Here is a 51,354-nt window from a genome sequence, read left to right as displayed (position 1 = left end):
ATTATATTTCACTTTAAGTATATTTTAAAAGTTTTAAAATATAAGCCCCTTATGGTTAGAACGGGCTGCAATTGTATACGCTATGAGAGTAGAATGAGTGACAATGAAATGCACAGATCATAAAACACCAGAGCTTTACATCTGTTCACCAGTTATATTATACTCGTATAATAAGTATGAATATATTCCAAATCAGATATTATTTAATATATCATACTCATCTGATAATTCTCCACAAATAATTTTTTTTTTGTACGTGTGTTAATTAATCTGTGCGGAATAAAGTAAGAGTCATTGTGTAAAGGTAGAAAGTTGGGCCGCAAATGGCTATTGTTTAGCGCGATGCTTCCGTCGCTTTGCTAATAACTGTGTTGTGATTATTTTGAAGCATGTTCTAGCAAGGGCTGTTTATATTTTAAATCGGATAGTTAGAGGTAATTACATTATATATTTTTCCTATTTTATTAACTAAGTATAACTATATAAAAGAAATATGTTAAAAGAATGAAGGCTGTTAGTTACTTTCCGATAATCTTACTCATAAAAGGACAAATATTTTTTTATGTGAAATTTATTCATGGGTAAAAAAAATAGCACAACCTTATAAAAATTTTCTATGCTAAAATTTATATATATTTCATAAAATATTAAGAAAATAGTTTTTTCTATTACTCCATAAATTATACATTAAAGGTACACATTTCATTACGATCACTTATAAAATCGTTCTTCGGGAATTTACAATGCTATGAACAGCAGTAAAATATAACGAATCATAATTGTGGATCTAAGCACAGACAGCTTGTACTTATTCATTATATTTCCTCCCTCATTATAGTGTCTACGCAGATATGAATGAATATATGGGAAACGTCTGCTTAGTGTGACGATGGAAACTTGTAGTTAGAGAGAACGCTATCCCAATATCCAACAGTCATGATTTCAGCTTCACACTACAATTCAGAAGTTTTGCTATATAGAATATATATTATATTCCTGTCCAGTATTTATATAACTTTCGTGATAGTTAATTCTATAGTATAGTAATTAATAAAGTTATTTTTAAAGGTGGAATAATTTATAATTTCAGTCTTCATACGCATTAAACCTTCGTGTTATGTATCGATAATTTATAGTAAATTTAATTTATCGATAACTGAAATGTATATAATATTAAACTGTTCATACACAAAATAACAGATGGCATAATTGGGGGATATTGTCAGTAGTTGAAGTATTCTTGAAGACTAGCGTTGATTGAATTGCTAAACAAACTGAAAGGACACTTGTCCATCTGTTGTTATGATATTTGATATGTTGTTAGGTATTATTATAAGGAAACTAATTTTCGATCACAATTAAGACTGAATATTTAAAGAGAGTCCAAGATAAAAAAGTTGTTTAATTTAAAAAAATATATTATTAGTTAACAGCGCCATCTATCGTCTGTTACATGATTGCACACACAATACTTGATCGTGATGACTTATTTATTTGTTGGTTAAATATAACATAAAGAAATCATATATGATTCTAAATATTATTCTGTTGCATACATTTTTTCCTTCATTAGTCTAAGCGTGACAGACCAACAAAATCTCATACAAATATACTACCCTATATTATTGCCGTATTGCGTTTATACTATTTATAGATACGGATAGCTTGACATAGCGGTTCAAACCGCATAATCAACCGTTCATAATTTTATTATTTATTAATTTAAATTATTATGTTGAATTATAAATGTGGCTTTAATAATGTTAGCCTTTCATATAATTAACTATTAATTCGTTTTCAGTCCACAATCTATCAGTAAATATCAAAAGTAAAAAGAAAATTTTAATTATCATCGCATCGACATTTCGTTTATACTAAATAAAAGCCAAAAGACATAGTTCTATAAAAAAAATATAAAGATGGAAACTAACAAAAATTTGGACTTAAGTCACAAAAGCAAAAAAGTTCAAGATAATAAAAAAAATATATATAACAGATTGTGAAGCAAATCGAATAGTAAAATTGTTAAGTATCTCCATTGGAAAGGATTCCAGATTTAAAAGCACTTTTAGTTTCGAATTTCCTAAGGTATTGAACTGTTCACAATGCATTCACACTGATAGATACAATTTGTGAGTGTTTCGCATGTGTCTAGTAGAATAATTCTTATCTACCATATTCTACACGAGGTACATTATGGGACATCCTTATTTAGTACGAGTTGTTTTTCCTCTACTTAATCATAAAATTACGAAACTGAATTCACGAAATTCTGGATTATGTTAGCTAATGATATTTAATGACAGGCTAGGCTTTACAAGTCTAAAATAAAAAATAAAATCTATTTGCTCTATATTTTTTTTATACTTTTTTTTTATATAAATATAAAATGAGTTACGAAATTAAACGAAAAACACTTTAATACATTGGAAGTGTATTTGAGGCGAGACTATAGTTTAAGTAAAAGACAGTGAAGGCTTTAAGGCTTCCTATCTGTTTAAATTGAATCTGCTATTTGGAGCTTCTTCTCGACATCTTAGACAATCTTCGGAGATAAACATAAACTTATATACATACAGTTTCCTTCATTCTTAGTGTTGGTTTTCATATTCCTATAAAATGTTTCATTTAATTTTAAGTTTTCTTAAACTTTTGCATTAAAATGAATTGTATTAAATTATCATGTAGTAAAGATTTTATATACGAGTGCGGAATATCTAAAAACAAAGATTTAAGAAACAAATCCTTCATACCAAAAATTGGTTGAAATACGCAGTGTAAAAATAATTATTATATATTTATTTTAATAGAACTTGCCTTAATCAATGTTATTTTACAACATTTTATTAAATTTTTATAAAATATTTTTTATTAATAAATACATACTTATTACTCTCCAATAGTTATTTATAGAATCGAAAAAAATGAGTATGCTGCAGTTAAAAAATTTAAAGTAAGAGTAAATTTTTATTTTGTTATTTATTTCTGTAAATGAAATCAAAATATATTTTTGTTGTATATAAATACGAAAAACTAAAAGATATCATTACGAAAAGCAAAGAGTTACAGCGAGACATGGTCTCTCATTTACAAACACGATGATATTTTTTATATAAAAAATAATAAATGCATTCAAATTTTCCCACATTATGTACACAAAGGTACTGATGATAAACTGTGAAGTGACATGTTAATCAGTCCATAATGTTCTAACAATTTGAAACGTAATTTGACCAAGTTTTATTGTTACCATTTCATCTATAAATCTAACAATTATACCAAAAATATAGCGAAACGAATTAAAGCTATTTCCCTCTCTCTCACTTCTCATTCAAATATCAGCTGGTTTGAGTGAGATAGGTAGATTTTAATTTGACTGTAAGTACACTTTAGAATCAGAGGCGACGACCCGCGTCAATGCACCTCGTTAATTAGTCGGTTTGTTGAGAAGTCAAGAGGCTTTTCGTTGTAGAGCTACAATTCATTATATGCTAAACTCGAAATACGGTTCCAACTGAAAAAAACATCATTTCAAACATAAATGATAAAAATCATAAAAATGTTTCAAAAATCGATGAATGCTTGAAGACAAAGTTTAATATTATCTAGTTACATTGTTAATGAATTCTAAGACTTTCGCGAGTATTCAGTTGAATAAAACCAATATTTTTAGTATTATAATACGCGTATTTTATTATTTCAAAAAACTACATGCTCCCCACGTTTCGGTTACTTTGCAGCCTTTTTAGTTACTTTAATAGTAAATGATAAACCATTAAAAATTATATTTTAAATATCACGGAAGACTTTATTAACTATTCCACCATTTAAGGCGTCCGCCATTTTGGTTTCAGTGACAATGACATCTAAACGTGCAATAAGTACGCATGTAAAATATTTTTTTTGCAATTTTCAGTATTATAATCATCGAAATTAAATAGGAACATTCTACTTCTATAGAAAAATTCTGAAGTATGCAATTTTCTCAATATATCAATAACATTTCTTAAATAATATATTTTTTTAATTTCACTTTATTTCCTATTACTTTTCAATGTCAGTCTAAACATCGTCAATATTTTAGTTTTTTATTATTAAAAACGTTAGCCACTTAATAAAATGATACTTCTAAAATGTTAACTGAAATTAATAGCTAGACTTTATTTCATTAAAAAAGGCTAATTAAGGATTTGCATTGAAATGGCCTCAATATAGAGTCCAGCTAGTAACTGTCTAGGAAGATTGCGTTATAACGGTCCAGTGTGCAGTAATTATCTCAAATTACCTCACTCTTTACTAAAAATATTCCGCTCTGAAACATAGTAATTTATTAATACCAAAACTATTACTTATTTGTCATATTATTGCTAGTTTTCACGCATATTATACAATACCTAACGTCACGTACAATTGAATTAAATGCCTTGCTATTTAAGTTACTACTTTTTCGCCTAAACTTTAAGCTTATATTTTCTATAATGACAAAGCCAAAATTATGATGCGAAGATAAAAAATAAATAAAAAAATATATATAAACTAAAAATATGTTTGTATATATTATAATAACATATCAGTATTATAGCCTCTATAAATAGGAAGCTTTTATTGAAGATCTACTGTCTTCAATGACACTCAAGTCGCTGTTTGACTTAGCCGTGAAAAATTTTACACAAAATATGCATTTGTTTTATTATAGGTACATGAATATGGATCGTCTTAACTTGTTCTTTTAGAAAGGAAGTGTTCGTGTAATGTTAAATAATAACCTGAATGAATTTATAAGTAAATAAATTGCTTTTAATATTTATCGATGTATATCATCTCAATTATCAAAATAGATTAATTATAACTTGTTATAATAAAAGTTGAAAATCCCTCAGATATTTGGAAACATTATATCCAGTAGAACTTATTATTTCTTAATGGGACGCTCTTTCAACAATTCGTCGGTGGAATTTTACAGTGTATTGTATAAATAATTTAATTATATATATATATACAAGTATAAGTATTTAAACGCGAGATTATCATAAATAAATTGTAGTTGGGAAATTGATCGCATTAATAATTATATTGTTACGTATTTTCTAAAAGAAACAAATATTTTTTATCGAAGAATATACTTTATACCGCATTAACTTATTTTCATAAAAAATATTTCAATATAATTAGTTAAATAAAACAGCAACTACTAACAAATATCAGATTATGTCATTTGATGGTAATGAACTGGAATATAAAGAAATAAGACTGAACAATTTTATTTGTATGACAATTTAAAATACTATAAACGTCAAATTACACGAATACTATTAAGAGCAAATGTTTTGAATGTACGTTGTCTAGTGTAGCAGTAAAGTTGACAACTTGGTCATAAACTGATATGACTAGAAACTGAGATGAAATCTCCACAGGTGCAAGTGGAGTTTGTTGGACAAGAATATGTCACTGCAATATCCTTTATTGCACATCTGGGAGTACTTAAGGACTTGTACTATTTGCGGATATACACGAGGCATATTTGACATCCAACTTCCAATGTGAATACCCTCTTATAGAGAATCTGTAAGTAAAGACTTAGCGTTTATGAACCAAAGTGCGATTATCATATTTAATTAGCTTACGTTGGTTGTAAAAGAAAATGAACTCGTAATATGTGAAAAAAATATTATAGTTGATTTTGTTATAATTATCATAAAAACTATTTTCTATTATATTAAGGTTGATATGTTTAAAACTTTTTATCTGAGTAAATTTTTTATAACAAAAAAATATGTATATTTTGATTTGATTAAAACCAACATTATTCGGATACACAATGCGTTTTTTATAATTTTAAAATACTCGCGATCTTTCAGTTACTTTGCAGCAACCGTGATCACTGGCATAGGAGATGAAAATTAAATTAGTTTTTAAAATAATAAAAAGTAGTACGTAGGTAGTACGTTCGAAAATACTAGTTTTATTAAATGTATACTCTCAAAAATCTCAGATGTCATACATTTTGAAATGTAACATAAACTGTTTAGTAACTAGTTGTTTAGTTCAACGCTAGCCTAGCCTGTAAGCGCCGGTCATCAAGTAACTTCTGACAGAATCGACAAGCTCGGTTTAAGTGACAACCAAACACAGAACGTGTAGCCAACAACCAAGTACTTTATATTAACTGATAAATCCGTATACCTTCGTACTAACACAAAATAATCTTATCACTTTGAAATAGACATAAACTTACTATCTACACTAAATTACTCACTTAATTACACAAACGTACATACATTTCTTATAGCAACTATAATCTTCAAAATCAAATTTTAAAGATTTTTATATAAAAAAAATAATGAATCGTTTGTGATTAATACCAAATGTCGTTTACCCTAAGACAATCTTTCTTTATATAAAAATGGTGTTTAAACAATTTTCCTAATGTCGATTTTAACTATTACTTCAAATAAAAAACATTAGTTTTCAATATATTTATGTATAAAATATTCCGTAATATTATAGTTACTGAGTTAAAACTGTGATTTAGTATGAATATGTCGCATGATATTTGTTCGTATGCAAATATTTAACAGTTATGAGGTTTCATTTAATATGTATGATCGAATGTTATTTAGTATGTGTGCATTCCAGACGAATTATAATGAAAAAACTGTGAAACTATCAGTATGGTGCAAGCTTGTACTAAGGGCTTGCAAAAAATGTTTACCATAAATCAAATTTATGACGCCATTAAGAATATCATAACACAAACGAAGGAAATTGCTGAAACTCTAAACGCGAACACAAACATTACGAAATGAATTATCAACCCTCTTTAATAATCTGAGTATTTGAACCGATTATATATATCTTTATCCACTTACATCACTAATTATAAATCAGTTATTACCAAATTCGTATTGTTAGATTCGTGAATTAGGAAGGACAGTTAATGGTATCAGATAGAAATGAAAAATTAGTCACGGAATTAGTGTCCATGGAATGGTCCAGAATGAAAAAAAGGATGGAATTTAGCTTCGCATAACTATAGTTATAATAAAATTCGTAAATGCTTTACGTGAAAGTTGCGAGACAACGTAAATCATGTTTACACGTGGACTTATGACAACACGCTGTATAGGAAAGCTCCTCATTTACTCTTAAGCTGCGCCCATCGATCCGAAGTTGTTTGAAGCCTTAGCGCTTGATCAGTAAAGATACGACTAAACTGTCAGGAACAATTAAGTTGAATAAAAATACGGAAGTTTTATTTGTGTGTATTAACTATTCTATAACGCTACTGTGATATAATTCTAAATTATAAACGTGTCATCCTTAAACAAAAAAAAAAATCGTATTCGTAATTTAAATTTAATACTCGAATAGAAGTCATAGATATTAAAGAATTACTATTAATTAATTAGTTCGCAATTATATTTTGTTATAAATGAAGAAGGACACGTGCCAGTAAATATAAATTTAATGTACTATAAAATATGTTTATACATATAGGCTTTATTTCATGAATAAATAAGGAAAAAAGCAATTAAGTCCAGCACTACTGAGCAGTATTGTCTCTATGAACGATTCCCGATAAACTCACCATAAAGCATAATAGTTATAACAGAAAACTAATCACTTTTTGACAACTCAGAACACCAAGATACATTTTACTTTATACAGCCTTACAAACCTGTCTTAAACTTGTAACTTAATTATTCTCAGTAGTATTATGAATGAGTCGCTCCAAATGTTTAGATCCTCTGAAATGTAATAAACTTTATACAACTTTATACGTTCTCAGTGGATGTTTCATCTAAGTTTACCGTAATAGAAGTTTACTGTCTAGATTGCTCTTACACAGGAGATATATGAAACTTGCTTGTAATCTTAATATGTTGGAATAAAACTTGGCATGTCTGGAATGCGGCAGACTGTTTACAAATACTATATAATCATGGTTGAATTCTGAATTTTGTATTAATTTTAATGATTCTCATATATGTATACAAAACATTTTACTGGAAGACGTTTTCTAATACTTCAAATCTATATACATTCTATAAAATATTTTATCAATAGGGTCAAGAATTTTAAAGCGTTTAAGAACAAAAAAATAACTAAGATTATTTCAGTATCATGAGGACATCATCTTGACATATACACTTTTATAAAACGATTCCCCTTTTCTATAACAATGGATTTTTGATTTCGATTCATTCGAATGATATTTTTCACACAAAACATTTCCTAATATATAAACGAAAAGAAAATTTTAAATTCTTACACCGTCGAGGTCGCACGTGGTCTTTAATAGAAATGAGTTTGTAAAATTTCATTTCGGGACAAAAATCTGTATGAAAATGAAAAACGCGACAAGGAAATTTGCTTTGATTTATTTTATTACGAATGAACAATGCATTTCAAAAGAAAGTTAATTTAAATTCGTTGCTCATTTTTGTATTCAAATATTTATTTTGTTTTAGTCGATTAGTTATATTATAATAAATTAAATTACAAGTCCAATGAACTTACATTAAAAATAATATTATTCACGACAGTGTAAGCATTAAAAAAAATAATTAAAAAACCGATAATCTAAGCAATATTTTATATTCAACTGTAATAGAAAATTCATCTAAGACATTAATTAATATGTGAAAGTTTCAACAAAGTTAAGCTAAAAATTTTTAATTAGTCTGAAAAATTACAGCAAAAATTGTCTAGTCAACCCATGATAGCCTTATTAGGAAAGCGACTGAAGTGATTTCCACGTAAATGAAAACCAACAAACATTTCTAGCTTTCATTTAAGGTACTATAATATATGGGAAATGAAATTCCGAATTCTATCACGTAAGTCCTTAAAATTCTTATTATTTTATGTTCTGTAATAAAATTCACATTGGATCTGAAGAGGGATTACGTATATTTTATTTACTATTGTTAGGAGTTTTGCTTTATATCAAATAGATCAGTCTTAACTCATGTTTTTCTTATTTTTTATATGTAATACTACTTATTTAGTTACTTACAAACTATAGGTATATAACATAATACATGTAAGACATCCTTTTAAAAAAACTACTACTAAAATTAATTATATTTACTGTCTCTATTATTATTACTTTTCTGTTTTTTTTTTAAATATATTCAATGAACGTTTCCCCGATCGTTTATGTCTGTATTACACAACGAACATAAACGCTAGTCTATTTGCTAATAACCCAACAAAAACGCAAAACGTTGAAGTGCATTTAAAAATTAAACAAGATACTTCAACGGTAATGCCGACCTCATGGCACTTTGATTGATGTGATTTTAATTGAGACCGTAATTTAAAAGCAATTAGGTCTATTTTTTGTGCTAACTTTCTATTGGTATTTTTTAATTTGCGAAACACAACCCTATATACTTTTTTTTTCAGTCACTATCAAGTTTATTGAAAAATGCATTTCTTGTGAATATTTACTTTTTAATTAAAATATGTTAAAGCTAAAAGGAAATATATCATAATACCAATGTTAAAATACTTTCTAAAATAATCTTAATATAATTCCTTCAACATTTTATACCCAGAGTTTCGAAAATTATAAATACTTACATGAATACTTATAAACACCTTCAATGTACGTGATTTTTTTAATTTAACCTTAAGAGAAAACAAAATCTAAACGTCCAGTACAAAACATTATCAAGGTTTTAGTTAAACTTTTACAGCAAATATTATTTATCAATTAAAATAACGTAAACACGGTTAAATAGCTGTTTTGATGAATATAAAACAGATCTATTTGCTATCACAACATTCAAAGTTTCATTTACCTAATAAAGTAAATGAAATAGCGAACTTTTTCGAATGTAAATAAAAATCGAGCGATAAATCCTTAAATATGAAGGGTAAGTGTATTGCGATATTGGAATCATTTTTGGCAACATGTCGAACACTGATACAACATTAGGTATTGTTACCAAATAAGTTTTTAAAGTTTTAAATATTCAAAGTAAATACTATTGTAAATCTTATGATAAACATATTTATATGTAGGTAATTAATGAATTACATATTAATTATTATTTCAAGTTGTATTTACGAATTTCGTTTCAAGTTTTTGCCGAGGTTAGTCTTGTGGCACTAATATCGAATTGAAAAAAAAGCTATGGCAGAATTTGTCCACTTTTAGATTTTCATACAAAATAATTGTTATACACTATTTTCTAGGTAGCCCTGTTGTCAGTATCAAAGTAAGAGATACATCGATATTGCTGACATTTTTTGCGATCTTTTTGGCCCTCTTCTAAGAAAACACTCTTATACTAATATACCAGTCTCGATAGATTTCACGTATCACATTCCTTGACAATAGTTTAGTACTGTCGACAGAAAACGTGGAATTCAAAACAAACGATCTGATAAATATTTCATATTATATTTTTCTTTTTATTCTGCTGACTACACTTATTGGAAGTTTACTAGAACAATTTCTTTATCTCGCTCATTTATATCTCATATATATGATTTAAGAATGGATTAATATTAAACTAAAATTACTCGCTAATTCTTTTAAAATTTCTTACATTTTTCCAAATTCAAATAAATCTGAATAATAACTATTTTATATATATTAATAAATATCTAAAGGTACTTTTATAAAATACTTTCTAAACAATAAATAATTTATATCGGGACCTATCAGGCTTCGGAATGAGGAGGTCACAGCACCAGTCAAAACCAACGCCGCAGAGCCACCAGCAATAGTTAGTACAATAAAATTTTCAACATAGATTAATTTTGATTGACACAATTAACATATAATATACTTTTAATTTGCAACATTATTTCTGAATGTTACCCGTAACTTTTAAATCACTTTCTTTTTACACAAACACAAAAAACTGCTTCAGGTGATATTTATTTATTCTTTAGCAATAAATGTGAGTAATAACTTGTTTAAATAAGACCTTGACATAAAGGTTTTTAAGAAATAATATCTTCATTATATATATATAATTTATTTTATTATATTACCTAATATATGAATCAGTGTAATTTAATTTTATGCACTACATAAGTACTATATTAAAGAGTATGTTTTCATTTCGTGGAAAGTGTGTGTAATTTCATTTTGTAGATAAAACTCGGAGCAGAAACATGATTATAATTTACGTATCAATCATTATATCGAATAATAGATGAGAAGTCTTGAAGTCGTTACTATCTTTTACAACATTGACATATTAACAATTAGGTTCCAGCCCTGGCTTCGCACGGTCTCTTTACAAAATTAGAAAATAGCCTATTTAATTTTGAGAATTATTATTTAACTTGTATTATGATAAAGTTCAAATGGTACGGCAGATTTAAATGATTTAAAAACTAATTTACAGATTTGTAATTTACAGAATTACTAATTTACAGAATGTAGGCTTGAAAACGAAGTAATTTATTTTGATAAGACTTAATACCGTATTAATATAAATAGCTTTCCAATAAATGCTTTAGGAATGAAAAAATTTAAAGTTGTTTAATGGATATAGTATGTTAACTTTAAGGTATAGACATATGTCACTTCGGACTTTTCTGTAGATTTATATTATATACACAATTCCACCATATATTATTTTGTTATACCTCAAAGACTTAATGCAGCGTTTTTCGTTAAAAGCTCTCAGACGGCTCATGTTTTCCCGACATCCTTAACAAATATCGTTAATGTACACACATTTAAATACAAAAACTTAACTAATTATATACTAAAACCTTCCTCGAGAATCACGCTATCGAATGGTGATAACTGTTTGATAATTGGTGCAGCAGTTTTTCCGTTTATCGCGAACAGACAGACAGACAGACGCCGCGAGGGACTTTGTTTTATAATATGTATTTATATTATTCGATTAACTTCAATAATTATTATTGATGGATTCAAAATAAAATTCAAATTAATTCAGAAAGCCTTCTGTAAAATAAAGCCATACCATATCAAAAATGTTTTGAAAACAGAACATTTTAAAGTCATACCTATTTCATTCAAATATATGATAAGCAATTTCACTCAAAGTGTACGGGGTCATCTAGTTATGGAAATTCAATTGCAAAATTCGAATACAACAGTGAGGTGAACCAAGAAATTCTTGACACCTCAAGAAAACATTTTAACGAGTCGCTTTTAAACAGGCTGTTGACTGTTTAAATTAAAACGCACTCTGTCAACAAAAACACAACCCTCTCATTCGAACTAGTAGTAAACGAAACGAAAATACCTTTATCGTTAATTAACTTCGTCAAATAAGTTAAGGCTGAAAACGAAATTTGTGTTATAACTATACGTACATGTAAAGAAATTAAAAGTTCAAAATAAATTATATATACAAGGATACAAAAAAGTATATATATATATATATATATATATATATATTCTTTTACAGTGTAAACCTTTTCATGTTATTGTTTAATTTCAGTATACATTATTTACGTTAAACCATCCCTTCGGGGATCCCAAACCCGATAACGTGTTCGCCGGGGGAATTTTAATTTACCAGATTAATTCCTTGTTACCCCAAAGCTGTTTAAGGCTGCCTGAAAACGATAATCGAGTATCAATATATTATAGTATTTTCAAACATCTTAGTCTTATAAATATAAATAAAATTTATACCGACTTTAATGAAAGAAGGTTCGAAAAAGGTGCAAAGAATAATGATGTATTTGCATTCGACAGATTTTGTTTAAATTGATAGCGGAGATATTGTAAAGATAAAATATATCTGTGAGAGCGCGGGGATCCTCGTGGAACCTTGGCCAAGACCCCTGTGAGAGCGCGGGGATCCTCGTGGAACCTTGGCCAAGACCCTAGTCCTTTAAAAGGCTTTCGAGTCTGGGCGTTAAGTACCGATGACGATGGACAGACTTCCATTTTGAAGCAAAGATAGTCTTTACTCAAAATGATACTTGTTTATTGCTAACAAATTCTTACAATGAATGTCAAGAATTGTATAGCGGAGATTCTACCACTGTGGCTCCTAAGAGCGACCAATGTAGAATGAATTCAGTACGATTATGCTTTGACTTTTATATGGTAAATTCTATATTACAATTGTGGGTACTTGGAAAAAACTAATCACCTGATGTATTAATAAAGTTATTAACATCGGTGAAGTGGGTAATTTGAAAACAATTATAATGAACGAATACACGAAAAGGAATATTTTCGATACGAGAAGGCTGTCGGCGCGACACGGCCATACTGACGGTTGGTGCGTGCTCAGCGCCAACGTCTAGTTCTCATAATATATTGTGACTTCGAAATCAAATCGAAATTCTAAAGTAATTTCTAGAAATATTCAGATGTAAGGATGCGACTAGAATTTTGGAGACGTCTATATGTGCATACACTCCACGTATCTTACCATCGGTTTGTAGAATTTTGTAGATGTGATGTGCATACACTACACGTGTCATGACATCGGTTTGTAGAATTTTGTAGATGTGATGCGCATACACTACACGAGTCATGCCATCGGTTTGTAGAAGTTTGTAGATGTTGTGATGTGCATACACTACACGTGTCATGCCATCGGTTTGTAGAATTTTGTAGATGTGATGTGCATGCACTACGTGTCATGACATCGTTTTGTAGAATCTTGTAGGTGTGATGTGCATACACTACACGTGTCATGCCATCGGTTTGTAGAATTTTGTAGATGTGATGTGCATGCACTACGTGTCATGACATCGTTTTGTAGAATCTTGTAGGTGTGATGTGCATACACTACACGTGTCATGCCATCGGTTTGTAGAATTTTGTAGATGTGATGTGCATGCACTACGTGTCATGACATCGTTTTGTAGAATCTTGTAGGTGTGATGTGCATACACTACAAGTGTCATGCCATCGGTTTGTAGAATTTTGTAGATGTTATGTGCATACACTACACGTGTCATGCCATCGGTTTGTAGAATTTTGTAGATGTGATGTGCATACACTACACGTGTCATGCCATCGTTTTGTAGAAGTTTGTAGATTCAGATGCGCATATCCTGTACGTGTCAGAGAACCTGTAAAGTTTTGGAGAATTTGGTAGATGTTGTTTCAGTTGGTATTCGTAAGCTTGTTGTCATCAAACTCATCAATCTGCGACACTGCCATCCGTTCGTGTGGGTTAGTTGCTTTTAGCAATTTTTCGTGGTTTTCCTCTTCCTGTAACATGCTTAGAAAAATAACGGTTATTATTAAATCTCTTAGGGTTCGCCAAGACCTAGGTCTAATGTTATATTCCCATCTATGTTTATAAAATTTAGATATTCTAATGGAGCAGTGATGATAATGGAGCAATGATGAGGTCGTGTCAGTAAAGTTAATGGAGAAATGCTAATGTTTTATGACTTGTAAAATTTTAACGTTAGCTAAAGTCCAATGCAATATGCCATTCAGAAGTTACCAATTTCTTGATCAACACGAAACAATTTTTCAAGATGGATTGAAGCACTTTACTGATCCATTTGCTCGGCTAATACCTGGCTATACGGAGTAAATACTAATTCCAAAACGATCACAGAAAGTTTTAACCTCTCCTAACAACTTACTACCCCTGTCAACGATTATATTTCTTTTGGTATACCAAGTTTACTAGCAACGTACACGCGGATGACTTCAAATGCCGAAGAGTGATTTGGTATGGACAGCAATCCGAGTTGTCTTGATACTGACAAACTTAAACATTTTCATCCATATTATGACCCGAGGGTAATAATATTCACCAGTGATTCTTTAAAATGGACAAGATTCGGACTGAACTCAGTCATTCTGTAGTCTATCACATTTCTTATATTCAACACCAAAATCAAAATTATGAAGGAAATCTCACCAACGGTGAATACGTGAAAGAAGAGCATCAGTAGTTCGTATTCTCCTATAACCGACAGCGTGCTGTCTTTTGTTTTAGGACTTGAATGAGTACTGCCCTATAACCAAGAGAGCTTGCCACGACATATGTTTCTATAGAAGGGTTTTCTTAAAATATAGAGACAACAGGCTCAGCCGTTAGGAATTATATTATCATATTACGAGTCATCTCTTGTTCGTGAATCGAATTCCAATTATACTTTTCTTGGTTAAGGCGTTATGATGTATACAGAAATTGGGAATAGACTTTCTAAAACTCCTTGCAAGACCGTTGAATTGTATTTCTTGGTTAATGGTTCTGGAAATAGGGAGATTTTATAGAATTTTTTAGTTTTTGTCGGCTGGGACGCACTTTTCCTTTTGAAATTACGTTACAGAGTTATTCAACACACTTTTTAGAAGAAAGAGCACTCCATATTAATCGAAAAACTACCGAAGCCATCGGCGAACATATGTCCAAAAAGAGCAAGCAGATGATTTATTTTCGTCTAAGGTATTAACTATTCAGTATTATTTATTACGTTTATAAGTCTGAATCAATATCAACATTTATGAATGACTACGTTGAAGTTTTTAAATGGATCATTTTTAAGAACGAAACAAATACCAACCCCATATGTAACAATAATTGTGAGGCCGGTTTTTTTTTTTCTAAAAATTTGTTCCCAAGAACATCTCAACAGAAAGGTCATGAGCTGACAAAACATAAATAAACCGATTATAGTATTATCCGAAAGGAATATGACCAGAACCGAACCGACTCCATCTAGTTCGTTAGTAAATGACGACCAAGGATTTTTTTTTAAAGATGCTCTAATAACGGCACAACCAGTACCACTATCAAAAAGGGCAATAAGAGATAAATTTTGAACTTATTTTACCATAGTGGTGAATGTAGGACTGCTATGTTCACTTATTGCTAGAAAATATCTTTAGTGATTGACATTACTGTTGCAGTAGCATCCTAAGGGTGACGTTGTTTGCATCTATAGCAAAATAAGCCCGATCCAATGATAAAATGATAAGATTTAATAATAGTTTGAAGTGAAATGGGAGGATTCCTTGCGATAACCATAGTTAACTCGACTTTTTAATCTTGCAGTGGCAGCTAGAAAAATCAGTTTAGGTAAGGAATGAGTACTTACGTTCATAATTCTATGCTTAATTTTTGTCACCTGTATTTTCAATAGCAGCTTCCAAAAACGGCATTTTTTTTTTGACTTAATTTGTCGTTGGTAACTCTTCGCCATATGTTTTCGAACTTCTTGAAGAAAGGAAGTTACTTTCATTCGAACTTGCTACTCGTTCAAAGATTCTGGTTCCTCAATAGGAAACAAGATGCCCCATGTCTTGTCTTCATCTCAAAAATTGTGGTGCAACGGTTCTTGAGTCTTCAAAAACGTGCAGAGTTGTATGTTGAACCAGGCGATTTCATGTAGACGATCCGGCGGTTAAAAGTGTGGCGTAAGACATCCCACTTCTGATGTGAGAGCGCGGGGATCCTCGTGGAACCTTGGCCAAGACCCTAGTCCTTTAAAAGGCTTTCGAGTCTGGGCGTTAAGTACCGATGACGATGGACAGACTTCCATTTTGAAGCAAAGATAGTCTTTACTCAAAATGATACTTGTTTATTGCTAACAAATTCTTACAATGAATGTCAAGAATTGTATAGCGGAGATTCTACCACTGTGGCTCCTAAGAGCGACCAATGTAGAATGAATTCAGTACGATTATGCTTTGACTTTTATATGGTAAATTCTATATTACAATTGTGGGTACTTGGAAAAAACTAATCACCTGATGTATTAATAAAGTTATTAACATCGGTGAAGTGGGTAAGTTGAAAACAATTATAATGAACGAATACACGAAAAGGAATATTTTCGATACGAGAAGGCTGTCGGCGCGACATATCATAAAAAACTATTTTTCCTATTTTCATTCATTGTAAAATTGTCAACTTGCACCTCAATACTCATGTTTACATTTATTTATTTATTTCTATTGCATATATCGGTTTTCATTAATTAAGCGACAAGTCTTTTTCAATTTAGACAGTTTATTTGTCGGGAGGTATTAAATGATTAGGTTAGTTCTGGTTCTATAAAGTGTATGATTTCGATACATATATTAATTCTGTTAATCGACAATTTCGTTTCTTCATCTGGATTTCAAATTCAATTTACACAGTAAATTCCAATTGATTTTCAACGGAGAAGTATTTGATGACTTTCATGAGAGTATTTTTATAACTAATCCGATTCTACGTATCTTCTTACAAGGTATTATAACCAAATACGCAACAGCGTGTTTCTTTCATGCTTTTAATAGCACAAAATAAAAATTAAATGAGTAAAAACAATTTATTTTTCAAGCAAATAAAATATATTTACGAACTTTAATAATAATTATATAAAAGTACATATTGTTTTATAGACTATCGTAGATCGTAGTTAATAGTCTGATCCTTGACCTCTTAACTGTCTATCAACAAGATGCATTCAGATCTTTGCCTCTGAAATGAAACTGAAACTGAAACTTGCAAATTTATAATACTATGTCATTTCTTCAATGATAATTATTTATTACTATATAAAACTTAGTTTTTGCAAATGAAGTTGCATTACATCGTTTAATTCAAAAGAATTATTAATTATTCGTGGTTCATAATTTGTATATAAGTATGCTATAATTATATATCCTAATATAACCATGTTGTCGATATCTTATAGAGTAACGGTTATCAGCTAGTGTACTAACAACTTTAAACGAGCGGTAGTAAGTAGATGTCCGATAAAAAAATACATTTACTCTCAGCAAGCGGAACAGTTTTACATTTCTCGGTAAGTTTCTTAAGTTTAATTCACTTCTTTAATGCCATTTGTTAACTTTAAATCGAATTCAAAACGAATTCAAGTTATAAAGGAGTTCGAGGAACTTTCAAATTATACTCAAACTTGACTTGTTTCCAAAGAAAAGTTTTTGTGTTTTCTTTGTTCCATGCATACCTAATATTGTTTGCGTCCTCTGAAACTCGATATGTTTCAGAATATGCGACACTCGGTCTGTTACTATATAATGTCACGATTACACGTTTTCACACATAAGCGTCGGAAGAAAGTCAATAATGTTTTGATAGTATGATATGGATCTAAAATGTATATTTAGCAATACACTTTCTTTTTAAAATTAAAAAAGAAATACAATCTTGATCAGAGTATACATTTCAATTGCAATTTCATTTACACATCGAGCCTCCTTACCTCTCTCTCTCTATATATTTATATATATGTATGTAGAGAGAGAGAGAGAGAGAGAGGAACTCGTTGTTTATTAATTTTTTCCTACAAAATAAATCACAGTACCATAATTAATAGAACTTAAATTCCATATCTGGTTTAATGCTGATAAATGATTTTGAAAATCGAATTCTTTTTTATCTCATAATGTTTGAATTTCAAATTTAATTGTTATTTCAAAATTAGGCTTTCGTTTACCCTTGAATTTTACCGACCGTAAATTCCCGTCGGTTCATATATGATTTTGGAGTGTTCTCTCATTTTTAATTCAGATATATAAAATAATAACATTTCTGGAAATTATACATTTTTATTTTCTATCACAGTCGGCATATTTTCAATGTCTCACCGCTGATTCTAAACTTTTATAAAACATCGTCATAAAGAAATGAGTTTTAGTTACGAGACGTTTTCCAATAATTTACACCAATTCATATCTCGATAGGGGAAAGGAAATTTGACAATTACATGAAGCTGAATTTACTGGACTTGACTTTAATAAACTTTTATTAGGTACGCTTTATCACAGATTAAAAGCTGTAAATACAAAAAGTCTAGCTAAAGTTTATTACTTAACAGACTGCGTATCTAAATAACAGTATCGAAACCAAACACCAAGCTGTTATTATTCAATATTTAGCTGAGCATATTATATGTAAATGTTGGAATAGCCAAATAAAACCAATTTTAGTTCAACATTTCATTTTATTATTTTTGATACTATTTGGCTATATATTAACTTATACACAGATCGATGAAGTACATTATATAATTCTAATCTAGACTGTCATTATGAATTTTTTTCGTCAGAGCCTCCGTGATAATAATAAGTTGTAATATGAAAATTACTGCCTTTTCATACAAGGTCCTAATGATATTAATTGCATTAAAAGCATTAATTATTAATCGATTAATTGGTACTCCATGATGACATATTTCTGACATAATTAGGTTATTTTTTTAATTATATGTATGAGTTATAAATATATGTGTAAACTGGTTAAATGTCCGTTTGTAACTTTTACCAGTTTACATTATTAAAAAAACTTAATAAAGCTGACTCTACACAGTGTTACTGTAATAAATTTAATACGTATTGTTGCCAAATAACTAAATAGCACATATGTGATAATGTACATATGTATATACAACTCAATCTTCAAACCAGGAAGTCAGCATAAACTGATTTGGGAACCAAATGAGTTGCCAACTGTGAGCTGAAGCGTAAATTGGAATCTAGCTCTTATCTCGTTGAAAACAAGATCTATTCTGTAATTTAAATAATACGGTTCAGGTTTTGAATTGCATATGAACAAGACGTAACAATCATCTTGACAATACCGTTATAAAGTGGGGAAGAAAATTATATATGTGACTTATTAGTATGTGTGTGTGTGCGTGTGGATAGTATGATGGTGCGTGCGTGCGTGTGTATCTATCTGAGTGCATGCGTGCGTGCCTGAAAGAGAAACCAATTTCAAACAAATATTTAATAATTTGATAATAATATCTGAGTAACTTGTATTAAGAATTACTTTGTATAGTAAATTTTCGTACAACTTAATACATCCTTCATATATAACTTCATTAATTTATTTACTGGTTACTTATACAATGAAGACGAAACTGATTAATGTTGCCAAGGAGGAAATTGGAATGAAAATTGGATTCATGCAATTATACATCATTGTGACTATAAATCCGTAATGATGAAGACAGTTCTATACTCTAAACATATCATATGTACTTTCTAAGAGTATTTAGACTCAACTGACGGACGGCGAAGGAAATGAAATGAAAAATAGAGTTCATTACGGACCAAAGTTAAATTAATTGTCCAAACAATTACAATTCTTTAAAATACAACTCACTAAAGGATAAAATGAGATTTTCCGACTAAAATCAATCAATCAGTTTACTGATCAGAATTAAAAATAAATTCTAACTATTTCAATACAAAACCGTAGTCTATTCCAAATCACAGCTTCATTTCCGTTCAGTTAAGCTAATTTTCAATTGTTTTCCAACAAAGAGCTATTTGTGTATTATAATTTATATACTGATATTAATTATTTACTAATAACTTACAATGAACAAAAATTTGTATGATGTTTAACAAGTATACTAGTGGATAGTTTTGTTCTGTTAAATAAATTACTAATATAGAGGCAACTGTACTATTTATTTGAAATAGACAATCAAAATTTAATTAATATACACAAAATGATTAAACATAACACGACATTGTTATGACAAATAAAAATATATGTAGAGTAACAAACGATTGATTTGATCAAACATGCAACGAGCGTAAAATATACGAACAATGAATTAAAAGGATATTATTACAATTATTATATTTTTGGATACTTAAAAAAAAAGTATCGGAAAAAACATTTCGTTAAAATGAAATAGATATAATATTTTTCCCAGCCTATTTTATTTTCCCGTAGAACGAGGAAGGGCGGATTAGTAGGGCGCAATAAATCTGCTATCAGCTGACGGATGCGTATAAATTTATTAATTTAAATCTTTATCCCGGAATCATTTAAAAAATTATTATTCAGGATAAATTCCATCGAACCGCCGGCTAATGGCATTGCTGAGGAAATTTTAATTTAGCAGATTAATCTTCTACCGTCTTATAAACATATGAAGGTGCTTGAAAACCAATGCCGTGTAGTAGTGCACGTTATATGATAATGTTAAGTGTTTTATGTGTGATAAAAGATTGGATAAAGAAATTATAATTATGTATTTTCGTATAAAATAATCACACTCTAGGTTTTATATAGAACAGGACTAACCCATTTATCTAAAATATATATATATATATATTACTGAAATATCTTATAACACAGATGCTGCCTAGTAATCCAGTTAATGAGATCTAAAACTTTCGCGAATTTTATTCATTTAAATGTAACTAATATATTTTCGGATTTACTACGCGGATTTTATTATTTTAAAACTACATAATCCCGACGTTTCGGTTACTTTTCAGCAACCTTGATCACGGGCAGACGAGATGTGAATGTCTGTCAGTTGGTCCTGTTATTCATCATCTACCGCCAACGATTTCTTAATTTACTGGCGTACCGCTCTGGATGCCGGGAGAATTTGGTTTCCAACAAATCCGAGCTTCATGACCAAAACACTAATTCCACGGTTAATGGAACACTTCTCTGTAATTATTTCGTGTTCACGAATACCTATTAATCGTATACGTAATACTGAAATTTCTGTACAAAATTTAATATATATATATATATATATATTGTTTTTCTTTATATATTATTGTAAGCCCCTCTAAATACTATGTTCTGCTTGAGCTTTACAATAAGTCAAATTTTAGTCAAGCAATATTGTTGTTTAGGTTTCTTATTTGTTAATATGGCACAGCCATTGTTATTTAAGGCGTAAGGTGTTTTCAATATATATAACAAAGAATATTTCCGAGAAGTAACATTCCAGGCACAAGAAGGCTTTTGGTTTGGAAAAAACCATAATACAGGCTGTTTATGTTGAATTTTTTTATAACAAAACTTTAAGCACGATACTTTTCTTCCTACATATTTATAGAAAGCTTATTTATTTTAAACGTATATATGATTTTTTATTAAAAACATATGTGATTTCTAAACTAAATCATAGATTTAAAAAAATGTTGATTTGAAATTCTCGCAACGTTTCACTTCGAGCGTGTTTTTCAACAAATTATATTAACATTTTATTTTTGTCGGAACGTTTTACCGTTCTCTAATATTTATTATAATTTGCAGATTTAACAGAAATTAAACAAGTTTGATAATAAAAAAAATCTAATTTTTTTTTTTTTTTAAATACTGGAAAGATACATTATAATGCCTAAAGATGCTCAACGGTATGGACTGATATAAATTCGAAAAATAATTTATTACTTAAATATATTTTTTTTTTATTAATATTTTTTTAAATATCTTTTCATTATAATTATTTTTTAATTCAAGCAAAAAGATATAGATAAAAAAAAATTAAACAGTGATACATTGATATTCTTACGACTGAAAACGAATGGAGAACTAGACATGGTCTGTTTTTATGTCACGCAAATTCGTGATACGAATTATAAATTTTATAACTTTTTCACTTTTTTGTTATTCTTTAATCGACTTTGTCTACTCGACAAATCGACAAGAATATCGAATATCTATAAACAATAAAAATATTTGCTTACTTATATATACCACAAAAAATATTCAACCAATAGTCATAGTATAGGAAAATTCCAAGCTATAATATTGAAACTCAATATAAGCGTAGAATATACTTAACTAGTATTTTATTATTTTATGTCACAATCACTTCCATTCTTTGATAGCAACGCTTACTAAAAGTACGTCTACTAAAATATTTTTAAACGAGCTCTTAACATTGATTCTGATTTTTTACTTTGATATATTTTATTTATTATAATTGAATCTACAAGCGGAAGTCCATATACGTTCAAGATCCAAAAGTTCTGACTGAAGTGAAATTTTAAACAACTAATTTAAGTAAAACCTCACGCGCGATGCTGAACGTGATGTGAGAATTTGAAATAGTTTTATTTCTATTGGGAATAAGGAACTTTTAAAATCTCTATAACCTTGCATTTATATTGATTTGATGTTAAACAGAAAGCCACGTTCATGTATCAGCTTTTTTATTTTGTATAGAAGTTTATTTCAAGAAATAGGTACCTCCCGAATATTATGTTGCAGTGGCTTTACGTTAATTTGAATATGAATTAATATTTAATTTATTTATTTCTTTATTTACACGGTAATATTTTCTATCGAAGTGTAAAAACAGCTGTATAAAACCAGTACAAAAAATAATAGTTTTATCCTAAATAGACTTTTTACAAAAACTTTATTGGATAATATAATAAATATTTTTCTAGATAAAAAAATATCCAATAAAATACTGCCATTTTCCAATACATTTTTAATATACTAATCTATAAGGTTGTATTCTTTATATGTTAGATCAAAATTTAAATAAAATTAAAATGTTCTGATATATAAATCTTTTTTTTATTATTTTACAACTAACTACTCCCGTTTTTTCTGTAACCAGTGCGATACTTTTGAAAATTAGGAAATCTTTGGCGGTAGATGACAAATAACAAGAAGACCAACTGACAGACACTTCATCTCGTGAACCCGTGATCACAGTTACTGCAAAGAAACCAACCGAAACGTCGGAACATAACGTAACATAGTTTTATTTTAATGAATTCTTTCGAAAATCTTTGATAACATCAGCTGAAAATTGCTTTTATGTTAAAAACAATTGCATTAACGAAATACAACATCTAACTTATGCAGGATTGTTTATTTATGTACTTATTAACGACGAAAAGACTGGTCTGCTAATGATGTTATCATAATCATGTTAAGTGATGGCTGAAGATGAATTTTCTTCATAAAAAGAAACTTACCCGTTTTCATGTAATGATTACAGCATTTATCATTTTGATTTTTTATCAAACACGCTGAAACCAAATAGTGCCCATGATTTATTATTAAAAAAAGTATAAAAAATTAATTATAATTAGGTAATACAAATAAGCTGCACATAAATATTCATTAGATTTACGGACGAAATAAAAAAAAAGTTTTAGTATCAAAAATAGTTCTAATTCATTTTTTATTTATACTCTCTTGTACATAGATTTAAGTAGAATGAATCGGAGTCCACAAATTGAATTGTCCGACGGCTAGCTGGCTTGACTGTCGCTGTTTACTGGTTTTATTTAACGGGAAATCTTTCAACGTTTCGTTATTTAATATAGTTGTTAGAATAAAATTTCATAAAATTTAAAAACCCATCAGTGGTTAGGAAGCAGTAAGTAAAGTGACTTGCATATTCAATCACTGTTTTATGTTAATATAATAAACGTAAACGGAACTATTTTGTATATTTATATGTAAAAGAATTATAATTGTATGTATTAGATTCCCCTCACACATTATATTACTCCCTATTATTTTAATTTCCTACCTAAACATGACATCATCTGAAATTAATATACTTAAATTATCAAACGTTTAAACTGAAATTTAAAATATAATATAATTGATTTATTAAAGTATTAATACAAATACACCCACGTGTATATACATATATATATATATATATATAGGGTGTCCCAAAATTAACGCAATTTTGATTAAAGATAATCTTGCGTTAATTTTGGGACACCCTATATATGTCTTAAAATGTTTCCTACAAACGCTGACGCGCCAAGAATTTGAATTTATAAAATGAATTCCTCCTTCGTATTTTACAAACTGAAGTCGAACTGATTTTTTTCTTTTCAGAATTCAGTTAAATTAAAAATGTTCATATCTTCTTATTAGAAATATGAATTATTATTAAATTAAATTATTATTAAATTATATATTGAATTATGAATTATTTGTTTGAATATAAGTAATATTATGCTGATAATAAAAAGGTAAAACGCAATATTATAATGATACGATCATATGAAAAATATATTTTTTTATTTTGCATACAAATGCCACAGATTTGTACACAGAATGTTAGTATATTTTGATTCGTAAATAAAGAATATACCTACACCTACACCAATCATCTTTACCAATAATTTTGGCATATAACTTTTATTTTTTTCACTCATGAAATTTAACCAGCCGTTATACATACTTTTCTTCCTTCAAGACATGGTATGGGAGAGAATTTATAATTTTATATATAACACTCAATGTTGAAGATCATAAAAAAGATTAAATCTGTTCAGAACAAATTTTGTTAATATTAAATATTAATTAATAATTTAAAACTGTCGCCTTCGCTTCAGTTAACTTGTAAGTTACTCAATTTCTAAGGGCTGGGTCGTTAGCATGAAAAGCATTTTGTTCCGTTTGAGTTCAACTTAAAACTATTTTTCGTCAGCATTAAAACTTATTTTTTTATTGAAATTTAATAACTCAACAAAATTTTTAAAGTACTATACTTTTTTTGTTAGGAGAAATTTTTTCACAGATTTAAATATATCACTAGCAACTTCCGAAGGTATTTCGAAAGCGGGAAAATGGCCGCCGACTTCCAAATTAGTTAAGCCACGAAGATTGGGGTACTTCCACCGTATTATGTTATCATGCTGATGGAATAGGTCATTTTTCGTTCGAAGACCCCAAGTTGGTACTGAGGTTGGTATTCTGAAACGAAATTAAAACGAACCTTGAACGATTGTCCAAATCTATTATATATATGTAGGGTTAACAAAATATAATTATTACTAAAAGAATTATTAAAAGAATGTTACTTTCTAATAGCATTTTTTTTTTTGTCATATGAGTATAAATTCTTTATTCTAACCTTGCAAGAACCTGTTCCATTTCGTAATTCCTAACTGTCTCCTTAAATAATCGCAACGATGTCGTAATACTCCCAGTGCTCCAATATAACATGACGTTATCAAGTAAATCTGTCATATTATAGCCTGAGAATGCTTCTTCAGGAGTGAATTTGCTATTTGGATTCGTATATAATAAATAGCGTTCGATAATGTACGCCGCTAGACCCAGGGGAGAATCTTGAAGAGCGATTCCTACAAATTTATATATAAATAAACATTATTTCAATGCCACATCAACTGCTTTGTAGATATTTTATCGCATTGTATAAAACTACCTATGGTATCAGGTTTCGTGCTCTGAAGATGAAAATAACCAGATTCTTCCAAGTAAAAACTTAGTTTATCTGACAGTGGGTACATTTTGTCACGAACATAATTATCTGATAAGCATTTAGGACAAATCGATCCGATAAACCAACCCATGGAAGCTAAATAGGAGTAATTAATAGGAGTGGTGGTGTGGAAACCAAGGATTTGATTGGGGAAAATTGTGGCCATGTGTGAACCAATCGCATGGCCAATATCACCACCGTGAACATAAAACTGATTAAAGCCGATCCTCTTCATCAAATTACGCATTATAATCGCTATTTCGTATGTTGTAAGACCTGGCCTGGCTGCACCCTTAAAATGATAATATAAGAATATATCTATTGAAATCACTTTATACAAAAAACTAGTGTCTCAATTATGACGTGTAGCTTACTTGTGAATGAGCAAACCCAGGTAGACTTGGCGCTATAATTTCGAATACAAAATCATAACCATTCCGCGGAGTTGTTAGAAGTGGTATCATTTCATAGAAATCTTTTACGGAACTCGGCCAGCCGTGTAGGAGAAGGAGCGGCAGGATCTAAAAATAGACAAAATTTCAAATTCAAATATGATATAAAAAAAATAACATTTACAAGCTTTAGAACATGATCGGCATTGTGTAAAAAGTATGATCAATTAATATGGCGAAGGTTGGAAAAACAAAAAACCCATCTTCAGGAAAAAAAGTCCTGTAGCAAACACCTACTGAATTCCAAATGTCGTTCGATAAGAAATCTAATAAATTACCTCGGAATTGAAGCCTTAATGAAAACTGGCGTTTAGTAAGATATTACAAACGAAGGCTTTGAAAATTTACATTTCATGCCTGCTATGAATAAAGAATAGGAAAAAGTTTAAAATCTCCCTTTATTAGAATTAATATTCGGATCAGGTGATTGTTATTGAAAGTCTGATTTGATTGTGCATTATTATAAATTGAATTTATTTGATGAAATTATAAAGGAAGAATTTATATTCCGTTTTGTAACAAACACTTTAAGAGTCGTGTCAAATTTGAAAATCTATCACTTTGCTGAAGGCGTCACTATAAACAAAATCTCTTAGTTCTAGAGCTAAGTATTCTGAAATATATTTTTTATTGTATAAACTATAAGAATTATATTGAAAAATATTACTATAATTAAATTAACTTAAAAAAAACTAAGCTTATTTAATCCAAGCACTAATATTTTTTTTTCTTTTGAAATTTATTTTAATAACTAGTAAAGAATGAAGATTACAAAATAACCAATTCATAACGATTGTGGCTGTTACAAACATGATTGACTGTATAAAAAAACCGTATGCTAAAATGACTTACCCTCACATTTCCAGGCGTTTTCGGTTTGACATGAATAAAATGCATATCCAGACCTTGTATATTAGTCTTGAAGTGGTCATACTTATTGAAGTATCTAGTTCGTTCTCTGTAATTATACTTGAATTGCCAGTGCGCAAAAATTTGGCCCAGATTATCAGAGTTCAAACCGTAGCTGGACGACTCATTCAGACTTTTTATTTTCGTTGCTCTTCTGTAAGCTTCGAATTTACGACGTATGTTTTCTTGCATCTGAAATTGAGATTTTGTTTATTTATACATATCTTTGGGACTGTTAGTTTTTTTACTTTATTTATAATGAAAATTTGTAATTATTTATTTTTATCTTTATCTTGTCTTGTAATAATTCCACTATAACACTACCAGTTGTTACAAAGATTAGATTAATTAAAAGACAGACGGATAGAAAAGTATATTGTACTTGTGACAAATTCAATATTTAGAAAGTAAGCAATGAAATATTTTAGATATAAATGTACCAAGTTCCTTAAACTGAATTCAGTAACTATTCCTATCTAAAAATATTTGAATTTATATCGTAGAAATGCTATAAATATTAATAACTACAAGCTATTATTTATTACCTAAACTAATACACAAATTATAGACTGTATGAAGATCATAAAAGTTGAGTAAACATTAAAAACGGCTATGAATAGAACTAAGTAAAGCTAATTATAACTTTCCCCTAATTAACAAAGTCCGTACATTCTAACTAACGTTTGATTTGGTGTTGCTTAGAAAATGTTACAACTTTTCTAATTACTACATGTGCTTATACGTTAAACGCGCTTCTAACTAACTTAGTTCCAAACAAGCCGTGTTAGTATTAATAAATTAGACAACTTACTACATTAAAAAACATGACGTGCCCCTAAAAATTCTGGAGCAAATGTCAGAAAAATATACGGACAATATAAGCCAACTAATTCACAGTTTAGAATTAAGTTAGCAGGTACTTTATACCTTATATATACCTATAGTTATATAAAAAAAATATTATTGTCTCAAGCATCACGAGTTATTATTACTACTGGTACTTACACCGTTTCTGACAAATGATATTTATACTCACAGAATCTAAAAGAAGAATTCTATAAGGACGTATAGATATATCTTGGCTGCTCCTTGGACCCGAGCCCCACCAGACATCGAGATCAAATTTAGGCAGCTCTGGCACAACGACGTAAGAAACATACAATCTATATACGAACGCACCTAACAGTCCAGCTATAATTGAACTTAATATTAAAGACCACTGTGAACAAATCAAATATTAATTTAACTTGGTTAAATATTTAATAATATTTTTATACAATTTCAACTGTATTGTAAGAAATTTGTTACAAAATATACAAATCATAGGATATTAAATGAAACTTACTAACAATAACCAATAAAAAGCAAAAGTAAATTAAAAAGTGAACAATTAAAAGCATATTTTCATTCAATAATATTAATAAAAAAGCAATTAAGAGATCTTAGGAAATATATACTCACTCCCTTCTTTTTATCTTTCTTTGCAGCCGTTTCCATGTCATCGTTTATTTTATCTTTCTTTTTATCTTTCTTTTTAGATGCCATAATTTTTAATTTATAACTCACCAGTTATTCCAAACGGTGTAATTAAACTAAATCATAAGCAACGTGTCCGATATCTCGTATTATCTTATTCGGTAACCATTTATCTTATCTTTAATAGTGATTTTTAGCTTGCTTTTTATAAAATTACGTGGCTTCAATTTGTGATTGTGTTATTGAATATTAATATTATAATACGAGAATCTATAAACAAATTTTATTGCAAAGTATCATTAGATGAAAATTAGTTTCTGAATCATCGTAGGGCGGAATTATTTTGGATAAAAATTGATATAGACAAATTCTGTAATAACATTTTTTGTGCTTTCTTTTACACGAATGTTCCGTACCCATGTTTATATATGTGAAGCCGAGGTATTTAACTCGTTTAATGTTAAGTATAGACAAGTCTTAAGTTGCAGTGTTTCTACTTCAATATTTCAGTGACATCCATAACTTGTCAGGTGTTACACGTCATTTTAGAAACAGTATAGCGTTCTACGTCGTATGATCAACGCGACCTTTTGAAAGCTTTCCCCCGTGTACACTCTCATAATAAAGTGTCATATAAAAAAAATACCAAAATTTTATAAATTGCATACATATTATAGATTTACGTATATTTTGTGTAAATATATATATTTTTTTATTTTACAATTAATTCACGTAGATTTGTAATTTTTATTTTTCACTTGTTTATATGACTGTACTAGGATAAAAATATTACGACGTTACAACAGCGTATCATTTTATCCTTACATAATTTTGTTGATCGAGTTCCCGGCTCCTTTAAATATTCTCATCACTCAAGGCTGTACATTTAAGAAGTTACGTCAACTTAAGGTTTTCGATACATTAGTCGCTCTACGCGGACATATGAAATAAAAACCAATAAGCATAACATTAAAGTCGATAATCGAATGGCATGATATCTGTGGTCTATTTGAAAAACAAGATCTCTGTCCTATTTGTGAATTGATATTCAAATTACAAAGCAGCTGTCGTGACGAGGAATTTCCTTTTCATATCTTATATATTTTTTGTGGAGACAGAATCTATGAAGCATACAATTATTATACTTATAATACAGAGAAAATAAAACATTATGTGTATTTTTTAAAGTGTATATTTAAATATTTACAACATTAATTCAGGATTTCGAACATAACACAAAACAATTAGAATGATTTAAATCGTCTTTATAATTCCTTTTCAAATATTTTATTCCACAGCACTAAATAATATTATGATTATTAATAATGCAACATGTATAACATACTGTTTAATATAAACTAAATAATAAAATATATATATAAATGTCGGAGCGAAATAGCAATCGTTCAAAAAAAATCTAATAATCACATTACGGAGCAAACACTCCCATAATGTTTCTCAGATTCGTCCAATCTTCATCCATTATCGGTATTAGGGCAACCCACTCTTTATTTACACTGTCTATCACTCCACTAAAATATTGTGCTATATTTATATTGGAAGGCAATTCTGTGAAGTAAATATTATAGAACAAATACGACAAGAGATAAAATATAATACATTTACCGTCTATATTAATACTATTTAGACATAATGTATATTTTAAACTATTTTGTCATGTTTTTTTGGATTAATTCTTAGAATTAGTTTATTATTTTACTGACCAACTGAAGTTTTCTTTCCATGATAATCAAACCTATCTTTATGCCTCTCTGACTTTACAATTGTATCTCTGAAACTACTGTTTATACCAGATAACAACGATTAGATTTTTTTTAATACTAGTCTAACTCATAGGGGTTTTAATGACACTCTTATTATGTTGCACGTATAACAACGAAAACATTTTCAAGTCTTAAAAGATACACAGCTTACCATTTTATAGATCATCATCATAATCATCGGCCTATCGGAGCCCACTGCTGAGCAAAGACCTCTTCTCCCATGGAGAAGGTTAGAGCATTAATCACCACGCTTGCTCAAGACGGGTTGGCGATTTCAATCTTATAATTTGATAATTATAAGACCAGGTTTCCTCACGATGTTTTTATTCACCGTCCGTCAATGGTGTCTAAATACTCTTAGAAAGTACATATGATATAAAACAATTATAATTTATAGATATAAAATATTAAACAAAAGTTAAATACCTTATTGTCATAATACATGTACTACTTCCGAAACAGGAAATCTCGACATTAATAAAAATTTCAAAACCTTATTAGAAATTATCTTTTAAAGAACCAGGATTTAAAATAATAGTTTTTATTGCAGTTAACAAATATTTAAGTAATGTTGATCAAATTTAAAAATAGATCTTCTACACCTACATTCTACATTTCCTAGTTTAAATTAAATATTAAATCATTAGGTACAGACTAGACATTGCTCTCAGCGACCGGAAAGCTATATTCCGCAGGTTACAGGTTGAAATCCTGGTCGCGTCGATGAATTTTTCTCAACATTACTTTAATACTAAAAACATAATCGCACGAAATAATATATAATATAATATTATAGCTTTAAGTGGATCACAGTCTATCCACTGACGTCGGCATTATGTAGATCAGACGATCCACTGTCTTCAATCGAATGATCACTGATATCTGAGAGCTCGGAGTATTTTCACGAATTTCTTTATTAAATGTAAAACTGTTCGGTTCTTTGTAGTAGTATATTATCATGCCGCCAGCTATATATTTAACACTGCTCCAAAATTCAATATTTAATTAATCTGAGTGAGTTTTTTCAGGTTATTCAATATAATATTAATTGTATGTCAGTAACTGTTATAAATAGACGGACATTTGAACATAACACGTAAATAAATTCAATACACTAGCCGTTGTGATGTAATGTGTTTTTATGTATAAAAACAGGTTTTGAAAAATCAGCAGTGCATGGCAATAAATCAGTATTAAATATAACAATCAATGATAAATAGTATTAAGAGAAAAATAGAAGAATTTTAATCTTAAATACTTACAAATTTTTATCTTATTACAGTAGAGAGAGGATCTTGGATGCTGAAAGTGAGCGTTTAACGGCGCGTTAGATAGGATCTTTAAACCTACACCTCGGTCACAGGTCTCAGGCACTGTTGAAGCTCCTCTCCCTGCAACGATGGACCCGGCACCCGCACGGTGAATCCATCGAATGCTGAGAGGTTTTCGTCTCGTATTTAGAATATAATTTTATATATTTAATAGAATAATTAATTTAAACTCCAACTTCGGTGACTTCATACAAGGTTCACCTAAAAGATGAGATATAATCTTGTCTTTTCCTGAAATATATCTTTGTATATTAACCAACGTTTAAAACATAATTTAAAACAATAAATTAATATAGAGGTTCACTGAAACAAGTCGGATTTCCTTTAAATAACTTGTTAGCTAATATTATGATACATTACTTAAAATACTTAACGCTTCTATTGTGATTATTTTTAATTATATTTTAACGTCCAACAACGTTATGTTGAATAATTGAATTAACTTACAAGTAGATTTATAGTCACGGATTGTAGTCAATGCTCGTCACTTTATCTAGGGCAGAGATATCAAAGAGAATATTGATATGAACAAAAAAAAAACAAAAACCTTTTTTATCAAATTATAAAACCTATATTCATATGAAAAATAATATGAACGCTTTAATTAAAAACCGCATCACATTGAAACTGCAACCTTTCAAAGAATTCTCAAAAAAAGTCATGAAACGGAGTTAATTGGAGTGGTATCGGGATACGCTAATGACGTCATCGCGTCCTTTAAAACAGATCATATCCAATATAATGAGAACTGGGATTATTTCATAAATTGCTGGGATTTGAGTTTTATTAACCGAATTTTAAAAAAAGGAAGTTATTGCGAATTCCGCATTTGAACTCTGAAGATTTTTTTATTCCAAATACTCATAGGTTTGTTTCAGAAATTCATCATCTCTAGTCGCTGTGATTTATAATTTCAAAATTGCAAATTTTTAGTACACGGAAGGTATATCCTTATATTTCTTACTCCTTATCTATTTTTTTTATTTGCGGTACATTACGGTACGGTACAGTTCAAAAAGTAAAAAACGACTTTCATAATATATTGTTACCTTAATTAACACATTCATAAAGTTCAGAAATAGAGGGGATGGGGGTAGAATTATACCTTAATTATAACTCAGGGAACCATAAAAACGAATCATGGACCGAAAGGCCCGTACAATAGCTAATGTTCTGTTATTGAGTTCACCCAACAGAATTATCTCAAGTACTATGGATCAATTTCATGTCAAAGCTATTATGCCACCTTCTCCTCCACTCATATAACGTAATATGATATAATGCAATATGCAAAATTTTAAATATAACAATTAAAAACCACATCCATATAAATTTCTTTCTTTGTCTGCAATATGATCGTGTAAATTTTCGACTTGAACATTTCGGAACCCAAGTTTGACTGGTTCTTCAGAAACTTGAAGATTTACGTATATTTTAAGTGGCTGCGAACTTTGTCTTCCATTTTATCGGCAGCATCTTAATAATAACTGTCATAATCTCTTCCGCAACATGAGGAGTATTTTTTACTATCAAGAGTTTGGACAATTGGCAATATCTCTAACATAATCTACAACTGTAATGATAATAAATTTCTGAAGTTTCAATCTATATTAGTATAAAAAGCTGCAAATACAAGCCAGACAAAATGTCAAATAGACTTATAAATTTTTTGTAAAGAGATCCAGAGAAATTTAGTTATTGCTGATAAAAAAAATTAACATTTCTGTACGACAGCTCTTGTTGCGTAACTTGAAATAAATTTCGATTTAAAATGACCTACCGTTACAATGTTGTTTTTGGATTTTTTTGGTTAACATCATCAAACGTATAACTGGAAGGCAGATTAGATGCCATTTCAACAAGCCTTCTTTAAAATAGTACTGCAGCTTCTATAATCTTCCGTATTTCTAATGTCGGATTTAAATTTTTATTTTCGTACAAAGGTTTAAATGAAATTTAAGACTTTTTATCATGAAAAAAAAGTCTTAAACAAGCTTCCACTTTAGTTGAAGTTATTAAAGTAAATTTTAACTACTTTTATTGTGGACATAGTTTTATTATCGATTACATTCCTTATTAAGGTTTCTCAAAACTCAAAATTGAGGAATCGATATTATTTTTGGCATAATACTAAATCTCTGTCATCGATTCCTAAACTTCATAAACCAAAAGCTTGTACCCAACGCAGCGTTTAGTATTAACAGCATTTAAAATACTTTTAGCCACATATGACTTCGCTTGCAGGTGAGTATCTAATAAGTAAGTCTTTGATCTCATAATATATTATCTGTAAGAACGAAAATCCTACGATTACTAAATCATCAAAATTGTCTTATAATCAGACAGACATCATAACGTTGAACTGATGGTTTTGTGTGATTCTAAAAAGTAGTAATGGAACCGAGTTAATTGGAGTGGTATCGGGATGCACTAATGACGTCACCGCCTCCTCTAAAAAAATCAACAAATATAATGTGAACTGATATAATACGGAAGGCCTTTCATTGAGGAATATTATTATGAGGTGACAATTAAATTGAAAACATCATTTCATCGGCACAATCCGTGAGTTCAATTTGTTACGTTTTGTTCGCGTAAATAGATTCCGTATGTGTTGCGGTGTGAGAGACTTTCGTAATATAACCAGTCAATGGAGTACAATTTGTGACGTCACGAGCAGACATTTTGTATGAGAGCGCAAAATGGACGCGCTTTGAATATACTATAAACGCAACAAGATGGCGCCTACATATTTTATGAAATAAATAAGATATTTAGATGATATGAAAGTGTTCATATTCTTTATTATCTTTACACAATCTTTTTTTTTATTCAATATATAATTGTAAAACGTTTTAAATATATATCCATATGTCGACCTGCTTTTCACTCACAACTCTTATTTAAATTGCTTTTCAATAGTAAATCATTAATGGAAATCAATGTGTCCAAAATTGACTTACTTAACTTATGTAATTAGCCTGAAAATTGCATGTCATTTTATAATGTTCACGTTGAAATATTCACGGTGAGCAAAGTGTTATTGTTATATAAAATAATTTAACGATGAATTTATTTTAAATATTTACAAAAAAAATACAAGTACTAGTTGCTTGTGACGGTTTTTTAGCAATTTTTCAACATTTTCAACAACGTGCAGCTCTAAAATTAATGACTAGAGTTTGAACTTAAAAGTAAATAAGAAATCAATAAACTATGTTTTCAATACAAATGTGTTCATATACGTAACTTGTATAAAACTTTTAAGTGATAGGACATTGACTATATTACCTCCTACTCCTTGGTTACTTTAAAGTACTCAAAACATTTTATAAACATGAAAAAATAGGATAATATATGGGTTGAATATGTAAGTAATTTTTAAGCCTTTTATATCCAACGGCCCAGATGTTAAAATTGTTTTCTTGCATTGTATAGAAATGTTCATTGTATCTCAGTTTAAATGAATGTTAAATTCTTAGGAGAAATAAAGTTCTTTATACTAAGTATGGTAAATATTTTTAGGTGTTCCTCTCCTGAAAATGTTCGAAACATTATAATTCTACAACATCGTGAGTATCATCATGTATACCACAATGACGTCATAAAATCTATTTAATAATGAAGATCGAATTGCAATATCACCCTGCTCAATAAACCCCTGAAAATATTTTCACACTGTAATGAATCAGCCAGTAATTGATTAAATATTAATAACGGAATCACTTATATCAAGTAAATTACATATTAGTAATTAATCTAAATATATTTACACTTGTAACACTCTATTTAAAGTTATCTTAAATTCTACCTCTTGAATAACAATGTTTAACTGCTGAGATGTTTCGTGATATGATAATCAATGTGTCCAAAACTGACTCCTTTTACTTACTAGCATGTAGTTAGCTTGAAAATTTAATGTCATTTTATAATATTAATGTTGAAAGATTTGGTTTTGTTATCTATGGTTTTTTATTATGAATAAAGTTAAATGTATTCGTATTCCAATTAAAAAGTGATTCCGAGAATTTAGAATACAATAATATGTCGGTAATGTTATTGAAGATTTGTTACACAACGTTAGCCAGATATAACTTCTTCTTTGAATGTACTTCACAAAAAAAATATATAGCATTCAGAAGCTTTCATATGTAGAAATAAAGTTGGGCCTAAACTTAATTATTATTATATACACATTATTTAATCTTACAGTCAATAAAATTTATTAAGATGAATGGAAATATATCGGGTGTAATAGTTTCTACTCCTATATATAACAATATTTATATAACTCCTGATAAAAACAACTCTTCATAGTACCTATATCATGATGTATATATTAAAGCAGTGCGTACTGACATCATATATGAATGTCCCTTCGACACAAGATTCACACTGACTACAATAACATGGAAACAGAGCCAGGGAATTAATGACAAACAACAAGTTTGTCGTATGAGATGGAACTTTGTGATTTAGTAGAAAAAATAAACACTAACTTCGTTTTAAATTTACTTTAAATTTAGTAACTGCCCTTTATCTGTAGTATACTTTTTTATAACTTTGACATTTGTACTGTATCATTAAGTTATACAATTAAATGTAAAAGTTTTCTTTAATCTAAATTAAATCCTAGGTAATTTTCATCAATCAATACATATTATAAAACAAAGTCCCTCGCCGCGTCTGTTTGTCTGTCTGTTCGCGATAAACGGAAAAACTACTGACCGATTATCAAACAGTTATCACCACACGATAGCGTGACTCTCGTGAAATGTTTAAGTATATAATTTGTTAAGTTTTTATATTTACTTTCATGTACATTAACGATATTTGTTGAAGATGTCGGGAAAATATGAGCCGTCTGAGAGCTTTTAACGAAAACGCTGCCTAAAGTCTTTGAGATATGACAAAATAATAGAAGGTGGAATTGCGTATCTTATATAGGTCTACAGAAAAGTCCGCTGTGGCATATGTCTATACCTTAAGGATAACATACTATATCCATTTAACAACTATTGAAAATTTTCATTTCGTTTATTTGAAAGCAATCTTTTTAAATATGGTATTAAGTCTTATCAAAATAAATAAACTTCGTTTTCAAGCCTACATCACTATCTGTAAATTAGTTTTTAATTCATTTAAATCGGGCGTACCATCCGCGTAGTATATACGAAATATATTGTATCATTTAAATGAATAAAACTAGCGAAAGTCTTAGATCTCATTATGCGTACCATTTGAAACTTATCATAATACACCTTTAATAATTCTCAAAATTAAATAGGCTATTTTATATTTTTTGTAAAGAGCCCTTGCGAAGCCGGGGCTGGTGCCTAGTTTCATATAAAAATAGGTAGAAAAAGAAGGAAAGAAATTAAGAAATAAATGTTTTTCTTTTATTTTTTTTATTAAGAAAACGTCTCTGCTTTACGTTTAAAATATGAAAATTCTGTTCCAAAGACTCAACAGGAAATTGAATATTGACATAACCAAGCTATTGTAAAGGGAATTGATTTGCTCTGTATGATACGAATATAGGAATCCTTTGTTGTTTAGATTATATAAGATGAGAAGATGACTTCTAGAGTTGATTGTCTTCGAATAGATCATAAACTTACTGTTCATTATAACTCAATGTGTGAACGGATCGGTCATACTGAAATCTATGACAAACACTTGAAGCTGGTCTTGGAACATCTGCAACATCCTGACATGACGGAACCTCGTCTGATATGTACTATACATAGAAAGTTTAACATATTGCGTTACATTTACAACAAAAAATAAAATAATGTTTCCAAAACAGACCTGAGATTATTTCAGTACAATGGACTTTGTTAACCATATTTGCATATACAAATATGTGGATCAGATAAAGATTCTATGTTTTTTTTATTACATTCAGAACTTATTCCGTCCTCATAAAATTTTACAATTTATCGTGTGTTGTACAACCCTGTTACATTACATAACATTTATATTATGTAATGTAACCTTCTACACGTTAAACGATAAACGACCCATAGAAGTTAATGTACATATAATAAATTGGAAACTATTGGCTAAATTATCAGACAAATGTTAACTTATGATGTTAGTTATTTCAAACCACTAATGCCTAAATATTATTCGCTCAATTTTTCCACCGGAAACTGTCAGATAAAAACAGCTATCCCAAAATTGTATGTCTCAAACGTTTTCTAAAAACGCTATGACGTAGTTGTATATAGTAACAAAACACAAGCAATCTCTAGAAATACTGTAAAGTGATTAAAAGGAAATCAATAATCTCTGTCAGGTAGAAATTTTCATTTTCTTTGACTTCGAATGGAATGCTCACGTGGTGAAGGCAAAATAGTAACAGCTAGAGTTCAGATCTGTCAGTGCTTTTTTTGATGGACCAAGCTTCACACTATCTTCATACACTGCTCCAGCCACCTCGAATGCATGAAACAACTTTTCATCGCTTGCATACCAATAAATTTTTCCAGAGGTTAACAAACAAAAGTCACAATCCCATTAATACAATAATATTATTTGATATCATTGGGTGGCACCGCAGTTAAACAATTTCAATTCAAATAATTACAAATACAAACCAAAACTTTACCAGCAATGAGATGAAACCGTCTGTAAAAAACTTTTGTATGGACGAAACGCCTTCGAACTTATTACTGAGACGAAACTGTATCAAAGACGCCCAACATCCCAAGGGATTATTATCGCTACCTTTACGTAACACAGTTGCTTAGAGTATTTATCGAACAAATGATTTAGAGTTGAAAATAAGCAAATATTTTCTCTATAGATAAAGCTGAAAATTAATATTAAATTTGATAAAAAAACATTTTAATGAAAACCAAAAAAATATATAATTAAAAAAATATCAATGTACTCCTATTTTGATTACTTACTACTAGCGAATTTAACTTAGAATTAAATATAAAAAAAGTTATTAAGGCATAATTTTTAAACCTTTAAAAAATATATTAATCTTTATTTAACTAAAAAAAAATGATGATAAGTTTTTATTAATTTATAATACAAAATAAATCATACTAAATATAATTATATATTAAATGTGAAAGATTCAAAACTCATTGCCTGTTTTCTTTAAACGACAAATTTTATCTTCATTTGTTTTTTTATTTGTTGACTACAATAATTTAAATTCTAAATCACACACTATGATAGCCTATGTATGTAAATATGAGCTTTCAAATAGTTATCAAAGGACCTAGAGTAAGGCTTATTCACATCGTGAAAGTATTTCAGAGATTTAAACAACGGAACAGACGGGAAATATTGTTGTATGTATGGAGATCTATGTTGATGTCGAAAGACGGAGAGTAAACTGACACTCGCCACATGACTGTGTATACGATATATAGCGAGTTAATACATTACTAAGGAGGTTATATATAATGATGTAATGTACCTACTTCTATTGAAAAACAGAAAGTGTGTCTGTGATTTCGTTAATTCATAAAACAAAAACTATTATACATATTGGTAATATCTTTTTACTAATGTAAAAATTAATAATTATATATCCAATTTTATTATATGTTCTAAATCTATCATTAACGTAAGTATTTAAACATTTCTTTTGATAACTCTCCCTCATTCATTTTGTTTAAAAAATCATTGTAAAGTGAAACAATGTCATTGAAACGAATGAAAATGTTTAGAATTAATTAAAAACTATAAAACAGGAGTTAAACTGAGTCCCAGGACTGTTGAAGTTCCTCTCCCTGCATCGATGGACTCGGCACCCGCGCGGTGAATCCGTGGAATGATGAGACGTTTACGTCTCAAGTAAAACATAAGACTCTTCAAGTTTGTAACAACTCTACATACATAGTTAGAATCTCTTGATATGCTTCATCCAAAAAGTCTAATCTTAAAGAAAATCTAGACGCAGATTGTATCAGAAATCGAAAATTATGTCTTACTTACACTAATACTATGTCAATTGACAGATCGTAAAATTTTATATACTATTATTATTATTTTTTTTTATCAAGCAATAACCAACTCCTTGACTTTAAAACGAAAATACACGTAAATAGATTCGTACAAAACAGAGCTTGTATACTAATGTATATAAATATTATTTTTTTTAATTATTCACGTTATGTTTGTTTCAAAGGCCATCCAAATAAAACAACGGCTTTAGATCAAGCAGATTCTGACACATCTTTGTTACAATTTTAAATAGTTTCTTTGATACACGTTAAATTAGTGACTATTATATTACTGTATGTTTGTTTGTGTATAAATGTATTGCATAACATGAAATATCATTCACAAATACTTAATATTCACACACGTAGTAAATAAAGTCACAGACAGCATTCACCTCACGTCGCGGGAGTTGAACCGGTGACTGGGGTCAGATTTATTTTGTATTTTTCTCGTCACGTCATAAATTGAATATAAGGTATACATAAATGTTCATTGTGTTGCGTGATGTTTTAACAAAACATTTAAAAAAATTACTTCACAAAAATGATCGGATTTCAGTCGGATATATTTGGTTCACATTTCAGCTTTTAATCCGACTCTTACATTTGATAAAAGTAATCGTGTTAATTGAAAGACAAGATTAAGATTAAGTAAGATGTGTTGCACTCACAGTGTATAACCTTATTTTCCGTTGTTTCAAACAAGAACAGGAGATTTAGACATAGTCCAGCACCAAAAGGAGATCGATTTAAACTCATACAAAAAATTTGTTAAGTAGAGTTATGGCTTCAAGACAACAACCCCGTACTATTGTGGCAATATAAAGCAAATATGTCATAGTATAATAACAATTTCAATCTTTTAATAATACGAGTATACTTGACATAAGCACAGCATATTTTGTAGAATTATTTGAGTGACTGTGTATAAATTTTGTTAGTTATTAATGGTTGATGAGAGAACATGTCGATTTGTTTCATAACGCGAGGATAGTCGCCTGAAGTTATTAGAGTGATCAACCAATAGTGATGTCGTCAGAGTGATAGAGGTTTCGTTACTCAAAGGAGGCACTGACGTCACTGGCGATCAACTTAAGTGAACCTTGAATATAAGGACATTTTTCACATTATTCGGTCGTTTTATTTAATTGAAAAACATATGTATAGAAAGATAGTACAGAGTTCAAAACACAGTTCAGTTTTGTGACAACGAAATATTGGAAAATTCTTTCATGTATTCTTTATAAAACTACTGATCCTTCTGAAAAAAAAATTGAAATTATCAACAACTTAGCCGATGGGTAGAAAAAAAAACAGCAGTGTGTACTATGCTTATTCAACCGAATCAGTCGGAGCGAGTTAAGTGTTACTTTGGAAAATTGGAAAATCGTTAGCAGATTCATAAACAGCACCTGGTTAACTTTTGACGACAGACGAAGAACGTACAGTCCTTTAGTAAACACTGTAACGTATTGACATTTCTGCAGAGATTTTTCACAACATAATAAATGATAATTTTATATAAAAATATTTAGTCGCATAAAATAGATACACTGAGAGCATTAAAATATGTATATCAATTATAATTTCAACCTGTTTATGTACTTGTGGAGCGAAATTATAATAAAATTACAATAATCTAAAAACAGTTGAAAATCTAAAATGTTTTATTAATTTGAACGAATAAATAACTTTATTGTTTATTCTCATATTCAATAATAATTCGGTTGTATTATTAATTTTCAATAATAATTCAATTGAATTGTAAAAAGAGTCTGAATTGAGTTAATGGAACTTGAAAGCCATAAAAAAAGGAAATTAAAATATTAAAGAAATCTTTATTATTATTATCACGAAATATTTTATAATTCTAAAATTTTACTTTACAACATATTCTGCAGCGAGCTAACAAAATGTATATAAAGTATGGCGTACATTTTCTTATTTTTCCTTTCACTCTAACGTTATCACATAGACTTTCCTCACCCAACTTCAGTATTCAATTTTCTAGTGACATCTTTAGAAAGCTTGTTTTAAATACTTAAAGGACAATGTTGTTTCACAATTTCTTTCATTTTCTTTTAATTGACTATTTTAATATTAAATGCTTCAAGTGACACAAAGCTATAAGTTGATTTTAATGATAATTTCAACTTAAATTAATATGATACATTTGACAGTGCTGTAAGAACTGCGCATTAACCTAACCTCTCATTGATTAGTGTTGATCGTCTAGGAAATGATGATCAAGTCACCATAGTGGTCTTTGTGTGACAGTGAGGCGGATTGTTAACATAGCAATATATCGTACATGTATAACAAAGAGTTAACCAAACTATTAGATTACTCACACGAGAACAAAATAAAAATCAATGTCTGCCCAATCTTTCGCGATATACACGAAGTTGCTGTAATATATATTTATCTTTTCTCAAACAACCCAAACCAATTTCCTCCAAGAAATAGTTTTTCAATATCTTATTTACTCAAAGTATGGAACTTAAAGCGCTTTTTCTTATATATTCGGAAAGTGTCACTGAAGGCAATATGATGTAGCTAAGTATACGTGATAAAAGTATGGTCTATACTGAGGAACGAGTTTGTAATAAAATAATCTCTGAAATTCAAAGAAATATATTAATTGGTCACAAAATAAAACTATTATAACGTCTTACTTCAAGCCAACAGGAATTAGATTAACAAAGTTGTTTACAAGATGGCTTCCAATACTTATCTCCTTATGTTAAACCTCCCGCAGTACGTCACGTATGTTAAGTCTAAATTTGTTGAGGTGACTGACACGTCTTTATAATATTAAATTTGATACTGCAAAGGAAAAGTACATGTATAATACGTATGTTTAAGGCTAATCAATATATATTTATAATTATGTAATTATTTATAATTGAACTAAGAGATGTGCTTCTTTAGTAAAATTTTACTATCATAAAATTAATACATACATCGACAGTACCGGTTAAATTAAAGATACATAACTCTATATACTTATGTAAATATATTTACTTTATATAATTGAAATTTACCGATTTCACGCTATTCACTTCTACATAGAACAATATTTATATAACTCCTGTTAAAAACAACTCTTCATAGTACCTATATCATGATGTATTTGTTAAAACAGTGCGTACTGACATCATATATGAATGTCCCTTCGACACAAAATTCACACTGACTATAATAACATGGAAACAGAGCCAGGGAATTAATGACATACAACAAGTTTGTCGTATGAGATGGAACTTTGTAATTTATTACAAAATAATTCTAACTTCGATAAAATTTATAAAAGATTCAGTAACTGTTATTCAGTGGTGATATTTTTTTCTCTAGAACAATGGTCTTTGTATGTAATGTATTATTTAATAATATAACATTCTTATCCAATAAAATAATACGAAAAGAATGAAACAAACGAGGAAATAAGTAGGATTTATTTAGTTTTTTATGAAGCAATGTTTTGGAAGCTTACCATTTAAAATGTGAAAATTCTGTCCCAAAGATTCAACAGGAAATTGAATATTGCCATCACGAAGCTATTGCAAAGGGAATTATTTCGCTCTGATGATACGAATATAGGAATCCTTTGTTGTTTAGATTATATAAGATGAGAAGATGACTTCTAGAGATTGTCTTTGAATAGATCATAAACTAACTGTTCATTATAACTCAATGTGTGAACGGATCGGTTATACTGTAATCTATGACAAACACTTGAAGCTGCTCTTGGAGCATCTGCAACATCCTGACATGGCGGAACCCCGTCTGATATGTACTATAGATAGAAAATTTAACATATCGTCAAAATTAAATCAGGTTTTACCTTAGAAGTTAATGTCACTTCAATAATAAGAGACCGCATGTCATTAAGTACAATGAAACCAGAAAAGCATATAGAAATATTTTAAGTAGATATATTTTTTTACGTAGGTATTGAAAATTTGAGATTTTAATGGCATGAGAACAAATCCCTTCCCCATAAACTTACAAATTGTGTTTTGTTCAACCCTATTTCACGACTGAGACTCCATCTGAGATACTTTAATTCGAATATTTTTAAACACTTCCTTAGACATAACACGGAAAGACAGCAATGAAGATATGGAAAGATATAATACGTTAAGTATTTCTTTACGTTTATATTTAATGCCTTAACAACATAATTGCGAATTGGAATTTTCGGTTTAAATACTATTAAAATATATAAATGTTAAAATTTTCTCAGCCGAAAATTATCCAACAAAGAAAGCTGTCTTATAGCTTTATTCAAGAGAAAAATTGTCTGACGAAGTAATAAAGGAGATGTATACAAGTATAGAGAAAATATAAAACTTTAAAAAAATCTTCAAAGAAGACAAGCAAAATATAAATATAATTTAAGGGAGAGGTTTTTTTAGAAACACGAACTTTTTTAGATAAATAATAGAACAAAGTTTTATATTTCGTCAGATTTATTAATCAAATATTATAATTTTTTAATTTGATATCATTCATAATTAAAATTTTAGTTCTTTAGGGCAAATATTTATTTATGCTTTGATTTTTTTTTGATAGAAAATCGTTTGGGAAAACTACATACAATGATATATAATGTTCACATTTAAATTAAACTAAGTTTTTCAGATATACGGAACATTTACGGAGCAAGACTGACTGACAGACCTTTTTAATCTGGTCCGCCGGTGATCACGGGGGTGTAACCTATAAAGGAACCGAAACTTCGGGAGTATGTCTATATAAAATAATAAACTACTAGTAGTATTGTAAACTTAGTTGCATTTAAACTATATACATACTATGTTTGTTTACTAAGGTGTGAATCCTTATTATATATATATATATATATATTGTTTTTTTTTCAAAATGTGGTCAAGACATTGTCCACGAATTCATATAGCGACGAGACTAAACAATTATTAATGAAACTTACACTGTGATAAAACAGTTGTAAATAACTATGAATAGTTTTAGGAATTACGTTGATATTATTAAAATTGTTATTACTTGATTGTTGTTGAATTTCTAAATTGTTCAATGACGCCAGAAGTGAATAATGGAATGAACTCCGTTGTTGTGTTAAGAGAAAGTCACTACTAATCTTAGTAAGATTAGAATAAGTTAAGAATTACTGTTAATAATGATCTAACTTAATTATTGTAAATGGATGGCATTTTACATTAGGATAAATCGCGATTCAATAGTTTTTATTATTTTAAGTCGCTAGTCTTTTTATCACTGTTTAAAATAAAGATTTACATAGGATCGGATTTATAATTGTTCAAAACTAAAATGTGGGTAGTCATAACTTTCTTACGCACCACACCTGCCTGAGGCGGGTGGGGAAAGCGTATTTAAGCGGCCAGAGCCGAGTGTTAGACACACTCGAGCTCCAGCGGTCGATTGGTGAGTTATTTTCATTACTTTGTGAAATAATTCTATTTCCACATTTTAAATTATTTGCTTAGATTATTTAAATTGCATTTTTATGTAACTAGATTCCGCAATAAATTAATTATTAATTATAATTTTGTACTTCATATTTAATTTGTTTATTTTAGCAAAATGGAGAAATTCAATACCAGTACTGATGGCTCTGAAGGACTCATCGGTACTGGTCTTTTTAAAAATGTAAACAGCGCTCAAAATCGGACATATATATATATATATATATATATATATATATATATATATATATATATATATTGTAGGAATATGAGAGGGTAGGAGAGAATCAATGTAGGAATATGAGAGGGTAGGAGAGACTCAAACGACATATAAGCAGTTGTCAGAGGACATCAGGGCTTTTTTTCGTTCATAACGCGCGTTGGTGTGATAGTTTAGTCGTTAGTAGATTTTCGAAGTGTGTTTAAATCTTTCGATTGTATTATATTCGGATTTCATTTAACGATTAGTTTAAATCAAGATAGTTGAAAGTTATTCAATTAGAATTGTTTTTATTTTTGTGTAAATTTAATAAATTTGCAGTGGAATTGTATCGAATGTTATTTTTTAAAAAGTCAATTCTTACCTTGTTTCTAAGATCAGAAGTGGGATACGTACCTTGAGAACCCCGTTTGGTAAGGCCTTGTTATTTCAATTTACCCACACATTATTTTTTTTTTGTGTTTTATTAAATATTTCATTATAACTTTTTTTTAGACACTGAGTTATTTTAAATATCGTGTTACGTTATTATCGAGAATATTAATTTGTGTTAATTTCTTTGATTAAGCGGTGAGTAAGCTTTTATTGCGTTTGTTTGTTGATACGTTAATTTCTAGCGATCATACTTATTTAATTATTTTATTTTGTTACTAAAATGTCTGAACGTGAACGCAATTGTAGCCGCAGTGGTCTTGATAGTAATCCTCGTCGTGATCGTAGCTAGAGTCAGGGTAATGGTTCCCGTGAGCAATCCTTTGATGAGAATAACATGTTGAGACTTGATATGGAGGCAATGATGTCTCGTCTTAAAACGTTAGAGGTGAAAACAAGGGCTTCGTCCATGCCGCACCGCGCGTCGGTGAATTCACACGACTATGAGGAATTGCGTTACAAAGGTTTGACGCCCGGTAGCGTTTGTAATAGGCAGTCATCACGACAGTTGCAGACACCAACGCGCGTCCGCGGTATATCTCGCGTTTCCGATCGTCGTGTACCCTATAGAATGCGTGAATTATCGTCGATAGGGCATCTGGTTTCTCCGACGCATGTGACTTGAGGTGAAGCTACCATTCAGAATGTTATCATCATCAGGATCCGAGACCTCGCTCGATCACGACAAGTAGGCGACGCGGGTATACCGTTGGAATTAGTACAGGCGAGTGTTACCGATTGCATTGCTAGTGCCATCAGATCAATTAGTACGGCTGAAAAATCTCGGTATTACTATATTTCGAACTTTGACCCAAATCTACACAATTTTGACGATTAGTGCATACAAATTGATTGCGCGAAAGTTTTAAACAATTGGAATGATTTAGAATGCCTTTCACGAATAGGAAATTGTTTGTTAGGGGATGCGAAATCTTGGCTCAATAAATGGGTGTCTAGCTACCGTAGTTGGACCAATTCTAAGAAAGAATTCAAACCTTTATGTCCTGAAGTACCAGATTTTGCTGGAATATTGTTTGAAGTTATGTCTAAGAATTCCGATCACTATCCAACGTACGCGTAATATGTACGCCGATCGATACTTTGCTTACGTATAGTGCAAGGACTCGGTGAGGAGCTTATTTCGGTTATAATTATTCGCAGTGTCATTGATCCAAATATTAGGGCTACGGCGACAAATGCTAAACTATTTCCGAATGATTTAGTCGAATTCTTTTCAATCTATGTTAAACCAAATACAATTAGTGTTTCGAGACAACTATACTCGCGTTCGGAATTGTGAAACGTTACGACAGATAGACGATCTCTGGAGTATTCACGTAAACGTAATCTGAGTGATATCAGGTGCTTTTTCTGTGGGCAGTTGGGGCAAAAAGAAGCTTTGTGTAGTAAGAGACCCAAAATCGAACGGTTATCAGGGAGTTTATCAAATAGTGAGGGCATTAAGTTATCTAGGCTCGAATCATGCACATATTTTATGAATTAATGGTGATGATTGTTCAGTCTGATGTTTCGATGACAATTGATACACCTCTGGTAGGTAACTATTTAGAGAGGGTTACTAAGAGGATAATTAATGAATTCTCTCGGTACTTGATTACGGGAACTGCTACATCAACCGTAAACATAGGTAGTATGTCAATTAAACTTAAATCCAGCATTCCTGTGTATAATCGGTCATATCAACTCTCACACGCTGAAACGATCCGTGGTCGTGACATAATATCAGATTTGCTTGAAAAGCAAATAATAAAGGAATGCTCGTTTTTAGCTACCACTATTGAATACCTGGGTCGTACGATTAGTAAAGGTCAGGATAGGCCAAGTCGTCAGAAAGTGCGGGCCTTAATTGATTCAGCCGAACAAAAAAAAATCTTAAGCAAGTAAGGCAATTTCTGGGGTTAGCTAGCTGTTTTAGGCGGTATATAGTTGGGTTTGCCCAAAGGGCTGCTTGCATAGCGGCACTTACTAAAAATTAACTTTCATTGAGGTGCTGAAAAACAGGCCGCTCGTGACTACATCATAGATTGTCTTACAAGTGAGCCAGTACTCGCCATTTATGATCCTACGCTGCCAATAGAAATACTACACAGATGCGAGCTCGATTGGTTATGGAGTCGTCATGATGAGAGTGCATAAGGGAAATCGTAAACGAGTACTGCCTTATTGTAGTAGACTCACTCAGGGGGCTGAGAGGAAGTAGCACTCGTACGAACTGAAGACGCTGGCAGTGATTAAGGTATTAGAGTATTTCAGGCATTATCTTGTGGTTGCACACTTCATCGTGGTTACTGACTGTAACGCGTTAAAACTTACCCAACGTAAGAAAGACTTGTTGCCAAGGGTGGCTCGGTGGTGGGTATACCTCCAAGAATTCGATTCTAACCTGGAATATAGAAAAGGTTGTTTTTTGTCCCATGCAGATTATCTTAGCCGCAATCCGGTTAACTTATGTACCATTAAAAGACCGCTAAATTGGGCGCAAGTTGCTCAGGCTTCTGACGAGAAAACTCACCGTCATGTACTTATTATTATAGACGCGTTTTCAAAATTTTGTTTATTGTATCCCATGTTCCGACAAGACACTGACGAACTAAAGCAACACTTCACTACCATGGTGTCTCTCTTTGGAACTCCAAAATTAATTGTCACTGATCGGGGACGCATGTTTCAATGTTTCAAAGCACTGATTTTATTAATTGGGTCAAGGACTTGGCCAGCTGTTTTGTTGAGGTTACAGCTGATCCTAAACATAACAAAACGCAAGACAACTCAATATTCTGCTTTAAACCTGCTTATAGGTGCTGAAGCTGCCACACCGCTCATACGTAGTTTGATACGAGACGTTACTGTTGAAGGCTCAAGTGGTAATCGAGAAGTCCTTCGTCAAATGAGTCGTCAGAGGGCATCTAAACTCCTTCGTGCCAACTAAACTCGTCAAGATGCCTATGCTAACTAGAGACGTAAACAGCTCACTCTTTTGAACTAAATTCCTTAGTTTTTGTTAGCAAGGTAGCTCAGTCAACAAGGAAGCTGGACTCATGTATGCGGGAACCATACCGGGTTATGAAGACACTATCACACTGCCGATATGAGCTGCAGATGTTAGCTGGCTCATACGGCAAATCGACTCGAGCAGCTGCGGAATATATGGTCCCGTGGAAGGGAGAATGGACTCCCGATGTGTGTTCTGCTTTCTTTGATGGTGAGGTATTTGCCTTATTCTGCCTGAAATTTTGACTAAAACTCCTTTTGAGATTTTATTGAAACTTAATCCCATTGTGTTATTTATTTTAATTTTGTTTTGACACAAATCTCTAAATGTATTGGGGTTAAAGCGAGGAGACATAAGTTACTTGTTACGATGTGAGCGTTTGTCTTGGAGTGTATCGGACACGCTGTATTAGAGGTTAGATCTCTGGGTCTGGGATAGCTGTCTTGGAGTGCATCGGACAGGCTATGCCAGAAGTGGCGCTGTGCCTGGGACAACCGTTTGCCTTGGAGTGCATCGGGCCCGGTTGTCCTAGAAGTGGTGTTGTGTCTGGGATAACCGATTGCCTTGGAGTGCATCGGGCCGGTTATCCCGGAGGGGACGCTTAGGTTGGGATAACCATTTGCCTTGGAGTGCATCGGGCCGGTTATCCTAAGAGGTACGTTGAGCCTGGGATAGCCGTTTACCTTGGAGTGCATCGGGTTCGATTATCCCAGGAGGGACCATAGGCCTGGGATAATTGTTTATCTTGGAGTGCATCGGATACGTTATCCTGAGGATCTGGTCTCTTGGTTAGGAATTAATTTAGTATGTTCGGAAGCTTGACTTTGATAGTGAGTTGTCTATCGAGCTGTGGTTGTAAAAGATCATGAGTTTATTTATGGGATGTTGGTCGGCCAACATTGCCTGTATCAGATGGTATGTTTTGGAACATGTTTTAATAATAACCTGCACACACACACCAAGTCATGCCATGTCATGGATTTCATTTAACGATTAGTTTAAATCAAGATAGTTGACAGTTATTCAATTAGAATTGTTTTTATTTTTGTGTAAATTTAATAAATTTGCAGTGGAATTGTATCGAATGTTATTTTTTAAAAAGTCAATTCTTACCTTGTTTCTAAGAATATATATATCGGCGCAAGCAGCTTCAACGACGGATGCAACATGAAAATAACTGGCACCAATTATTATAACACCTTATTGGTCGTCGTTACTATTGTTAAAAGTAAAACGAAATCAAAGAGAATAGAACTATGTTTGAATTCTGGTTTAAATATGACGTCTGGACGCACGACAGGGGACTGCAGAGTTCAGCGAGTGCGGATCATCAAGAATGTGATTATGAAGAACCTACGAGAAATACAAGAACATTTAGAAGAATTGAAGTTTCATTTTAAGATATCTGGAACGTACTGAAAGAAGTGACATTAGTGACGTCAGCGAGGCTGGCGTCCTGTCTTTAAAATAATGAATTTGTAATAAAATCCGATATCAGAAGTGGGATCGCTCCTGTGATCAGTTACTGCCGGTCTTAGTGTATTTATAAATCCTGATCCAGCTCAAGAAAATAATCATCCGGAGAACTTGCGTAATGAAGAACGCTCCTCAGTCTTTCATGCAAATGATGTCAACAATGCAGAGCGTGAACGAACGTTTGCTACTAAAAAAAAACAAGGGATACGATTAAAATTACTAACAAGATCATATTAATTTTATCATCTTTTGATCCCGGTGATAGTGTGTGTGTTCGGGATTGATTCAAACGCATCTTTACGGCTGTAAATACGTACCAAATCAGTAACTACGACATTAGAATTAAAGTCTTTTAAAGGAGCGAGCTAGAAAGTGTGCAGACGATTGGTTAGTTGCAACATCTACACAAGAGGCATTACGTGAGACCATAGCTAACATTTGTTATTATCCTTTGAGCTAACCTCGTGTTCATGATGTATTCTGAAGAGAACCATGAGATTCTGTAGGGAAGGCTTGTGGTACCGTGACAAGACAATTATACACCACAGATGTGGAGAGCGTACCTCTGAACTAATCGCGTGTTACTCTTGAGCCAACCACAGGTCCTTGCTGTATCCTTAAGAATACCATGAGATGACGTAGGGAGGCCTTGGGAAGACTTGAGTAGAAAGGTACTCACTCGATCTATAAGAACTTGCATGATTTTAATATCAAACTACTAAGACCATTGCTTTATTTAAATACGACAATAGACATACTCTTCACAGTAATATTTGCAACATGTCTGGTTAACACACGGCAGTGCCTCTACAAAAACGATGCTGTAATTCAAACGAAAGCATACTCGACTCCAAAATCCTGATCAAATACATCTATTGCGAATATAACTAATTT

General features: G+C 30.4%; 1 protein-coding gene across 1 annotated transcript; it reads right to left on the bottom strand.

Annotated features, from left to right (window-relative positions):
* Positions 1-24,868: 24,868 nt before the first annotated feature.
* LOC116773520 (juvenile hormone epoxide hydrolase-like) lies at positions 24,869-28,879 on the bottom strand. Its single transcript, XM_032665994.2, has 7 exons — positions 28,755-28,879; positions 28,330-28,512; positions 27,237-27,485; positions 26,307-26,453; positions 25,876-26,224; positions 25,561-25,792; positions 24,869-25,400 (listed from the first exon to the last, which is right to left on the bottom strand). Exons 1-7 carry the CDS (start codon positions 28,836-28,838, stop codon positions 25,190-25,192), a joined length of 1,455 nt encoding a protein of 484 aa, XP_032521885.2. The 5' UTR covers positions 28,839-28,879; the 3' UTR covers positions 24,869-25,189.
* Positions 28,880-51,354: the final 22,475 nt, after the last annotated feature.

This window comes from Danaus plexippus, assembly GCF_018135715.1.
Source record: "Danaus plexippus chromosome 22 unlocalized genomic scaffold, MEX_DaPlex mxdp_27, whole genome shotgun sequence".
In the NCBI taxonomy this organism is placed as follows: Eukaryota; Metazoa; Arthropoda; class Insecta; order Lepidoptera; family Nymphalidae; genus Danaus; species Danaus plexippus.
The sequence above is the reverse complement of the archived record's forward strand: the minus strand, read 5'-3'. Positions and strand labels throughout refer to the sequence as shown.

Excerpts from the sequence above, each read along its gene's own strand:
- LOC116773520 (XM_032665994.2), bottom strand. The coding sequence starts at position 28,838 with ATGGCATCTAAAAAGAAAGATAAAAAGAAAGATAAAATAAACGATGAC. Across the intron at positions 28,513-28,754 it reads AGAAAGATAAAAAGAAGGGA|TGGTCTTTAATATTAAGTTC; the intron begins GTGAGTATATAT and ends ATTTGTTCACAG. Across the intron at positions 26,225-26,306 it reads CTGGGTTTGCTCATTCACAA|GGTGCAGCCAGGCCAGGTCT; the intron begins GTAAGCTACACG and ends TATCATTTTAAG.